Raw genomic sequence first — 58955 nt, 5'->3', positions numbered from 1 at the left:
TGTCTGTGGAGTCTAGGCACAAAGTCAGTCTGTCTGCTGTTGCTTTCCTTGCTTGTTCACACTTTTCCCTGAAGGTGAATACATGTATCCTATTTAGTGAGTGAATACATAAACAAGTGAGTCCATCCCAGTTTGTTCATGTGATAACTGAAAAACAAAATCTTGTACCTGACTACATTAAAGGACATAACAGTAAAACTATAACTAAAGTAACTAACTAAAGTAAACTCATTCAAATGAGTTTTGATGAACAGGGTCAAGTGAGAGAACATTTTTGTTTTGCTTAAGTAGCATCGGCAAGGTGGCTTACTGGTTTGAACTGTTGCCTCACAGCAAGAAGGTCATTTCCTGCCTAGTCCTTTCCATGGGGAGTTTGCATGTTCTCCCTGTGAATGTGTGGGCTCCCTCCAGGTGCTCTGTTAGGTGAAGTAGTTTAGTTTATTGCATAAAAACAAAAGTACAAAAACACACAAAAAGGGGGCTAAGATAAAACATAAATGCTCCCCCTACCAACAATATTGTGTTAAGTTTTCTTTTAAAAGTCTTTACATTTCTTGAACTGACAATGACTTAAGTTGTTCCAGAAATATATGTCTGTTTATCCAGTAAAAGTTTCTTTTATCTGTTCTGCTATAGAATGCAAATAAATGCCTGTTATGGCTGCAGGTGTTTGCCTGTCTGTACGTGGCCCCGTGCTGCACTGGCGTCCTGTCCAGGGTGTACCCTGCCTCGTGCCCTGCGACTGCTGGGATAAGCACCGGTTCCCCTGTGAACCTCAATTGGAATGATGAAATGAATCTAGAGATTCATCCACTCATTGCAGTTTACATTTTTTTGAAAGACTCAGAATAATAAGTGGCAGCATGGAATCATATGAACAAACAATAACTTGGCAATCAACTGTATTTAATCAATATATCATGTTTGGGTTTGAATGGCTTTACCAAACTGTAATCAGTTAATCTTCATATTATCATTTAACATCATGAAAATTTAAAGGTTCCTGTTTATATTTGACTTATTGTGTGAACAGACTTGATATTTTCGGGCACTAAAGCACTGCGTTGTGCAACTGCAACTGGCAAGTTGAAGCAGAATAAAATACAATGAACAAGTAACATCACAAATATTCATCACAGGGGAACTCAAAGAGCTTCTTCTTGATTTGATGCTGGATTAGAGTCATCAGTGCTTCTCCTCAGGTGTTGCAAGATCATAAGATCTTATAGACTGTCAGACAGACTGAGGCAAAAGGACAGTATGTCCAAGCTCATGGGCCACGTCACATTTTTATGTTTTAACTGAATCCATACATGACATAAATTCTACTGGATATAATCCACTGGCAGTAGATGAAATGGACCGCTCCTCCCCTTCATTACACACTGTTTGTGTGCTTGAAACAAATACACTCCTCACTCAGGCGTTCAGTGTGTCTCACCCACTGCCTCTACTCTTTCAATGCGTGTCTCCCTCACTCTACTTCTATCATAACCATACCTTTTTTGTTAGACAATGTGGGCGACCCAGATGTTACATCACACTGGCCAATGGTAAGCACAGCGGGGCTGGATTGGTGAGTCCTCACAATGCCCCTTCTTTTAAAACGCATGTGCTGCTGTCTCCAGCTCAGCAACGCTCACATGAGAAACAGCAGCGACCAGCCTCCGTCAGTGTGATCGGACAAAGAAGCCATATTTACAAGCTGAAGAGGTTTTTTTTTTTTCTTCAACAAAGCTATAGGAATGTTATAGAGGACCAGAACAGAAGAGAAACCATATGGTTGAACCTGAGAGTTTAGTACCATGATGGGAATAAATAAGATGGCCCTTCTTCTATCTCTCCTGGCATCAGCGGTCGTGGGCCAAGGTAAGAGAAGACTGACAATTCTTCATTAATATAATCTACAAAATAGAAGCATCACAACACAGTTGCAAGAAAAAAAAAAATTCCAGCAAAACAGTATGTGATGGAAATTTCAAGGCAAATTTTAAATTTCAGTTCAGGCAAAATTTCCATCTTATTCATTCCATCAGTTTACAAACTAAAGGACATAAGCGCAGCATTTTCTCATAAGATGGTGATGACCTTTGGTGAACTCTGGTGTTTCCTGGATTTCACATGTCTTCTATTTAACTATTTCTTTCTATGTTCCATGTGACTGTGACTGGGGAAGCAACAGGAAAAACTTCTTGTCTCCAATCACAGCCACTGCAGCCTGTCACTCTTCAGCCACTAAGACATCGCAAATGTCTTGGAAATCTCTTGGTGGCTTCCCAGACTTATTCATGATCACTCAGTTTTTCAGCACCTGGTGCTCTTTACTGATTTATCGTGCAATGCCATACTCTTTGTATTTATTAATGACTGCTTTAAATTACTTCCAAAAACTATTCAGTCATTTGGAAATGTTTTTGCAACATCCCACAAGTTACAGAAAGTCAAATGGCTGTAATAGTGATAATTTAGCTGTTTTACATTAAAGGGGGTGAGTACTTGTGCAAACTATTATTTATTTATTTATTATTATTATTTACATTTCTATGTAACTGAGATTATGTTGCAGAGATTCAAAGGCAAAACTAACTAACTAACTAAATAAATAAATATAGTCGGAATTTGGTGATGAGCACTTGACAGTGTTCTTTATGGGACTCCCCCCCCCCCCCCCCACGTCCCCCAGTAGCTTGTAATTCTAATGTAAAGCCACCAACACGTTCCACCACAAACCTAATCAGCTCAGTACGATGAAATAAGTAGATGTTAAAATCTTGTGGTTCACACAGAATGAAAACAACATTCTGTCAGTCTGAAGACTTGGCGTATAATGTTACACTTCAGTCACAGAATAAACCCTCGCACACAATGAGCCGAGCCGCTGTGGATTCCACTGTCAGCGAGCACGTCTGTTTAATAAAACACAACCAGAGTGACATTTATAATCAGGCAATAAGCCAAAGTAAAGCTTTACTTTTGGTTATACTTCATCGTTAAAGTAACGGTGCATAATATTTGTGTGCTTCTGATATTCTTTGTGGTTAAGTATGAATTGTTCTGCCAAATTCATTCTCATTCCGCACTGCTCACGTAGCGACATCTTTCACATTTGGTCTTGACATGGATGCAGAAGCATCCTTAGGCATTTGTACGGTAAAACTCTCGGGTTGACAGGTTTTCATACAACAAAACAGATCATATCTAGGCTTGAGCATCCCATGTGCATAGTCACTCCGTTTTTGAGAACTGCTTACTCCAGACACATTTACCACACAGCACCACACTATTTGTATTTCTCAGTGATAGATGGAAATGAAGTCCAAGACATATTCAGTGATGTGGAAATGCTAATGTGTCCATCCCCTGGTTTATCTAAAGAAAAAAGGCTGCAAAATCAACAATGTGTATGAAGAAAATTCCTGATATATAACTTGTCCAAATATGGCTCTTAAAATAGAAAAATATAAATACAAATTCATAAATAATTAATACAATATTCTTGCTAAACCCCTTAAGTTAAAGATAACAGTTTATAAGCAGATCTTATGTTTTTTTTTATTCATTTCAACTCTACTGTGGTGGTGTACAGAGGCAACGTTACAAAAATTGTGTCACTGTCCAACTACTTAGACCATTCACACAGTAAGTCTATTCCTTATCTAGCCAATAGAAGAGGCATCATGACATGGGTACCTTAGAAAGACTTTTGTGGATGTAAGATCAGTGTGCTACTCAGCTAAAAACTGAAGTACATTTTTAAAACATATTCAGCAGCTCCACTTTAGTGAAAATGGAAAAAAAAGCTAATAAACTTATAATACACGTTGTAATTTCCAATGCTGTATGAACACAAATAACCTTGATATTCAGATCATAATTTAAAAATTATATATATATATATATATATATACTATGCATCCAGAAAGTATTCACAGCGCTTCCCATTTTCCACATTTTGTTATATTACAGCCTTATTCCAAAATGGAGCAAATTCATTTTTTCAAAGTTCTACTCACAACACCCCATAATGGTAACATAAAAAATGCTGTTATTTTTGCAAATGTATTAAAAATAAAAAAAGCCACATAAGAAATCACATATACATAACTATACACACCCTTTTGTTGCAATTTGTTGATGCAGCTTTGGCAGCATTTGGCATTTTCAGATCTCTCCGGAGATGTTCAGATTCAGATTCAGATCAGATCAGATTCAGGTCTGGGCTCTGGCTGGGCCACTCAAGGACATTCACAGAGTTGTCCTGAAGCCAAGTTCAGTGCTGTGAATACTTTCTGGATGCTCCCCATCCAACCTGATGGTGCTGCAAAGACTACGTAAGTCCCTTTGGCTATTCCTTTGTTTTCACTCAAGGTCACCACAGAAAATCAGAGGTGGATCTGCATGTTGAATTTACACCGGATGCCCTTCCTTACACAACTCCACATTACATTACTTTTTTCAACATTTTATGTTTCAGCCTTATTCCAAAATGGATGGAATGCAGTTTTTCCTCAAAATTCTACACACAATACTCCATAATGACAATATGAAAAACTTTTTTCTTTTTTTAGATTTTTTTCAACTGTATTAAAAATAAATAAATAAATAAATAAAAACAACAAGTAAGAAATCACGCGTACATAAGTATTCACACCCTTTGTCATGAAGCTCACAATTGAGCTCAAGTCCATCCTGTTTCGACTGATCATCCTTGAAATGTTTCTACAGCCTCATTGGAGTCCACCTGGGGTAAATTCAGTTGACTGGACATGATTTGGAAAGACACACACCTGTCTACATATAAGGTGCCACAGTTGACAGTGAATGTCAGAGCACAAACCAAGCATGAAGTCAAAGGAATTGTCTGTAGACCTCTGAGACAGGATTGTCTCAAGACACAAATCTGGGGAAGGGTACAGAATCATTTCTGCTGCTTTGAATGTCCCAATGAGCACAGTGGCTTCCATCATCTGTAAATGGAAGAAGTTCAGATCCACCAGGATTCTTCCTAGAGCTGGACGCCCGTCTAAACTGAGGGATCAGGGAGAAATCAGGGAGGTAACCACGAACCCGATGGACACTCTGCCAGATTTCTGTCAGTATTCCTCTGTGGAGAGAAGAGAACCTTCCAGAAGGACAACCATTTCTGCAACAATCCACCAATCAGGCCTGTATGATAGGGTTTCCAGACAGAAGCCAGTCCTTAGTAAGAGGCACATGGCGGCACACCTGGAGTTTGACAAAAGGCACGTGAAGGACTCTCAGACCATGAGAAAAATTTCTGGTCTGATGAGACAAAGATTGAACTCTTTGGCGTCATGTTTGGAGGAAACCAGGCACCATCCCTACAGTGGTGGTGGCAGCATCATGCTGTGGGGATGTTTTTCAGCAGCAGGAACTGAGATTAGTCAGGATTGAGGGAAACATGAATGCAGCAATGTACAGAGACATCCTGGATGAAAACCTGCTCCAGAGTGCTCTTGACCTCAGATTGTGAAAGATGCATCAACAAAGTGTTGAGCAAAGGCTACAAATACTTAGGGGCATGTGATTTCTTAGTTTTTTATTTTTAATAAATTTGCAAAAAATTAAAAATAAAATTTTCATGTTGTCATTATGGGGTGTAGTGAGTAGAATTTTGAAGGAAATGATTAATTTACCCAACAAAATGTGGAAAAAGTGAAGCATATATATATATATATATATATATATATATATATATATATATATATATATATATATATATATATATACACACACACACATTCCCAAATACAGGAGTGTGAAGTGGAAGAAAGCCACCAATCTCCCATGAATGGGATGCCAATATAAATATATAATTATAACAATATTTAAAAGTAAACATTAGTATGGAAAAGTGTGACTAATTCATATAACAGTTAAATTAAATAGATTAATTTAGATGGCCTCTTTAGATTTCGAACAACATTTTCTGTTGATGCACTAATCAAGAAAAAAAACATTAAAACACTCCATTATCCATTTTACCCACTGTTCTATGCGAGCAATGAACGGCCACCAAAATCAGCCCAATACAGGTATGTATTTATACAATGAAGTGGAAAATGAATAATGTTTACGGATAATTTTAACAATGTTCACGGATTACTCAACGATCCTGGAGGTGGCGCAGACGGACTGTCATCGACTTCACTTTACAAAATCCAGATATTATGTTTGGCCCTATGAGCCACATGACCTGGAAAGGATTAACTCTCTCCCTTGTAGCCACCAGCCATCAGCTGACCTGCACTGGTAACTATTTCACATGTTTTGATGTTTTTCCACTTTAGCCTGAGTCAGTACAAGCAAAACATGAGTTGATGCTTCTGCTGCTTCTTCACTCTGATGAATCACATTCTGAGTCCATCTTTCAATAGTGGCCTGTTTTATCGTTAGAAAGCACGCCACTCTTCTTGAAAGTCGCCGGTAGCGACAGCTCATACAGCTGCTCCCCATTAACTTGACTGGATGTGGGAGCTGGCAGTTGAAAAGCAAGCGTGTTAATAATGCATCTTAATAGTCTCCATATCTTGTTGGACTCGAAGACTTCAGAGTCCAACAAGAGGCTGCGTGCCATTCACTGATGAGTATATCAGCAGATTAGAAGAGTTTGGTGGGAAGCAGAAAGCTGCCACAAGTCCTCGGGATTTAACTGGTGTCTTAAAGCTACAGTGTTTATGATTTAGCAGTGTTTATGGACAGAAATGGAATCCAGCCTTAACCATGTCCATCTCTATCATAATTCTCTAATGCAGCTATTCCACAAAGCACCATTCCTTCCCATATAGCAATCTGGGGCTTATTTTGAAACATCATAGTAACTTCTTGACCCATCTTTCTCAATCTTGAACAAACTTGGTATCGCTCGCTTGCTTCACTTGGCCTTTACATCACATTGATGACAGTAGTGAAGAGCTATCATAATTTGTGTAGTCGCTGTTGGCACTGAGAAACTCTGGCAATATGTTGGCGGTGGCAGAGCTCGGCGAAATTGCCTGGTGAGATGAGGCTGCCACCATGGAGGGCAGATCTCCGTGCAGGTCTGTCTGCAGCAATTTCCTCTAAAGTAGACAGAGAGATGTCAAAGTCCTTCATGTCTCTCTTCACTACATCCTTGAAACGGAGTACAGGATGACCCAAGGGACGTTTGGTACCACTCAGTTCACCATGGAGAATTGATTTCGGGATATGTGTGTCATTCATGGGGTAGACATGGCCTAACTAGCATAGATAGTGTCTTCTTAGAGAGGTGAATAGATTACATGAACCACACATATCCAGGATTTTTAGATCCAGGGATTTTGTCCTGCCACCCAACTTTGGCGAGTTTACAAAGACATCTGAAATGGAAAGCGTTTAAATGTCTTTCTTGACTGGCATATGATGTCCACATTTCGCTCCCATAAAGCACCAGAAAGCACACAAGCTTCATACACCTTGACTTTGGTGTTGCGAAGTAGGTTTTTGTTGTCCCAGACATGATCTTTTGGACTGCCAAAGGTGGAAGAAGTCTTGCCAATTCATTTACTAATCTCAGCCTTGAGTTGCGGTATACTAGTAACAGGTAACAAAACTGGTCAACTACCTCTAAAGGCTGCGCACTGAACCTCATGACTGGTGGTGCTGATAGGCCACAGTACATCACTTTGGTCTTGGGGATACTGATTGTTACACCAAAGGCAGTGCAGGCAGAGGAGAAGGAATCACATAGAGACTACAGATCTTCTTGAGTGTGCACCAAAAACACGGCATCATCCGCAAAAAGGAGCTTGCGAATCAAGAGGGTACGAGTGTTGGCATAACACAATAGTTACGGCTATCAACGGCACCAGATTTGAAACTGGGGTGAAAATTTTGTGAACTGTTCAAAAATTTAATTCTCAAAATCGCTGATCGTATGTTATATCCTCCAGGTATTCGTAGCCTTAACACCTTCAATCACATTTGAGCATTTTTAAATGGGGTTTTCATAGTGAATACAGCTTGAAACATGTTTGATCGAGCTCCACTGGAGTAAAAATCTGAAGCCGAAGCAATGTTTCTTGCAGTTTTGTTCAAATTTGAGCAGTCCGATCATGTCTGGCCGAGGGAGCAGCTCCTTTCTTTCATTTTTGGGCAGGTTGCCAGGTTTGTACTTTATAAGACAGGTTGTTGCCAGGTCTGCACTTTATAAGGAAGCCTATTAGGAGGCAGGCTGGATTAAGCCGTTTCATCCCATTTTTCACTTTTTTGGATTGTGGACGATCATAGTAGAACGTGCCCTGTGGAATAGCCCTGTAAGGCCCAAACTTCTGTGTCTGTTATATGTTAATTAGTTAGACTGTGGGTTAAAAACTCAAAAATTACCTGAAGATGTGCAGTACACCAGCATGATTTCAAGCTAACAGTAGCCCATTCGTGAGTTTTCATTTTAATGTTAGCTTGTTAACATTGCATTAGCATCAAATTACCTTTGCTAATGGGCTAGCATGCGCATGTATGTATTTATGTAAGCGTGTGTGTGTGTGTGTATGTGTGTGTGTGTGTGTTTTTGGCGCTACATAGCGTATAATGCTGCAACAATGGATCCATGTGTTTTCCTAAGCTGTGGGCCCCCTCATGGAGGCCACCATGTTCCACTGCCATGTTGATAGAGAAACTCAAAAGGAACATACTTACTCTGCCTTTTACATTTTTCAACATAGACACAAGACTGAAGAAAAAGAAGAGGAATCACTGGTTACATTGTTCCCCATGCATGACGTACTTGTTGCTCGCACAGGCTAACCAATTTGAGAACGCTCATTTTTGTGAAATGGAGGCTCATACTAAAGGATTATTAACCTCACTTGCTTGATCTGTACAGAAAAATATCAGACCGGGATCTTGACAGTACGGACTGAGTGCACCAAGGTCCGTACTGTCAAACATAGAAGGCTGATATTCCTGTACAGTCCGAGCAAGTGAGCTTAATAATTTGTTTATCACATGGCTGTTTGGAGCTGTGTTTTCATCTGGTTGGTGTTCATTTTGTATGTTGACTTCCATCTCATTTGCTGTTAATTCCTCCCACTCAAACCCATCAGTGTAATAAAATTCGCTCGGAGAATGGTCCTCTTCATCGCTCAGAATTTCGTTGTTCGCTTTTTATTTTGTTTTATTTCAGGCCATGAAAATGCGACCCAGACCGATTGTCATAATAACGGTCTGATATGGGAAAATATCAGACCAGAAACCAGCCAATCAGAGCACATGTACTATTGTAGCCATATAATAAATATTGCTTATCACAAGAGAATGCAAGGGAGCATGAATCCCTGTTGCAAAAACATGAAGGGAAACAAAACTGCGATCGGCATCTGCACAATGTAATCTGCAACCTCACCACTAGATGACACTACATGCTACACACTGTGGCTTTAAAACAAGGAAAGCGAGAGAGAGAAAGAAACAAAATGATGTGACCCATTTTTGTACCTGCTGGGTTTCAGTCCAGTTAAATGAGGAAGTGGAATAAAACGCAGGCTAAAAAAACTTGAAAATGACTTTACCACACTTTTGTTCCATATGTCAAACAGGTCTTTCTTTTCGCCTTCATGGCTGCCCTCCTGGCCCACATGACCACATTCTGTCCATCATTGCTTTCACATTTATATGCTTATTTCTCCAAGTAAAACCTTTGCTCACAGGTCCTTTCTGCTTATGACACTTTTCTGTCCATCACCCTGTTAAACTTCCACCTTCGCCTTTCCCTGCATATTTCTGCCCTCTTACTCTGCTGACCTCTTTGTTTTTTGTGTTCTGTCATTCTCTCCATCCCCTCTCGGAGCTTATAGTGGTTTATGAGCTGTTTCCCAATGTGCAGGCTGCAGCTGTTGCCGGGTGGCCAGCGTAACTCAGAGGGGAACACTGTGGCATGAATCGCCATCTTACATCACAATCGGCTTTTTAAAACAAACTGGACGGGTTTACCGTGGCATTGCGACCAGACGTCCCGTCGTCCCTCCTCACACACGGCCATTTTTTGGGAATTTGCACACACACACACACACACACATACATGGTGTCAGACGCTGTATGTGAAGAGCTGGAGGGCCTTGCAGTCAGACACGGGGGCTGATTCTCCAGATGCTGACCACAGTCTGCTGTCTGGCCAGCTGACTTTAATGACTGAGACAGGCATTACAGTGGATCAAAGGGAAAGGTGCAAATTCACATTAATGGCAACTTCAAGCCAAAGCATTCTTCCCCACTCTGTTGTGACTATTTCTGCATACATGCATATGTGGACGTGCCAGAAAATTTAATCAGCTGCTTTCCATTGAGCCCATTCCAGCTGCTGGTTCAGAGGTTCAAACAAGGACTCCCAAGTATATATTAAACAGAAAATGCATGTGTGATAACACCTTCTGAACACACACACACACACACACACACACACACACACACACACACACACACACACACACACACACACACACACACACACACACACACGATGCCTCTGCTTAAATCCTTTAAAAATCCTTAGATCATGTGGCTGATTTGCATCATTAGTTAATGTCAGTGACGAAACTGTTGCTACTAATGATCTGCAGATGGTTCAGGAATAAAGATGTTTTTTGGAAAGAATAAGAAGAACCTGCAGGGAGGAAGGAGAAAGCAGAGTGAGCACGAAGAAAAAAATGAGATAGTGATAGAGAGCAGATTCCTCCGCAACCACACACCTAAGAAGATAGCCAAATACAAAAACAGCTTCCATATGACACGGCAAGCAGATGCCCAGTCAAATCTCACACTTGAAAAGCCTCCGATTTCGACGGAACATTATTTTTTCAGTTGTAGTACTAACACTTCACCAACTCTGCCAAAACACGGTAAGACAAAGTGCACCAACAAATACAGTCCAGTGCTGTTGTGCAGTATGTTAGATACGATAAGGAGTGGGAGGTGTTTTCATCTCCTTCTTCTATGGATCTAGAATATCAAAAAAAAAAAAAAAAAAAGAACCCCGCCCAATCCTTATTTTTCTGCCAATATGCATCTGGAACAACCATAACCGCCACAATCTGACTGAAACCATTGTGGGGGCAAAGTCCTGATTTTTCCTGTTCCTCTTTTTTGGCAGTGTTTTATTAGCCTCTGGTAAAGGCAGAATACTCCCACTCAGAAAGTGATGCAGACACAGGCTGTTCTTTGCAAAGGTACTGGACAGTATTAATAGAAGTTTTGTGTTTGACTATAAGTAGCCAGGCTGCAATGCAAAGGTCATTCAAGCAGCAACAATTGTAGTTGTCACAGTAAATTCAGGGTGGATAAAGATGGCAGTGTGCGCAGTGTGGGATGAAAAGTGTTTCCAAAACACATTACTAAAACGTGGCTGTACGAGGTATGTTCAAAACGTAGCCAACCTTCAGCCGTGAAAAATACAATTAGTCACCTGGGGGTCAGAAATCCTATTCCTCTTTGAAGTCCCCTCCTTGGGACTGCACACGTGTCTCCCAGCAGTTCTGTCATTATTGGAAGCTTTTTTGGTTGGCCTCTTTTGGAATGGTGCCCAGCTGGGCCATCGCACTCTGCATGACATCTTATCGCAACACAAATTGAGTCCCTTTTAGTGTGGTTTTGATCTTGGAAAAAAGCTAAATATCGGAGGGAGCCAGTGATGACAGTGTTGTGTAGCAAGTCTGCTCTATGTAAGCCTGATCCCGCTAGATCTCAGAAGCTAAGCAGTGTGGGGCCTGGTTAGTACTTGGATTGGAGACCTCATTGGAACACTAGGGGCTGAGTGCATTTCTCCAGGTAAAACTGGAGTTGCGTCATGAAGTGGCATCGGTGTAAAACATGCCACATGCCAATGCTTGTCTGGTTGTATCAACTGTCGCCACCCTGAATATATGGGAACAGCCGAAAGGACAACAACAACAACCAGTGATGATGGTGTTCAGGTGTACATTCCAGGATGTCCTGCAAGACTTCCAGATGCAGTTGCTTTTGCTCCGCTGTTCACAGCTTTGGCACAAATTTCTTGAAAACAGGTGTTTCAAAGGATTCTAAATTAACTCTGAACATAGACTGACGTGACAGAAAACAATACAAGGCAAGAACTTAGAATCAATGATGTTCTGGGAGAACAAGGAAAGGGAAAATATTATGGCGCGGGTTATCTTCCATGAGACTCTAGGTTGATAGGAAATATAAAATATAAAATACATAAATAAATACGTACACATGTAAAGTAAGTGGCAGTATGCACATACTGACAGTGGAAATCTGGCAGTTAACTATAAGGCGACATCAGAATACACATGCTACACCTTTTTATCTTTTATTTCCCAGCTCTGTTTTGTATTTTAGTTCATAACGTGATGTCATCCTGTTCATGTGGACTTCAGAACACTGTGCGAAACAGGTGTTTCAAAGGTTTCAAAACATTTTAACACAGACCTTCGAGTTAGCAAACTAATTTGCTAACATTTATTATTTTTGAGTTATGGTCTACACAAACAGGCATCCACACTTTTTTTGTCCAAACCTTACACTGTTAACAGCAATGGAGATACATATACCGGTACACTGAACAAAAATATAAACACAACAGTTTGATCTGCTCACATTTCTCATGAACTGTATTTAAAGATCGAAAACATCGAAAACACAACATACCCATTTCTCTCAAATACACAAATCTGTGTTAGTGAGCACTTCTCCTTTGCCAAGACAATCCATCCCACCTCACAGGTGTGGCACATCAAGATGCTGATTAGACAGCATGATTATTGCACAGGCGTGTCTTAGGCTGACCACAATAAAAGGCCACATTTCTGATGGTTGAGTCCAGGAAGTCATTAATAGCCAGGATCTTAGTCTTGATCCAGGACGATCACAGTCCCCATTCTTTACCCAGGTTCTCAACTGCTGCAATCAGGGTACCCTTGATTTTGCAAAGATCATAGCATCATCAGTAAAGTCAAGGTCAGTAAACCTTTTCTTGGCAAAAAGAAAGAAAGAAAGAAGTCACTAAATCACTGGTTTTTACAACTCATACCTAGTACACAGTTCATACAAGCACGGAACAGTGCAGGAGTCAGGATACATACATGACAAACTCCAGTTTTCACTGGGAAAAACTCAGTCTCACAATATCTGTGTAACGCTGGCTATGATGCCCAGTGACTTCTTGGAGATCCCACAAATTCTCAGGATCTCCCAAAGTGCAGTCCAATCAGCTGAATTGAAGCTTTGATAAAATCAATGTAGGCTGCATAAAGCACTGCCCATATTCCAGACTGCCCAGACTGAAACAAATATTGTCACACAACCTGAATGTAGTAGTAGTATTAAAATAAATAATAATAATCTACTGAGCTGGCCAGATTTCTTCAAATGTTTTGATTGAGTAATGTGTCAACAATTACAAAAGTAGATGACTGGTTTTATAAGCCTATAAAATCATTTTTCATTGTCAAGACATAATTTCTCACAAATAAAGCAGTGGTGAGTAGGGCGCTTAAGAAATACTCAGCCCAGTCTCACATTTTCTCACATTTCATGCTCCGTGACGAAATGAGTCAAAATTTCATGACAGGGCTTTTTTAACTCACTATTACAAACCCTACTCCCACCCCCAACCCTAACCTTAACCATAACCTAATCTTACTCCTTCCCCCCACTCTAACCATAACCACCCGGACCCCTTCGCTTCACTTTTAATTTCGTGCAGCCATCACGGAATGAATTAGAATGAATTCATGCTGCTGTGATGAAAATGAGGCGATTTTCGTCACAATATCACGAAACAATAGATTAATGTAAATTTCATGCAGCTGAATCATGACTTGCCGTGAGACCAGGTTGAAATACTAGTGCGATGCCCATGGGGATCCATGGGCTCTAGATTGGGTAGTGTTTATAAAATAAGTAGCTGACATTTTTCAAGAGTGGTAATAAATTATGCAAAGTTTCTATAATGAGTTGGAATGGCGTGTGAGCCCAGAATGCTTTGAGAACTTTAGAACTCAACCCTTGTATTTCCTGTTAAATGTGTACTTTTGTAATGTTAATTTACTGTCTTAAAGTATTTATAAATTGTTTATTATTAATTGTTTATTATTATAAGTAATATTATTATTATTTCTATTTTTGATTTTTAAATGGTCCACAATGGAATTAAGTGTTTTCACTTTCTTCATCATCCATGTATTTTTCACGTATTTACAATTATATTACTTACATTGAACTTACTAAATAAAATCACGCGCACACACTGTGAATATATAGATGATTTACTGCCCCCTGCTGGATTGAGGTCTGAGTCCAGAATGCAATTATCAACGTTTATTGTTCAGTGTTGTTAGCTAATATCCATAGTTTCTCCAAAAATATTAGTCCTATCAAAGTTCTGGTTTTGCGGTGTTCATTCTTGACCGAAAATACATAATCACAGCAAACGGCAAAATGTCAGCTCTCCCCAGTTTCTCTGTGATCAAAGCCATACACACGCACGCACACACACATGCACAGATGCCACTTGACTATTATAATATAGATCACTGGCGTCCAAACACATTCCAGAAAGGCTTGAGAGAGTGCAGATTTTCTTTGCAGCCACTGACTCCAGCAGGTGATTTTACTGATTGACATCATGTTGAGCAGGTGGGATGAGTTCATCCTACCTGCTGAAAAGGGGTACAATATCACCCAGTCACCATGCTGACCTATTCCCTAGTATGACGGTTAAAAATGAAGCTTAGAAGGTTGAGTAAAGTTAAAGTCAAAGGTGAAACGTGTCTTTTAAAAGTAATCCGTAAATGTTTACCCAAAAATCAAAATGACAAGATATTTTTGTTAGAAGCAACAAACCCAAAATCATGAAGATCAAGCACAGGAGGGGGGGAACAAAAACAAGAATTATTGTACCAGGAAGGCCTTTTAAGATTTTCTTAAAACTGAAATCTTAAAGTCCACTCTTGCACTCTCTGGTATACAAGGTGCGTCTCGCTGAGGCAAATTCCTTCACATACCTGCTGCATGATACAGAGTAAAATTTATACAGGCTTTTAAAATTCATAAAGTCTTAACGTGACTCTAAACAACAATAAGACCTTTGAGTTTGCCATGGCAACAAGTTTGTACTTGGTCACAATACCCCATACTCCCTTTCAACTGCAGCGACTCAGAATTTCCTCTCTAGTATTGAAAGAACTATTAGGTAACTCATTAATCAAAAAAAAAAAAAAAACCTACTATCAAGCAACTCAGAGCAATAACCACAAGTGAAACAAGGCCGGTGTGAAATGTGGAAGGCTGGGTAGCACTGCAACAGGAGTGGAAAACTCTAATCACTTACAATATTTCTCAAAAATATTAAACTCCTTCAACATAAGTTAGTCATGGAAATGTCAAAGTGTGTAGTTCCTTGAATGTCTGTTTGAGGCTGGCTCCAAAAGTGAGTCAACTCCCTACGTTAACATCTCCAGCATTACAGCAGAAATATACAAAAGTCAGTTTTGGTTGCCAAAGCTAGTTTCTCCATTCATAATAACACTGTGTGGCGTGAGATTTTATATATCTCATCTGTTTAAACTAGTTTAAGTTATAACAATATGAATAATTTGGGGTGTGGTCACACTGAGTGACAGCTACTGTGTGGGCCAACGGCGCCGGCTGGCAGAAACTGTTAACTGCCATGGACTTGGCTGTGTTTGTTCTTTCTGAACATTATTACAAATATCTGTGATAATACTGTTGTTATGGGTTATGTTTCCAGTGTTTTATTCTGGCCTTTGGTTTAACATCTTTACAGCGCCATTGCCGGCATATTATTATTACTGTGAGTTGTCTAATTGCTTTTTAGTGATATTCTCCTCCATGTTATTGGCTCCTCATGTCGTTGTGGTCTCTACTGATGCCCTTCCTGTACTTTATAATGACATCTCCTCTAAATTATCTCAGTGTAGCTTTACTTTCTCTTTTCTGGCTTCCGTTGTTGCAGACCGAACAGCCCCCCCTAAAAATCAGTCCACCTTGCTTCACTGCACATGCGTCATTTCGGACCACAGCAGCACGTCTGAGATGGAGTCTCTTCACCCAAAGCAATCAAAGGGATGAATACGATTATGAACCATCAGATGATAAAGGTAAAACCGCTGAAATCATTCTAAAGTCAGATTTAAGCAGAAAGAAGTCCATTTTAAGCAGAAACTCAGCGAAATTCCATGAAGCTTTGAAATGACCGACGCGCGGTGAACGCATCAGCTAGCAGCTCATTTAGCAGCGGTGCTATGATCGCTACTTCCATCTTTTATGATGAAATAATGCTGAATTTATATGGAAATGATTGTTCTTCAAAAGCTTCAGATATCTGTTGCTGAGACAGATGATGACTGGAGTGCAGTTTGAAGCAGAAACAAGGTGTTAATCCGTGAACTGTGGCTAATGACGCATGCGCAGTGAAGCAAGGCAGACCGATTTTTAGAGGGGGGCCGTTTGGTCTGCGACACCGGGTTCATATGTTTCTCCGCTTCTGTGATTAATTGTTTGGGAGTCCCCATGTTGCCTTCTCGCCAGATTGTCTAGCATCATGCCTGCTGTCATATGTTGTTTTGCAGTGTTGCCTCTGTGTTACTGACCCAAGCTGCCATTCTATGTTTGAGCTTAGCCTGCCAATTCCAGATTTGGTCATCTGATATGACATATCCCTGTGTTCTGAATTTCTGCTTGTGTTTGTGGATTCGTCTTCTGCTACTCCTGTTAAAGACACAATTGCCTGTTGGACTAATTCCACATTTTGCCTGCCCTCTGTCTGATTAAGTGACCAACCTTACCTTCTGCCACTCCAAAGACTGTCATAGTTTGTGGACTTCACTGGAACTGTTTATAATGATCACTTTTTTATGTACCATCATTGTGAATCTCTGCTTTTGGGTCTCCTGTTGTCTCATTATACATCTGTTGTTAATTGTACTAACAGACCACCTAAGAAGGCTGTCTTCAAGTATTTCAGTCAAGTCAAATCTGGGAACATGTGTTGGTGCCGTGCGAACTACATCGACCACATCATGGAAATGCCTTGGGTTCTGGATGGCAACTACCAGTTCGACAAACAATCAATCCCCACCTCTTGAAAGTGACCATCTATCTGCTGCATCCAGTTCAAACATGGGCATTACCTTGGCCTTCTCCAGTTACTGGGATCATCAATGCTGATGCACCTGCATGCTCATCATACACAATTGTGCCACATGGCCAAAATGCCGGCGCTGGCATTTTCTCAAGATACTAGAGCTATGCCTCACCTGAGTCTCCTTAAGCTACTGAAGTGTAACACAAAATTATTCTACCCAAAGATTCTACAAATAGATCTGGGATCAATGGTTAGCATCCAAATCTCACAATCCTGCAGTAACACAGGAAGCATCAAGACTTGAAAGCTTTGGACATTCTCTCTGTAATTTCACTGAGTAAAATTTTTCATTCATGCATTTTCTGACGCTTATTTGGGTCCAGGTTGCAGTGGCAGCAGACCAAGGCAGGTCATGCCACATTTCCCTATCCTCAGCCAGGTCCTGTAACTCTTCCTGAGGTGTTCCCAAGCCACCTGGGAAAAATAATCCCTCCAGCATGTCCTGGGTCTTCCCCGGGGGCTCATTCCATGTGGACGTGTCTGGAAGACCTTCCTCAGGAGACAACCAGGGGGTATTCTCACCAAGTGCCTGAACCACCTCACCTGGCTCCTTTCAATGTGAAGAAGCAGCGGCTCTAATCCAAGCCCCTCACAGATAGTCAAGTTTTTCACCCTGTCTAGGAGTGTAAGCCCAGATACCTGACAAAGGAATCTCATTTCTGCCACTTGTATCTGTGATCTTATAGTTTTAGTCATTACCCAAAATTTAATAGGTGGGGATAGGAGTGTAAATCAACTGGTAAATTAAGAGCCTGACCTTCCAGCTCAGCTATGCCTTCAACACAAAGGTCTGGTACAGCATCTGTAAAACATCAGACACCGCCTCAATCTGTCTGTCGATCTCATGTTCCAACTTACCCTCACTCAGGAACAAGACCCCAAGATCCTTGCGGCAGTAACGCTCCCTGACCCAGAGGGGACAATCCACCATTTTTCAATAGAGGACCATTGTCTCAAATTTGGAGATGCTGATTCTCATCCCAGTTGCTTCACACTCAGCCTCAAACCTGCTCAATGTGCACTGGAGGTCACTGCCTGATGAAGCCAACAGAACCACATCATCTGCAAAAAGCAGAGATGCAACTCTGAAGTCACCAAACTGGACACCCTCTGGTCCTTGCCTGCACCTTGAAATTCTGTGCATGAACATCACAAACAGGATGAGTGATGAGGGGAAGCCCTGGCAGAGTTCAACACTCACTGGAAACAGGTCTGATATATTGCCAAGAACGGAGACACAGCTCCTATTTTGGTCATATACTGTAGATACCAAATGGCACACAGCAGTGAGTACCTCATACTCCTGCAGCACCCCTACAGGATACCTCAAGGGACATGGTAGTATGTCTGTTTCAATCCACAAAACAAATGTAGATGGTTGGTCATATTCCACTATTATTTAATTTGCATATTAGCATCTATAACACTAATTAGTAAGTATTGATAACTCAGTGATGTTGGTTACAGTGATAGTGCTTTGGTTATAGTTGTAGTTTTAAACACCTGTACCCAAGCCACCCATTATAAAAAATACCACCCAGTCTGCAAAAAAATAGGTTCATCCATCATTTGAATTCAGGTGACCTAACCTGTTAGCTGGCTTGGTAATGGTCAGAAATTAAATAAAAGTTTTTAGCATGACTTGACTAACTTTAAAAAAGTTCTCGCAATCAGTGATTTCAACAGAAATATTAAGTCCAGCAATAATTTTTGAGGGTGTGAAAAAAACAAACAACTTTTAAGATATAATCAGTACAGACACAAAAATGGGCAGACAAGCAGGAGAAGGGGAGGAAAATATTTGAATTGATTTACTAATTGAAACCTGCAGGAGCCACATCTGCTTGGCAGATCAGTGAGAAAGCATTTGCTTCTGTTTATCTGGCCATTCCACCGCAACACAGGGAAAAAGCTGATATGGAAAGCTATCCATTCCTTTTCGAGCCAGGGGCATCAAACCCCACAGTGAAGGTCTGCTTGTGCTCTGCAAGCACAAGCTGAATAAGCCATTACTCTCAAAATTACTCAAGGCTTTTTTTTTCTGTCTTCTTTTGAGCGATGACCATGCTTTCCTAAAGCTATCAAAATGATGAGAACTGAAAAGGAATCTGTTGGCACAACAAAACAAGACTGGAAATGAGCCATAAAACCGGCAGGGACTTGGATCGATACAGGCCTCAGTGCCGGGAGTCTCTCCTTGTAAACCCAGCGATTGACCGCTTGTATGTCTGAATCCAAAACAAGTGGAGAAACACGTCATAGTGCACGGAAGCCAAAGGGTCGCACTCACATTAAATGCAAAATGCAACACTGCTGTACTTGTTTGTAGATGCACGTGTGAAAAAAATGCCGCAGTGTGCGCTCATAATGTGCCGCTACAGAATAAACACATATATCATGAAAATAAGAAACTGCTGCATGAGACGATGAAAGTGCTTTCTGGCCAAGCCGCCGGTTAACAGATGATGGCGTGTACTCTGATTTGTCTCAGCTGGAGCTTGATTAGCATCCTCAGCAGCAGCTGCTCCAGGATGGATCAAGAGGAGAATAGAGGAAGGGAGGAGGACAAGCAGAGGGGAGGACAAGAAAGATGAAAAAAAAAAAAAAAGACAACAAGCGTGCAGGAGATAAAGGATGATTATGCATTGAAGACGAGGCTGAAATAAGCTGAAGGAGCAGCAGCGAGAGAATAAATGGAGAAGGAGCAGGCTGAGGAGGAGACAAGTAGGACAGAGCAAGAATGAGTACTTTTAGAGGCCTCATGCATTTTTTTGACCTCCTATGGAACAATGTGGCCTTAATGACCATCATACGTAGGCCTCGGAAATCCAAGAAATTGGCAAACAAGTTAATTTCAAGCTAAATCATACGTGCTAAGAGAGACAGAATGAAGAAGTGTCTGCTTCAGCTACATTCATACAAATGCATTCACCATGGTTGTGCAGGTGTTTGACCATGTTGGAGTCATCCAGCGTGATCATTGGAAAACAATCAGAAAATAATGATTTATTTAGATTAGATTAGACAGAACTTTACTGATCTCTTAGGAAGACTCCACCAGGGAAATTGAGGTTCCAGCAGCATTATATAGCAGCACACAGGGTAAGAAGCACACAGAGTATCAAAAGTGAAAAAAAAGAAAAACAGTTTGCAAATATGAATGTAAATACACAATATAAATACCAGACATACTGGTTTACTGGCTACTACTGCTCCTTCCCTTCCCATCCTCTGTCTTCCTGTTAGTCCTCCTCCCCTTGAGTGAGGAGTTGTACAGTCTGAAGGCCTGAGGGACAAAGGAGTCTTTCAGTCTGTTGGTCCTGCACTTGGGAAGGAGCAGTCTGTGGCTGAATAGGCTCCTCTAGTTGCTGATGACGGTGTGCAGAGGGTGACTGGCATCATCCATAATGTCCAGCAGTTTGTCCAGTGTTCTCTCCTCTGCCACCATTACCACAGGGTCCAGCTTCATGCCAACCACAGAGCCAGCCCTCCTGATCAGTTTGTCCAGCCTGGATGTGTCCTTCTTGGATGTGCTGCCCTTTGTCTAATTTATTACATTTCTGTGCAGAAATGGTGTCTCTCTCAGTAACTTCCACACATGCTCCTAATTTCCATCCTCTATCCAGCATCTACAAACCATGCACCAGGTGGCAGGAAAGAATATGTGATAATAAATCAGCAAAACAAAACTACTTTTTGGATTGATCTCTTAAACAGATTTTAATCAGTTTAATCAGAGCTTTTAGTGTTTTTGAGGTATCGCCTTAATACACTGTAAGTGATGGACTCTTTCACTGATGTATTCACTCAATGTATTTTGAGCCAGCAGTAAGCATTGATGGTCTCAGAAGAAGCCCTACTGGAAGAAGAAAAAGTTGCAGTTCCTTGACTGGCCTCTTGAGGCTGGATCCAAAAACAAGCAAGTTCCCATTCAACTCCATGTTAAAATGTCCAATTTAGAGCATAAATAAACACGATTAGAGCCTGGTACCAAAACCAGTTTTGGTCTCTATAGGTAGATTCCCCCTCTATGACAACTGTTCCGGCGCTGGGGGGTAGGGGGTGAATATTTTCCACAACTGCTTAGTTTAAGATGTTTTAAGCCATTAAATTCTGTATGATTAGGGGTGGGGTCATTTTGAGTGTCTCTGACTCTTGTTACATTGGTAACTAATTGTCTACTGGCAGCGGCTGCTAGCTATTATGTTGTTGTTGTGTCTGTCATTTTGAGCATTTTATTACAAACACCTGGAATAATATGGGTTGTTGTGTGGCGAAACCTTAGAGTTACATATATGAAAGTTAGAGTGAGGACTCCCTATACACCTAATGTAGCGCTGCCGCGCCTACAGGGGAGCACGGCAACCATTACCAAGGAGGGAAAACAGGACACAAAATACACGGATGTGTTGAGTGCATGTGGAGGCCAGAAAGGGTTGGTAAGGTTAGACCTTACTTGTGTGAATCGCCTTGAGGCAACTTTGTTGTGATTTGGATATAAATGAAATAAATTGAAATTTAATTTGCCAGATAGAAAACAAAAAGAACAAAGAAACAAAAATAAAAACCCAAGACAGACACAGCTGTTTGTCCTCTTTGGTAATGGCACATCGTGCTCCTTGCCGGTGTCGCCGACCAAACGGTACCCCCATAAAATTTCATTTGCCCTGCCTTCAGTGTGCATGCGTAACTTCTGTGCGACAGCCGCACTTCACTGATTATCACCTCGTTTCTGCTTCAAACTGCACTCCAGTCATCATCTATCTCAGTGACAGATATCTGAAGCTTTGGTACAACAATTATTTCCACATAAATTCAGCATTATTTCATAATACAAGACGGAGGAAGCAATCAGGGCGCCACAGCCAGACGAGCTGCTAGCTGCTGCATTCACTGCGCCTCCGTCATTTCAAAACGTCAGTAGTGACTCACTGATTATCGCCCCATTTCTGCTTAAAACTAACTTTAGAATGACTTAAGAGGTTTTACTTTGTCATCTGATGGTTAATAATCACATTAAATCATTTGATCGCTTTGGGTGTAGAAAGTTCGTCTCAGAGTTCGTCTCTCGACGCATGGGTGGTTAGGGAGAGTTCCCATGGGATAAAAAAGCTTTTTAACCTACAATCCCTGGTTCTCAAGACCAGGCACCTAAGTGGCTCTACTCTACTCTTTTCTACTCTCCTATTTTACTCTTCCTTTTTAAATATACCTTTATATACTAGCATAGTTCCACCTTAGAATTGGAATATAATATATAAGATATACCTTACTGAATTTTCATGCACAGTGGAGGCAGGGTGCACCAGTTTTTAGGGGCGGACCGTTTGGTCTGCGACACCGGCACATGGCCAGATGTGAGTCCTCACTCTAGCTTTCATATATGTAACTCTATGTGTGAACTGTCCGAAAGCATCATCAAAAATGTCCCTACTGCAATATTCGGGCTGACTGAGCAACAATGCCTCGTTTCCACCGTGTGGTCCTCAGAATGTCCCACCGAGCAGCCTAGACAGCCAAATCAAGCACTTTGTGAAAATCAACAATGGCTGCAAAGAAGCACTTGAATTTTTATGTTTGCTTACAACACATATTAATAGGGGCATCATTGTATTACTATAGTGACTATTTTTTCTGTGCCACGTTTGCAGTAAACAAATTGACAGGCGCTTTTGTCGAAGACTGATGCAGGGTTGATAGAAACAAGCATATTTTAAAACATTCATATTATTTCATATTAACTCAGACACTGAGATACCAAAGAGTACAATGTAGAGTACTCTCTTACTGTATTTCATAGCAATTTTGAGCACTTGCAGATTTTTACCTCTCAGTATGGCTACGTTGTTGACTATTCCTAAATTTTTCCTCACAAACGAAATAGTCAAAGGTGAACAGAGCACTCACAGGCTTGATTGCAAGCACTGTTTTAATATCACTTGGGTTAATAAAGGGAACTTATACTTCCCCCCATGAAATGTAATATTTTCTTCAAAACTTTCCAAAGTGCTCTTTTAACAGAGTACGGAATTTTCAACATAGCATTTCCCAAACATCCTAGCTGTATTTTGGATACATTCACTTTGCACACAAACAAAATTGTTTCACAAAAAACAATAACTAACAGGTTCAAAATGACTAGCCCCCTCAAGAATTACCTTTTTGTTGAACCATAGCACAAACCACTGTTGTGCAATGATGTGCTTTTCACTTCGCAATGCTCAAAGCTTGTAAAACCATGTTAAAACTGAAGGTTATCTTCCAGTGTACACAAAGTATAAAAACTTCAGTAAGGGTCTGAGCGATCATTGGAGAAAGCATTATGCCAAAAACAAAAGAAATCAGTTTAGATGTGAGAAAAAGAATTGATGATGTTCACAAAGCACGAGAAGGATATATGAAGTTATCACAGCATTTCCAAGTGCCAAGAACTGGAGTGAGAAGTAACATCAAGAAATTTAAAAAGAGCCATACAGTAGAGAACCAGCCTGGCAAAGAGAGGAAGTGAAATATTTCAAAGACTGTAGAGAGAAAACTAGTGAGAGTTGTGTCTAAAGACCCCGGAACAACTGCCAAGACATTAGTGAATGACTAAGCCAAGCCGGGAATTGCAGTCTCAAAGAAGACCATCACTAGAGCCTTGGACAGGAATGGACTGAGAGGGTGCCGACCAAGAAAAACTCCACTTCTGCAGAAGAGGCTGACGTATGCTAAAGACAACTGGGAGAAAGATAACACTGGTCAACAAAAATTAGATTTTTTTTTTTTCTAGGATGTATTTGGCGAACTGATTCAAGGTAATTTTGGCGTGCTGAGTCTGAATCTGAACTCAGATTTCCTCTATTACATCACGTTTTTTTTTGCAATCTGCATGTTCCGTATGGATGGATTACGCAAACGTTTCTCATTCACTCATGAGTTTGATGCCACTAATTGTGCATAACAGCAGCTGCAAAAGCATAGTTTTTAAAACTAGATTTGAAAAATGCAAACAATGAGCCGTAATATCGTTTATGGTGCAGAAGAGGTGTAAGAGACTGCAGCATTTCCTTCAATGCTCGATACGAGAAATGTGTTTTCATATCTCAAAAATGTAACATGACTGGCACAAACTAAGACCAGATTCAGATTCAGCGCCCCCAAATGACACAAAATCTGTTGAAAGACTCCATGCAAGAAAAAAACGTTTTGACCAGTATTATGCATACCGGAAGCATGTTCATTGGTCAGATAAGACCAAATTAGAGCTCTTTGAGGTTGGTTATTTTTGGAGAAAGAAGACATAGAACCCAAAGAACACCATCCCCACGGTGAATCACAGTGGTGGGAGTATTATGCTGTGGGGACGCTTCAGTCCATCTGGAACTGGGAATCTCCTTAAGGTATAAGAAATTATGAAGAAAGAATACTATATGCAGATTTGGAAAGAAAACCTAAAGCAATCAGCAGCAAAACTGTGTCTGGGTTATTGCTTTGTCTTCCAACACGGCAACCACCCGAAACATACGTCACTCCTGGTAAATAACTACCTCCAGAAGACCAAAGTGAACTTTACTGACTGGCTTGCAAAAAGCCTGGACTTGAATCCCACTGAAAATCTATGGGGTGAACTGAAGACCAAGGTCCATGCCAGAAGATTCCTCAGGAGACATATCTGAGACTTGTTGAAAAATACAACAAATGACTGCAGGCAGTTATCAAGCAAAAAGGACACAATTAATGATAAGCATCAGAGGGGCAAATAATTTTGACCCTGGTAGTTTTTGTGAAATAATTTTGTTTCTGTGTGAAATGTAAAATACTGTAAGCATCCAAAATAAAACCAGGATGTTTAGAAATGCTGTGTTGAAAATTCCTTACTCTGTTAAAACACACACACACACACACACACACACACACACACACACACACACACACACACACACACACACACACACACACACACGGGAAAATTTTGAAGAAAATATTATAAGTCATAGGGGGACTAATAATTTTGTCCTCATCTGTAATTGGGTAACAGCCTGACATTACCTGATGAACACATCTCAGAGCAGATGATTTGTTAGCCTTTAACACAGTCCCTTCTGAGCCAGATACATATTAAGTAGCAAAGCTAACAGAATGAATCATTGCAGTGACAGAGCTTCTCATGCTAGCTAGTCAACCATTAAACAAACAAAGGACAAAAAAAAAAAGTTAGTTTGTTTTATCTAGTTTGCAGTACTAGATGGGTGGGTGCTAATGGATGGGTGCTTTTTCTATTTGCAGGTTCAATACGGAATAGCTCTTTGCTCAGGAGTGCAAGTCAGACAGAGAGGAACACAAGAGTAAACCTTGACCTGTACGCTGACTCACAAACCACAGGTACACAATCCACTTCTACAACAGGATCACATGTGGATTTTATATATATATATAAAGAGTTCAGGCACAAAACCCTGCATCTCCACCAGACCATTCTTGTTTTAAATAAGGATATTTACCTGATGGAAGTTGTACATCTCCATGAATCATTCTTTCGTGTCATGAAATGGTTATGGTGCACTGAACAAAATAGCAGAATCTCAAAAATCAACCTTTATTCAGAAATGTGTTAATTAGCAACTTTTGATATATTTGGCTGCAAAACCTGATATCTCCAACTTCAGTTTGTTTGCAAAACTCAGTAAGTCCATCACTTTAATATACGCTAGGACAGAGACGCCAAGTCGGCTAAAAGTTTTGTTCCAATGCTCCTCCGCGTGCTCCTGCAGGTGTTCCACCTGCCTGATGTTTGGGAAAACGAGTGAGATGAGAGCTGCGTGAAGCCAAACATCTGACTTTCTTCATCTCCTCCTCCTCCTCTCTGTGCCACTCCATGGCACAGAGCCCAACTAAGCATGCAGTCGCAAAGTTTTTCTGGTGTGGATTTAAAGGAGCAAACTGGAGCAATCTGAAGTGTTCATCAGCAGATGGATGAATATGGGTGTGTGTGTGTAGACAATTTGAATCATTCACAACGTGGTAACAGGTTGCAGCAGTTCCTGAGGACACCTGACGCCTTTGCCTCAAATCATCACATTTGTGATCAGCAGCCAAGAATATATACTTCTTGTCATTTGTGACGTGCCGTCATTATGTGTAAACGCAGCATCAGAGAGGCTCTCATGGGCGCTGCAGTCTTTGTGTCACTTGACCGAGATACATGCCAGTGAGTGGTGCACTGTTTACTATGTGGTTGTGCACACAAACTGGGATGGCGCTTATGAGGTTCTGCATACAAACCGCACCTTGACTTGCATTTACCATAGGATTTATGGGGTATTGCAGCAGAATTGATTTTGTTATTGGACACCGGCCTCGGTAAGCTTTCACTTGCAATGGTTATCTCATTTTCCGTGGACGTGGCGTTTACACGGTTTTGGCCTGAACTCTTCATATATATATATATATATATATATATATATATATATAGACACACACACACACATACGAGGTCTGTTAGAAAAGTATTCGACCTTTTTATTTTTTGCAAAAACCTGATGGATTTGAATCACGTGTGCTTGCATGAGCCAACCTTGAACCTTCGTGCGCATGCGTGAATTTTTTCATGCCTGTTGATTGCGTCATTTGCTGGTAAGCAGCCTTTGTGTGAGGACGGGTGTCGTCTCTCGTTGGATTTTCTTTGCAAGGAAAATGGCGGAATGACTGGAGCAGTGCGACTGCATCAAATTTTGCCAGAAACTGGGCGAAAGCCAGGTGGAAACCATTCGGATTATTCAGACGGCTTTCGGTGATGATCCTATGGGCATCACACAGATTAAGGAGCGGTACAACCGGTTTAAAGACGTCCACACAATGGTGGAGAGCGAGCCACACTCCGGTCGGCCATCAACATGCTGAAATGACCAGATCATTCCAAAGTGAACGCTGTGGTGATGTGGGACCGTCGTGTGACTGTCCGAGAAATTGTGGAAGAGGTGGACATCGGCACTTTTTCGGCACATTCCACTGTGACAGAAGATTTGGCCATGAAAAGAGTTGCAGCAAAATTCATGCCGATGGCTTCGGCACGAAGCTGCCAACGGAGCAAAAGCACCTCTGTGTTGAAGTCTCACAGGACATGCTGGACTCCAAAAAATGACGCCCATTTGGAAGATTCAGATGGCTTTCGGTGGCTTTTCAGTCGTGTGACTATCCAAGAAATTCTGGAAGAGGTGGGCATGTCACAGCATGTCCTGTGAGACTTCAACACGGAGGTGCTTTTGCTCCGTCAGCAGCTTCGGCATGAATTTCGCTGCAACTCTTTTCATGGCCAAATTTTCTGTCACAGTGGAATGTGCCGAAAAAGTGCTGATGTCCACGTCTTCTGCAATCTCTCGGATAGTCACACGACGGTCCCACATCACCACAGCGTTCACTTTGGAAATGATCTGATCATTTCAGCATGTTGATGGCCAACCGGCGCGTGGCTCGCTCTCCACCGTTGTGCGGACGTCTTTAAACCGGTTGTACCGCTCCTTAATCTGTGTGATGCCCATAGGATTGTCACCAAAAGCCGTCTGAATAATCCGAATGGTTTCCACCTGGCTGTCGCTCAGTTTCTGGCAAAATTTGATGCAGTCGCGCTGCTCCAGTCGTTCCGCCATTTTCCTTGTAAAGAAAATCAAACGAGAGACGACATCCATCCGCACACAAAGGCTGCTTACCAGCAAATGATGCAATCGACAGGCGTGAAAAAATTCACGCAAGCGCACGAAGATTCAAGGTTGGCTCATACAAGCACACGTGATTCAAATCCATCAGGTTTTTGCAAAAAATAAAAACGTCGGATACTTTTCTAACAGACCTCATATATATATATATATATATATACATACATACACACACATCTGCCTTTCTGAGCAAATGCCAAAAGACAAAAAGGCTTGTCATCCTGCAATTTTGAAATTTTTTTGTTTTGTTTTTGATGTTATAATTGGTTAATAACTGAACACTGTCATCAGATTCTCTGGCTGTAGATACGTATCACTTCAGTCATCACCTTGTGTGCCATCAAACATTTAAAACATTAGTCCAACATTTGCCTTTATTATGAATGTATGATGTTGCAGACGGAGCATACTCCACCCACATTTTGCAAATTTTCCCCTTTATTTAATATTTCTTATATTTCTCCTGTGGAACTGTTCAGATGCTACAAAGTGCAGCCGGGGGTGGGGTGGGGGTGCAGACAATCCTTCATCTGTCAAACCAGAAAGGTTGGAAAAAATCTTACCAATGACAACTCTCTGGGGTGTATGAATTCTGTCTCAAATGGCAATAGCAGAACAACTCTTAAAGTTAGTGACTCTTCATGCCATTTTCCTTCCTTGCTTTTTCTTGGTTGTGGCCCAATGGCTCCCTTTCCTTGCCTTTCTCTGTCGGATGGATTTCTCTTTCTTCAACTGTTTTTTTAATACCCAAAGTGACAGAATATTGGCTTTCCTTTCTTCTCTTTCAGGTGTGACGGAGTGGACGTCTTGGTTTAACATTGACCATCCTGGAGGGAATGGAGACTATGAACGTCTGGAGGCTATCCGCTTCTATTACCGAGAGCGGGTTTGTGCTCGGCCCACAGCCATGGAAGCTCGCACTACTGACTGGGTTGCAGCAGCAGATACCGGGGAAGTCATCCACTCTAGTCTGGAGAAAGGCTTCTGGTGCATCAACAAGGAGCAGCCCCACGGCCGCATCTGCTCCAACTACCATGTCCGCTTTCAGTGTCCCCCAGGTAGTCCTTACAACACTGACTCAGGGCTGTGTAGCAATCTTATTGATCTATTTTTTTTTTTTTTTTTGGTATAAACACCAGAAAATGCACATGTGCTCACATGTATGCGAGTGTGTCCATTAGGACTCAACAATGATATATTGTCTTAAGCACCAGCTCATGTAAGGTTCTGTTACCTCAGTATGTCTCCAACATCTGTGTTCAGTCCAGAGCTACTGGACTGACTGGAGTGAGTGGGGTCCCTGTTCAACTACGGCTTGTGATGACGTCGGCATCCAGGCCCGCCACAGAAAGTGTGTGAGCACGCAGCCCCTCCCTCTGCTGTTGGTACCAGCGTGCCAGGGGCACCATTCACAGAGGAGAGAGTGTTCCACCCCTCCATGCTCAGGTGATAATATTTCTGCTGTTGCAGGAAGGTAATCATTGCAGTGGGAGTGCACATGAAACAAGGCGTCCATGTGCTTCACACCTGTATCAAACATCTCATCTTAAGATGCAGCACAGGAAATTTTGCTGGCTAAGATTTACTCTGCTAGGATAACATTTGGTCCCAGTCTGAACAGAGTTAAATATACTCTACCACAGGGCTAAAGCAACTCAACATAGTGTAAAATCAACTCTTATTGGAGTTCGGTTGGCGACACCGGTAGAGCTGAGTTCACTTCACAATTGAGTATTTCTTACTGTATTTAGACTGGGATCAAATGTTATCCCAGCAGAGTCAATTTTACTCAGCAAAATTTACTGTGTGGCTTCAAGCAAGGACAGACAGGAGATCCAAGAACATCACACCAAATAGAGTAACGCTGTCATCCATGCTAGTGCCAATGGTGCGTCTGCCAGAGTCTGAGGTCTTAAAGAAAGACATATCACGAACTTGTGACCTTGCTATTTCGATGTGTCTACATTGATTAATTGTTGCTCAGCTCCAAGTTAAACAAGTGACTGACACACTTCTGTAGAGACCGAGCTTTAGCTTCATAGATAACTGCTTCTTTTTCTGGGGTTATCGTGGCTTTCTGATGAAAACTGGTCTTGAGTCAAGACTATCTGGCACCACGCAAAAGATGGTAGCACCTTGACAGTAGGGTCAAGACTGTACTGACAAGGTGCTACTATCTTTTGTAGAAATATAGATCAAATTTTACAGCAGTGGTGACACTACGAAAGTACAGGAGGTGATGAATCAGGCCACAACCTGATGTAATTTACTTGGTAATTTAAGTCACGAAAACCAGTATGGTGATGGGGTGTGTGAAAAGTAGTGAGGTTTTTCAAACTGAGAATGTATACTGTGCTCACAGAATTCTTTTATGTAAACATATTACAAGAATTTAGGGCCCATTTACAGCTTAGTAACATAATTTGTTCAAAAGCACACGTGTTGCATACTGTTGCTTACTGTAACGTGTGCAACTTAGATGGAAACCTTGGCCCGTCAAGATTGTTTATTAATTCATGAACATGATTTATTGGCTGTGAAAATAACTTACTATTGCAGCCTAATCACACTTCACGTCTTTGTGTAATCAGCCCAGTGGACTTCCTGGGGTGGTTGGGGGGAGTGTTCAGTCACATGTGGTGGAGGTCGCAGGATTAGAAGGCGGACATGTGCAAGGACCTCGATGAAGGTACAGTGTCCAGGCCGGCCTGCTGAAATACAGAAGTGTGGCAAGAGTCCATGCCCAGGTATGACAACATATGATGTAACCATTGCCCTGCTCTCTTCATAAGCCTCTGTTAACATCTGTCATTTTAATGGCAGCAAGATGTCAGCGTGTGTGCACTGAAGGCCGTCCAAGTGAAGACTGCAGCACTTGCGTGTGTGACGGACATGTGCTGCATGGAGAGGTCTACAGTATGACTGGCGTTCCTGTGGGCAGTGCTTGGGTGGCATTGGCTAGCCAGCCTAAGGTGGTTCTTGCCCGTACCGACACCAAAGGTCGGTTTAGACTTCCAGGATTCTGCTCCTCCACCTCAACCTCCATCTCCATTGGGAAGGATAGGTTTTCCCCCACTACCATTTCTACTTCCAGCAACAACACAGGTGTATCGTGGGTAAGGGCTGTCCTCAAATCAGCTGGTGAGTGCCGATGAATAGAAAATAACTTGGGCATGAACATTTTTATATTTATTCAAAGCATAGAGGCAACTGTAATGACTCACAATGCAACTTTCATTCAAGTAAAAGAGCTGAACTGGGACCTTAAATGCAAATTCATGGCGCATTTTTGCATTAATTTATTATGCTAAAGCCAGTAGGTATGACAGCCGTTTAAGTATATGCATCGGACCGTGATGACAGACAGCCAGTCAGAAGAATACTCAACTTTATTCACAGAACTCCCTTAGACAAATGTAAGGGCCCCATCACACTAGAGCACAAATAAGCCCAAATGCCATTTGAACAAATCGAATGGAAAAAACAGTCAGAATTCGAGCAGCATTCATATGGGACAGACATTCGTACAGCTGTGTGTGAATGCTGTGCAAATACCCAGAATGTGTTTCGAAGCTGCCTCGAAAGATTTGCGCACATTCAAAGTGCAGCATCTCCCAAATCCAGGTCGACTACTCAGAGTGCAGGTCGAATGTGGACATAACACAGCATGTAACACGACAAAATAAAAACAGAATAAATAAAAGAAAGAAAGAATAAAAGAATACAGTACAAAACCCCACAATGTGGGCAGAATGCAGCAGGAATATGCAGAATGCACCCCCAATGACGTACGTGCCACCCAAGGTCCTGGTGGAAGCATGGCAGAGCGTTCTGTGGTCCGTTCTTCTGAAGACCTGCCATGTCCCACTGCTGGACGTCGAATGACATCCAACCCATGAACTGATTACGTCAGTTCATGGGTTGGATGCTCCCCAGCCTCCCTCGTTGCTCTCATGCCCTCTCTCTCTCTCCCTCTCTGCAGATTAGCTGTTTAGTGGACAAGTGGCCACCCTGCTGACCAGACAGGTTCATGCACGAGCGGTAAAGCAATCAGATGATATGTGCGCACATAGGGGTATGTAGATGATTCAGCCTGCCACATGTGCAGCTCTTCGACCAGCTGTTACACTGGCCAGACTGAAAGGTGCCGGAGGGGTGCAGGAGGCCATGAGATCGCCGGAAGCTTTTCCCCACTCAAGAATGCTGTACAAGGATTTCAAATGCAGCGCGAATTTGCCCGACTGTAGTTCGAATGTCCATTCACACGGCATTCAGCCTCATTCATGCTTTAGTGTGATGGGGAGGTGCGTGCAGGCACGGTCGAGATATTCGGCCAGGATTCGATGTGCTTGAACAATTCGAACAGCCCCCTTGAACTCTCTTCCAATGCTTCAAATTGTGTACGAATTGCCGTACGAATATTACAACTGCAGTGAGGTTGCCGTACGACTGCACCTCGCCCGCTGTTTGATTGTTTTCCAACACGAGCGCAACACAAGTGTTGAGCAAATGTGCTCTGGCCACACGACTGTCCCAACTGCTGTATGAACGCTGTGCAAGGGGTTCAAATGCAGCTTGAATTTACCCAAATGTAGCTCGAATCCTCATTTAGACGCCATTTGGGCTCATTCATGCTCTAGTGTGATGGGGGTATAAAGTAAATAAAACTGATTATATATTCCACAATTAAAAGTAAATCATGCCACAATCACCCAAGTGCAGAGACCAATGTGAGTGTGAATTGCAAGCTTTTACTGAATTTGATGTAGTCTTAAAACTTTCTTTTGCTTTCTACAGAAAAGCCATATATGGTCAAGCACCCTGAGGACAAAGTGCGTTATGAGGGAGGGCGGGTCCTTTTCTGCTGCAAGGCTACGGGATCCCCTGAACCAGACAAATACTACTGGTAAGAAAAATACCAGTGCCAAAAATCACATTATAATTATCTTAAGTATCAAATATCTGAGTGATTGTTTTTTTTTTCTCCATATTTTGAAATTTCAGTTTTTTTTTTTAATATCCATTTCTATTTCATTTTCCTTATGCCAAGACATTGCAAGAAAGACTCCTTTGATTTCAAGATGACTATGGATGTTTTAAAAATACAGTTGCTACATGGAAACCTTTTTGTTTGGTGAACTGCGTGAAACTTGAGCACACCCTAGAATTTTTATTACAATTCTTCATCTTCTTCAGGAAATCACACTTGAAATGTGCAAACATTACAATTTAAATCAAACTCAAATGAGAGATTTCATTCAAGAAGCTAATGAATGATCAGCTTCACCGTTTTCAAAGAGATTTCTTTATGGGAGTACTGACTGACAACAACACAAATACGGGTGCTGATTCTCACTCAACGAAAAACCATATCGCATGTTTTATATATTTATATTAATTCATAAATATTAGATATTATCCTATTTTAACAAGGAAGCTCATTCATTTTGGGCAGCAGGGGAGCTGACTGGTTTGCATTGGTACCTCACAGCGAGAAGGTCCTGGGTTCACTTCACGTCTGATCTTTTCTGTGTGGACTTTGCATGTTCGCCCCATGTTTTGCATGGGTTCCCTCCAGGTGCTTTAGCTTCAACCCACTTCCAAAGACATGCAGGTTTGGTCAGTTGGAAAGCTTTAAATTAACTCTCACCCAATAACCACTGGGATAGGAACCACCTCCCCTGTGACCCTTAACTGGAATAAACTGGTATAGAAAATGAATCAACGTTGTACCCTGAAGACATTTTGGTTGGAGATCAAAAGGTTTAGAATGACTGCATTTATTTAATGGTATTCACATCTAAATGTGTTACAAACCATAAAACAGAGCTTCATTTGTGTCAGACCTACCAATATTGGTACAAGCAAAAATTCTACTTAATTCAATTATTTTCATTTATATAGCACCAAATCACAACAAAGCTGCATCAAGCTGCTTCACACAAGTAAGGTCGAACCTTACCAAGCACTAGAGCAAGCACACAGGCGACAGTGGTAAGGAAAAATTCCCTCTGATGATTTGCAGAAGAAACCTCAAGCAGACCAGACTCAAAGGGGTCTGCTTGGGCCATGCTACTGAAAAATACTGGAACTACGGGCCTGAAGTGTGTTTCTTTTGACGTAACCAAATGTCTTCAGTGTTTTGCAAAAACAAATGCATTTATCATTCCAGCAATTTCAGAGGGAACCATGTTTGTGCAGTTTATTTTTCCTGTCCGTGTCAGGTCGGGGAGCATGCGCTGGTAACTGCAGCAAATGTAGCACAATGTACCACATGGTCAAAATGTCAAAGTTGATGTTCCTTGACAATGCAAGTGATACTCCTCATCTGAGTTTATGTATACAACGGCTATGACCAAGCTTTACTAAATTATAAATAACTATTTAATAATATGAGATAGAAACATACTTTTTTTTTGCTGAAAAGTTAACTCCATGGACTTTCAAGCCAGCCATCGGCCATCTTTGTACTCCTCATAGAAGCTGTGTGATGATGTGCGTAATGTGAGTGTCCAATCGGCATTGGTTCACCGTCACATTGTTTTCCAAAATCCAATGGTAGGGCAGATTTACTTCACGTGAAAAGCCAAAGATCGTTTTCAGGAGTCATATGTTACTAGTTGGCCCATTTGAATAACCCCCTGGGTGCTCCAATGAGTACATATTATTAGTACATACTCAGTGCGCCCTGCGCCATTACACACAGCAATCAGTGAAAGCAGACAGAGAGCCTCTGATGACAATTGCACATCAATCAACTTTTTTCAATCAACTTTTTTTTTATATAGCGCCAAATCACAACAAACAGTTGCCCCAAGGCGCTTTATATTGTAAGGCAAGGCCATACAACAATCATGAAAAACCCCAACGGGTCAAAACGACCCCCTGTGAGCAGCACTTGGCAACAGGGGGAAGGAAAACCTCCCTCTTAACAGGAAGAAACCTCCAGCAGAACCAGGCTCAGGGAGGGGCAGTCTTCTGCTGAGACTGGTTGGGACTGAGGGAAAGAACCAGGAAAAAGACATGCTGTGGAGGGGAGCAGAGATCGATCACTAATGATTAAATGCGGAGTGATGCATACAGAGCAAAAAGAGAAAGAAACAGTGCATCATGGGAACCCCCCCACAGTCTACGTCTAAAGCAGCATAACCAAGGGGATAGTCCAGGGTCACCCGATCCAGCCCTACTATAAGCCTTAGCGAAAAGGAAAGTTTTAAGCCTATCTTAAAAGTAGAGAGGGTATCTGTCTCCCTGATCTGAATTGGGAGCTGGTTCCACAGGAGAGGAGCCTGAAAGCTGAAGGCTCTGCCTCCCATTCTACTCTTACAAACCCTAGGAACTACAAGTAAGCCTGCAGTCTGAGAGCGAAGCGCTCTATTAGGGTATATGGTACTACGAGTCCCTGAGATAAGATGGGACCTGATTATTCAAAACCTTATAAGTAAGAAGAAGAATTTTAAATTTCTATTCTAGAATTAACAGGAAGCCAATGAAGAGAGGCCAACACGGGGAGGATATGCTCTCTCCTGCTAGTCCCCGTCAGTACTCTAGCTGCAGCATTTTGAATTAACTGAAGGCTTTTTAGGGAACTTTTAGGACAACTGATAATAAAGAATTACATGTAGTCCAGCCTAGAGGAAATAAATGCATGAATTAGTTTTTCAGCATCACTCTGAGACAAGACCTTTCTGATTTTAGAGATATTGCGTAAATGCAAAAAGGCAGTCCTACATATTTGTTTAATATGCGCTTTGAATGACATATCCTGATCAAAAATGACTCCAAGATTCTCACAGTATTACTAGAGGTCAGGGAAATGCCATCCAGAGTAAAGATCTGGTTAGACACCATGCTTCTAAGATTTGTGGGGCCAAGTACAATAACTTCAGTTTTATCTGAGTTTAAAAAGCAGGAAATTAGAGGTCATCCATTGTCTTTATGTCTGTAAGACAATCCTGCAGTTTAGCTAATTGGTGGTGTCCTCTGGCTTCATGGATAGATAAAGCTGGGTATCATCTGCGTAACAATGAAAATTTAAGCAATACCGTCTAATAATACTGCCTAAGGGGAAGCATGTATAAAGTGAATAAAATTGGTACTAGCACAGAACCTTGTGGAACTCCATAATTAACTTTAGTCTGTGAAGAAGATTCCCCATTTACATGAACAAACTGTAATCTATTAGACAAATATGATTCAAACCACCGCAGCGCAGTGCCTTTAATACCTATGACATGCTCTAATCTCTGTAATAAATTTTATGGTCAACAGTATCAAAAGCAGCACTGAGGTCCAACAGAACAAGCACAGAGATAAGTCCACTGTCCGAAGCCATAAGAAGATCATTTGTAACCTCACTAATGCTGTTTCTGTACTATGATGAATTCTAAAACCTGACTGAACCTCTTCAAATAGACCATTCCTCTGCAGGTGATCAGTTAGCTGTTTTACAACTACCCTCTCAAGAATCTTTGAGAGAAAAAGGAAGGTTGGAGATTGGCCTATAATTAGCTAAATAGCTGGGTCAAGAGATGGCTTTTTTAAGTAATGGTTTAATTACTGCCACCTTAAAAGCCTGTGGTACATAGCCAACTAACAAAGATAAGTTGATCATATTTAAGATTGAAGCATTAAATATGTAGGACTTCCTTGAGCAGCCTGGCAGGAATGGGGTCTAATAAACATGTTGATGGTTTGGATGAAGTAACTAATGAAAATAACTCAGACAGAACAATCGGAGAGAAACAGTCTAACCAAATACCGGCATCACTGAAAGCAGCCAAAGATAACGATACATCTTTGGGATGGTTATGAGTAATTTTTTCTCTAATAGTCAAATTTTGTTAGCAAAGAAAGTCATGAAGTCATTACTAGTTAAAGTTAATGGAATACTCAGCTCAATAGAGCTCTGACTCTTTGTCAGCCTGGCTACAGTGCTGAAAAGAAACCTGGGGTTGTTCTTATTTTCTTCAATTAGTGATGAGTAGAAAGATGTCCTAGCTTTACGGAGGGCTTTTTTATAGAGCAACAAACTCTTTTTCCAGGCTAAGTGAAGATCTTCTAAATTAGTGAGACGCCATTTCCTCTCCAACTTACGGGTTATCTGCTTTAAGCTACGAGTTTGTGAGTTATACCACGGAGTCAGACACTTCTGATTTAAAGCTCTCTTTTTCAGAGGAGCTACAGCATCCAAAGTTGTCTTCAATGAGGATGTAAAACTATTGACGAGATACTCTAACTCCCTTACAGAGTTTAGGTAGCTACTCTGCTCTGTGTTGGTATATGACAATAGAGAACATAAAGAAGGAATCATATCCTTAAACCTAGTTACAGCGCTTTCTGAAAGACTTCTAGTGTAATGAAACTTATTCCCCACTGCAGGGTAGTCCATCAGGGTAAATGTAAATGTTATTAAAAAAATGATCAGACAGAAGGGAGTTTTCAGGGAATACTGTTAAGTCTTCTATTTCCATACCATAAGTCAAAACAAGATCTAAGATATGATTAAAGTGGTGGGTGGACTCATTTACTTTTGAGCAAAGCCAATAGAGTCTAATAATAGATTAAATGCAGTGTTGAGGCTGTCATTCTCAGCATCTGTGTGGATGTTAAAATCGCCCACTATAAGTATCTTATCTGAGCTAAGCACTAAGTCAGACAGAAGGTCTGAAAATTCACAGAGAAACTCACAGTAACGACCAGGTGGACGATAGATAATAACAAATAAAACTGGTTTTTGGGACTTCCAATTGGATGGAAAAGACTAAGAGACAAGCTTTCAAATGAATTAAAGCTCTGTCTAGGTTTTTGATTAATTAATAAGCTGGAATGGAAGATTGCTGCTAATCCTCCGCCCCGGCCCGTACTACGAGCATTCTGACAGTTAGTGTGACTCGGGGGTGTTGACTCATTTAAACTAACATATTCATCCTGCTGTAACCAGGTTCTGTTAGGCAGAATAAATCAATACGTTGATCAATTATTATATCATTTACCAACAGGGACTTAGAAGAGAGAGACCTAATGTTTAATAGACCACATTTAACTGTTTTAGTCTGTGGTGCAGTTGAAGGTGCTATATTATTTTTTCTTTTTGAATTTTTTTGCTTAAATAGATTTTTGCTGGTTATTGGTGGTCTGGAAGCAGGCACCGTCTCTACGGGGATGGGGTAATGAGGGGATGGCAAGGGGAGAGAAGCTGCAGAGAGGTGTATAAGACCACAGCTCTGCCTCCTGGTCCCAACGCTAGACAGTCACAGTTTGGAGGATCCAAGAAAATTGGCCAGATTTCTAGAAATGAGAGCTGCTCCATCTAAAGTGGGATGGATGCTGTCTCTCCTAACAAGACCAGGTTTTCCCCAGAAGCTTTGCCAATTATCAATGAAGCCCACCTCATTTTTTGGACACCACTCAGACAGCCAGCAATTCAAGGAGAACATGCGGCTAAACATGTCACTCCCGGTCTGATTGGGGAGGGGCCCAGAGAAAACAACAGAGTCCGACATTGTTTTTGCAAAGTTACACACCGATTTAATGTTAATTTTAGTGACCTCCGATTGGCGTAACCGAGTGTCATTACTGCCGACGTGAATTACATCTTACCAAATTTACGCTTAGCCTTAGCCAGCAATTTCAAATTTCCTTCAATGTCGCCTGCTCTGGCCCCCGGAAGACAATTGACAATGGTTGCTGGTGTCGCTAACTTCACATTTCTCAAAACAGAGTCGCCAATAACCAGAGTTTGATCCTTGGCGAGTGTATCGTCGAGTGGGGAAAAACGGTTAGAGATGTGCACGGGTTGACGGTGTACACGGGGCTTCTGTTTAGGGCTACGCTTCCTCCTCACAGTCACCCAGTCGGCCTGCTTTCCCGACTGCCCGGGATCCGCCAGGGGGGAACTAACGGTGGCTAAGCCACCTTGGTCCGCACCGACTACAGGGGCCTGGTTAGCTGTAGAATTTTCCACGGTGCGGAGCCGAGTCTCCAATTCGCCCAGCCTGGCCTCCAAAGCTACGAATAAGCTGCACTTATTACAAGTACCGTTACTGCTAAAGGAGGCCGAGGAACAGCTAAACATTTCACAACCAGAGCAGAAAAGTGCGGGAGAGACAGGAGAAGCCGCCATGCTAAATCGGCTAAAAGCTAGTAGCTACGCAACCTAGTGGATTCCTAAAAACACGCAAAGTGAATAATGTGTAAATAATTTAGAGGTGATTCAGCAGAAGGAGTGCTTTAGTTAAGGCACCAGACAGGCCATGAAGCAGCACAAGTAACGCACGGCAACAGCGAACGCACGACAACGGTGCAAAAATAAAATAAAAATCCACTAGACAGGCTGTGGAGCAGCACAGGTAACACACGACAACAGTGGTAGAAAATAAAATAAAATAAAATAAATGCTCAATGCTCAATGCTCACATGCTCAAACAAAGAGTGTGTAACTATCAGGATGCAACTACTAGTTGCATGTGAATGTTACTGGATAACTCTGTTGCTTTCTCTGCGTAAAGCACTGTTTACCATATCAATGGACAACAAAACGCATAGACCATTTTGTATATATTGTTCAAAATGTGCATTTATTATAGTTTGCTGTGTGTTTTGAATAAATGTGTGTGGAAAATTATTTTTCGCTTTTTTTTCCTTGCCTATTTTTGATTGTAAACCTTTATTACACTTATAAAACACAACAAAAACATATATATATTCTGAAAGCACAGGTTGTCCTGAAAAAAGAGACATAAAACTTGACTGTGGTATGCACGGAGAGCTGTTAACAGCAATAATAAAACAATTATGCCAGGCAAGTGAAATGTCCAAAAAATGCCCTCGGACCCCTGAGGGTTAAGTACGTCATTTCAATGGAACCTAAGAAGACCTGGTACCACAGACAGTTAGTCATCACCTTAGCTCACTGATTAGTGTCCAAGTCTCACAACCATACAGAAAGACAGGAAGCACCAGAACCCTTCTTTCTCCTGCAAAAATACTGGCATCGCCAAACACCTCTGTCGAATTACCTCATAAGCTCTTCCCACACATCTCCTAGGTGTGAATGACACTGTTGAGATAATAATGTCTCTACAAGTTCAAGACATTTTCCAAGTACAGATGGCTGAGTTCAGGAAGTTATTGAAAACGACTTTCAGGCCTTTCAACATATTTGATTAAAATGTTGTTGAATTTCACTGACATCCTGTGCCATTTTCTTGATGTTAATTTTCTTAATCTTCTTGATGCTTCTTGATGTTCTTGATGATGTAACACTTTTTTGACCTTGAAGGTACCACAATGGCACTCTGCTGGACAGAAAGGTGTACAAGTATGAAGAGACCCTCTTACTGCGAGACCTGAAGCCTGAACAGTCCGGACAGTACTACTGCAAAACCAGCAGCTCCACTGGTACCATCAAGTCGACTGCAGCCTCCCTCACTGTGATCGGTATGTGCAGTCTTCTGCAGAGCTATACAAACATTTTTATGAGAAAAATAATACATATGTAACAGTGTAAATGTTACACAAATTCACTCTTAAGGATCTATGGCCTATGGTGCATAGAGCAAGTCCATTTGGGGCATTTCCAACTAATGTTTGAAATTTACAATGTGTAGTCTTTAGTGGCTGTGATTAGAGAAATTGTGCACAGTGCAAATTTTGCATCATCACTCTTAGCTTCATAGTGGAGTAGAACGGAAAAGGATTTTCTTTCACCAAAACAGATCAAATCCAGGCTTGCATCTCAGATGTACCTTCTGGCAATTTGTAGCTAAACTTTCAAGTCTTCTTTTTAAGAAAATCCTCCTCTATCCCAATTCACTGTGAAGCTGGATAACTGGGGATACAAAATGCAAAACATGCACTGTGCACAATTTCTCCAATCACAGCCAGAGAATCATATAACTTCTTCTGGGTTGTATGGGTGTCTTGGTGGCTTTCCTCACGCTTCTCCTTCTTGCACAGTCACTCAGTTTTTGAGAACTGTCTACTCCATGCAGATTTACCAATGAGTGTCATACTATTTGTATTTATTCATAACTGATGTAAATAAAGTCCAAGACATATTCAGTGGCAGCTTCACCATCAGAGTATGGGGTTAAAATTGTCTCATTAATATTTGTAAATGCACGCAGGGTGATCTACAAATGATCATTGATTTGCAAATGTGTTCAGATATCCACAAATGCAAATTTCATATTTGTAACTTGTAAATTGGTCTTTGCAAATAATGTTGTATTTGCAAATATAAAACTTAATTTGTAAAAAAAAAAAAAAAAAATTTGTAAAACTGGAAAATGTATTTGTGAATTGAGTTTCAGCATTTGTGGAAAACCAATTACACGCATTCATCACTTTCCTCTGCGACGTAATTTTGAGACATTCTTTTCGCGAAATCCACACAGATTCACAAACAAATGCCTACTGATTCACAAATACACACTCACGCACACCGGATATCCACTAGATGGCAGTGTGGTCCATTCATTGATGTGGCAAGCTGAAACTATATGCTCCCGGATGACTCTTTAATCATGATCATTACTGAGTTTTTAAAATGCTTATCGCAAAGCATTCTTTTTTTTTACAACATCATGTAAGTTTTATAGGTCCGCGGACACTGATCTGTTTGTTACAAATACAAATCAGTTTCCTCGGATCCGCGGAGTTTCGAGGAGAATAAATGCCACTCAAAGCCTGGCTGTTGCGACAGTTGTCGTAAAGCGGGACTGGCTGGTTGCTGCGGTGACACTGTGTGGTTCCTGTGCGAAGCTTAGCTAAATGTAACATGTGGACATCGCAAACTTTTAGAACTTTCAAGTTTTTAAAAGATGAATTTTGCAGCATGTCTGTGTCACGGAGCATGCACAGGCGCAATGCTGTTTAATACGCTTATTTGAACCACTGCGTTAAAGAGTACAACACTAACACCACCGTCCCCCTCCCCATGATGAAATCCGTGGACATATAATTTTAAAAAATAATTGACCTTGCAGACAATATCACCACATACATACCCGTCCATTAGTCTTGTCCATCCAAATTGGAAGTCCCAAAAACCAGTTTTATTTGTTATTATCTATCGTCCACCTGGTCGTTACTGTGAGTTTCTCTGTGAATTTTCAGACCTTTTGTCTGACTTAGTGCTTAGCGCAGATAAGATAATTATAGTGGGCGATTTTAACATCCACACAGATGCTGAGAATGACAGCCTCAACACTGCATTTAATCTATTATTAGACTCTATCGGCTTTGCTCAAAAAGTAAATGAGTCCACCCACCACTTTAATCATATTTTAGATCTTGTTCTGACTTATGGTATGGAAATAGAAGACTTAACAGTATTCCCTGAAAACTCCCTTTTGTCTGATCATTTTTTAATAACATTTACATTTACCCTGATGGACTACCCTGCAGTGGGGAATAAGTTTCATTACAGTAGAAGTCTTTCAGAAAGCGCTGTAACTAGGTTTAAGGATATGATTCCTTCTTTATGTTCTCTAATGTCATATACCAACACAGAGCAGAGTAGCTACCTAAACTCTGTAAGGGAGTTAGAGTATCTTGTCAATAGTTTTACATCCTCATTGAAGACAACTTTGGATGCTGTAGCTCCTCTGAAAAAGAGAGCTTTAAATCAGAAGTGTCTGACTCCGTGGTATAACTCACAAACTCGTAGCTTAAAGCTGATAACCCGTAAGTTGGAGAGGAAATGGCGTCTCACTAATTTAGAAGATCTTCACTTAGCCTGGAAAAAGAGTTTGTTGCTCTATAAGAAAGCCCTTCGTGAAGCTAGGACATCTTTCTACTCATCACTAATTGAAGAAAATAAGAACAACCCCAGGTTTCTTTTCAGCACTGTAGCCAGGCTGACAAAGAGTCAGAGCTCTATTGAGCTGAGTATTCCATTAACTTTAACTAGTAATGACTTCATGACTTTCTTTGCTAACAAAATTTTGACTATTAGAGAAAAAATTACTCATAACCATCCCAAAGATGTATCATTATCTTTGGCTGCTTTCAGTGATGCCGGTATTTGGTTAGACTCTTTCTCTCCGATTGTTCTGTCTGAGTTATTTTCATTAGTTACTTCATCCAAACCATCAACATGCTTATTAGACCCCATTCCTGCCAGGCTGCTCAAGGAAGTCCTACCATTATTTAATGCTTCAATCTTAAATATGATCAATCTATCTTTGTTAGTTGGTTATGTACCACAGGCCTTTAAGGTGGCAGTAATTAAACCATTACTTAAAAAGCCATCACTTGACCCAGCTATCTTAGCTAATTATAGGCCAATCTCCAACCTTCCTTTTCTCTCAAAGATTCTTGAGAGGGTAGTTGTAAAACAGCTAACTGATCACCTGCAGAGGAATGGTCTATTTGAAGAGTTTCAGTCAGGTTTTAGAATTCATCATAGTACAGAAACAGCATTAGTGAAGGTTACAAATGATCTTCTTATGGCTTCGGACAGTGGACTTATCTCTGTGCTTGTTTCTGTTGGACCTCAGTGCTGCTTTTGATACTGTTGACCATAAAATTTTATTACAGAGATTAGAGCATGTCATAGGTATTAAAGGCATTGCGCTGCGGTGGTTTGAATCATATTGTCTAATAGATTACAGTTTGTTCATGTAAATGGGGAATCTTCTCACAGACTAAAGTTAATTATGGAGTTCCACAAGGTTCTGTGCTAGGACCAATTTTATTCACTTATACATGCTTTCCCTTGGGCAGTATTATTAGACGGTATTGCTTAAATTTTCATTGTTACGCAGATGATACCCAGCTTTATCTATCCATGAAGCCAGAGGATACGCACCAATTAGCTAAACTGCAGGATTGTCTTACAGACATAAAGACATGGATGACCTCTAATTTCCTGCTTTTAAACTCAGATAAAACTGAAGTTATTGTACTTGGCCCCACAAATCTAGAAGCATGGTGTCTAACCAGATCGTTACTCTGGATGGCATTTCCCTGATCTCTAGTAATACTGTGAGAAATCTTGGAGTTATTTTTGATCAGGATATGTCATTCAAAGCGCTATTAAACAAATATGTAGGACTGCCTTTTTGCATTTACGCAATATCTCTAAAATCAGAAAGGTCTTGTCTCAGAGTGATGCTGAAAAACTAATTCATGCATTTATTTCCTCTAGGCTGGACTATTGTAATTCATTATTATCAGGTTGTCCTAAAAGTTCCCTAAAAAGCCTTCAGTTGGTTCAGAATGCTGCAGCTAGAGTACTGACGGGGACTAGCAGGAGAGAGCATATCTCACCCGTGTTGGCCTCCCTTCATTGGCTTCCTGTTAATGCTAGAATAGAATTTAAAATTCTTCTTCTTACTTATAAGGTTTTGAATAATCATGTCCCATCTTATCTTAGGGACCTCGTAGTACCATATTACCCCATTAGAGCGCTTCGCTCTCAGACTGCGGGCTTACTTGTAGTTCCTAGGGTTTGTAAGAGTAGAATGGGAGGCAGAGCCTTCAGCTTTCAGGCTCCTCTCCTGTGAACCAGCTCCAATTCAGATCAGGGAGACAGATACCCTCTCTACTTTTAAGATTAGGCTTAAAACTTTCCTTTTCGCTAAGGCTTATAGTTAGGGCTGGATCGGGTGACCCTGGACCATCCCTTGGTTATGTTGCTTTAGACGTAGACTGTGTTTCATAATTATTGTATGGCCTTGCCTTGCAATGTGGAGCGCCTTGGGGCAACTGTTTGTTGTGATTTGGCGCTATACAAGAAAAAAGTTGATTGATTGATTGATCCATCAGATGCCTCCATTACGGTAATGTGAAGTGAATTATTCTGAAATGTCAGTCTTCTCTCATCCGGGAGCATATAGTTTCAGCTTGCAACATCAATGAATGGAACCACACTGCCATCTAGTGGATATCCGGTGTGTGTGAGTGTGTATTTGTGAATCAGTAGGCATTTGTTTGTTGATCTGTGTGGATTTCGCGAAAAGAATGTCTCAAAATTACGTCGCAGAGGAAAGCGATGAATGCGTGTAATTGGTGATCCACAAATGCTGAAACTCAATTCACAAATACATTTTCCAGTTTTACAAATGTATTTTTTTTTTTTTTTTACAAATTAAGTTTTATATTTGCAAATACAACATTATTTGCAAAGACCAATTTACAAGTTACAAATATGAAATGTGCATTTGTGGATATCTGAACACATTTGCAAATCAATGATTATTTGTAGATCACCCTGCGTGCATTTACAAATATTGAGACAATTTTAACCCCATATCAGAGAGCCTCATTCACAACGACCACAAAAGACTCCAAGCTGTCATTGATGTTAAAGGGTGCAACACACGGTATTAAGAACAGGGGGATGCAAACTTTTGATCAGGGTCATTTGGGTAGTTTGTGTTGTCATTATGATTTAAAAAGAGTAAACACAGCTGTTTGACAATAAATGGCTTCACTCAAAAAGTAACCATGAGTGAAAGAAAAGTTTTTGTGTTATCATACATATTCTCTTAAAAATGGCCAAAAAAAAAAAAAAAAAAAATTATAGGAGGGTATGCAAACTTTTGAGCAGAAGTGCCCTCCAAATGTATTGGAATACTTGGTATTTCACACATTTTAGCCATTTCAAATACAAAAAATAAACATTTAAAAAATAACCTTCCTTAAACTAAGCAAATCTCTACAACTTGATATAAATGAATTAAAAATATAAAAGCCAAGATGATGGGTTGCATAAGTCATGGAATGCTTTGGTATAATCAGTTTTATTGCCAGTTTTCTTCAGACAAGTCAGGGGATGGATACATGAACATTTTCAAGTCACTGAATATGACTTGAAAAACAGCTTGGGACTCCCCCCACGCTAGCAGCAGCGCAACTCCTGTTGCAGCAGCTACCACACACTCACATCACCTCAATTTGGAAAATGGACTGTTTCAAGTTCAGTGCACATAAACAATGTCAAATGTGTATGTGTTGTCTGAATTCTGATGAGTGTTATTATTACGGTAAACAAGTAATAATTGTGAATTAATTGCTGTATCTTGTCTGTGGAAATGTGAGTGTGGATGTATGCGTAATCTCGTTGTTGTTGCACTTGTAATGACAATAACAATAAATCTCATCCATCCATCCATCCATGTCTTGGACTTTATTTACATCAGTTATGAAGAAATACAAACAGTATGACACTCAATGGTAAATATATATGGAGCAGTCAGTTCTCAAAAACTGAGTGACTGTGCAAGAAGGAGAAGAGTGAGGAAAGCCATCAAGATACCCAGACATGCCAGAAGAATTTATAGGCTTATGTGGGTATGATTGAAGAAATTGTGCACAGTGCATGTTTTGCATTTTGTACCCCCAGTTATACAGCTTCATGATGAAGTGGCACAGAGGAAGGTTTTCTTTCACCAAAACATCAACTCTAATTTTGCATCTCAGATGTAGATTCTGGCAAATTGTAGCTGAACTGTCATGTCTTGCTTGTGTTTAAGAAAATCCTCCTCTATACTAAAATGTGTGAAACACCGTGTTCCAGTTTTTAAGTATTACAGAAGGAACAAAGCTCCTGATGGCCCATTCTCGAATGCATTTGTTCCTACATGGGTTCAAGTGTAACCACTGATAAAAAATGCAATCACACTTCATTTTACACTGTATGTGGCAGCTGCTACAAAGATTTCAGTCACTTATAAGGAATGCCAGGGCTCCAGCAACATCATCCATGAGCCATGTCCATGCATTAAGTAGGATTTAAATAAAACCACAACGTGCTACCAAAGAGTCAGGGAGCCAGTTATTGTACAAACACTGCAGGGAAATCAGGAATCTTAGAAAACAGATCAGCTTTCTGCGCTACAGCTTTCTAATCAACCTCACACCCAGTTTCACCCGAGCATCCCAGGCTGATGTTTAATCCAAGACTGCAAGTGAATTGTTTCTGTGCCTTGTATTGTGGTTGAATCTGACAAGAATATATTTCCACATCTGTGCGGGAGAGTAACGATGAAACTGATTATAAACAGGGTTTCCATGGAAGACCGCAAAAGCAATTGATCCCAGGCTTCAGAAATTAGTTTTGTACCTCAGAATTGATTGCAGTATGAGAAACTCTGTGCAGGATAACACCTGGGCCTCAGAGATTAGAGGCGTGCCTTAATCTATAAATCCGGTGCAATTTCTTTTCATATTTTGACATTATGCAGAAGTGCTTAGTTGAATGTGACTTCCATAAAAACCTGTTAACCTGAGTTCATTCATGTTACTGAAAAGTTAATTATTATAGGGACATATGTCGCAAACGGTAACACAATAAGTAGCACAGTAATGATATTGTTAAATAATATCTGTGCTAATTCTTTATTTTATGTTACCTATCAAGTATTTGTGTTATTTGTTTGGAAGTTCTGAGAAATGTAAGTTAAGTTTCAGTTCCATCATATGTCCAGGTTTCAGACACAGGGAGAGCTCCCCCTGTTGGTGAGAGCCAGTAATGTTAGAAATGTGAGACTAAACCACACCCATTGTTAACACCCACATTGTATAAAAGTGCTGTACAAGCTACTTTATGTGCCTTCACAAGATGGACACTGTCTGTGAGGGACACAGGCCTGGTTTTTGTCGTGATCTTTAATAAACTAAAAATGAGGAATACAATGGTTTGGTTCTTTGTAAGGGGCAGTAAATTATATGAAAGAACTGGGTAGAAATAACAAAATGGTGCCGTGACCCGGATGTAATCTGTTCCCAGGATACGACAATGGTTCGTGTGCTTTTATTGCAACCAACAAAGGTGCCTTGGTCATTGGGTAATCAGGAAACCTGTTATAATTGAATTTCTGCAATACTATTATAAAATTGATGTTGATTGTTTAAAAGTGTTGGTTTCCATCGAAAATTTTTGTAGCTAACTTGAAGAGTTGTAAGAGATGTGTTTTAAATTAGGGAATAACCCTGTTGTGTCTGACGATTTGCGGTATTAATGGTCTGAAATCTCTCACGATTAACCAGATTCACAGAAAAGAATGTAACTGGATTAGAATCTGGATTTAATCTACTCATCAGACTCGGATATCTGTGCAAAGCAGATTATTTCAGAGAAAGCCCTGGAACCTTCTAACTTCTTTTTCACTTTTGGAACACAAAGTTGGCCTGCGGTTTCAGAATGCAGTGTATGGGAAAGCACATAAGGTTGTCAGAGAAGATTGTGCTTAAACATTCAGTAATTAACCCCTTAATGCCCGAATTTATATAACTGTATATAAAAAAATGTTTTGTGTGTGTTTTTGCCTTTAAGTAGATGGTAAATAATGTTGAGATTATTAATTTCACTTTTGCACAAAAACTAGATAGTAATATTGGGTATTCTGGTAATGACTTTATGTTATAATGTTATAATAATAATGATGGTATGTTGCAAATTTCCGACAACGGGCATACAGGTCAATTTGGTAAGTTGCATATTTGAGTCAGAGATTGTAGCATATATGCGATGATGGGCGTTAAGGGGTTAACAACCAAACCTTGGAGACTGATCTCACATGCACAGGAAACCAAACACAGAGCAGCCCTCCCACCGAAGTTTATAAATGAAAACTTTTGCCTTCCACTAGAATGCAGATGTCCTACAGTGTGGTGCTACAGGTTGTCTCCTCAGGGCTTAGGAGATATTGCAAATCCTGCATATGTTTCTCCTAATGCATGCTTGGCACATACTGTATAATTAAATCTGATCATTCAGGCTGGTTCCAAATCAGTTTTGCATGGAATAAAGTAAAGTAACTCCCTTCGGCTGTTCCCTTGTTTGCACTCGGGGTTGCCACAGCAAATCCAAGGTGGATCTGCATGTTGAATTGGCACAGGTTTTACGCCGGATGCCCTTCCTGACGCAACTCCACTTCACATGGAGAAATTTGCATGGAATAAAGTGACATGTCAAAATTACTGCAGGCTATATTTGGGAATATTGTTGGAAATATTGATCATACTTTGCACAACAGCCTAAATTATTTTACAGATATTATAATTATAGTAAATGTGATACAAGTTGCAGAGGAGGAGGTGACTCATAATGATTTGGTTTCTCCCTAACAGCCTGGAGTAGAATAAAAATAACATGTCTTAAAGGTGACACTGTTTTTAGGTTTATTTGTTTGTTTTTTTTGTCTTTCGAAGCAGTAAATTTTAAATGGACATTATCATTGCCAAATAAACAAACAAACAAACCAAAAACAAAAACAAAACAAAAAACCCAAAACCTGATACTATTAAAAATGTCTTGTGTTCTTCATTTTCAAAAAAAAAATAAAATAAAATAAAAGCCCTTATGCACAACTGCCATCGCTCCTTGGGCAGAAAGTTTTCCAGATCTTGTCATCAGGAGATGTGTAAATGTGATGTACTCCTGGCTTTCTATTCCCGACTGCCATTTATGTTTGTGTAACAAAGGACAAAAATCTGCTTACTGATTCTTGATTGTAAAATGATGCATTGTATTGCATCAGGCTTTGTGTTGGGACTTCGACCTGTCTTTCTCACTCAAGTGTTCGCCTGTTTGAGTGAGTTATGAAGCTGACTTGGGCAATTAATACACTGACAGTCTGGAAATAGCATCAGTTGTTGGGTGTTGTGTCATATCATGGCGGATGCAATGTCTGACACTAATAACAGATATAATCCAGACCAGGAGTGAAGTGGGAGGGGCATTTTTCTTTTATTTTTACCTATTTTTACCTGTATTTTTTTTTTTTTTTACCTGTTGTAGACACTTTATCTTATGTTCTGTGAGTGTTCCTTATGTGACCATGTATTCTCTCTCTCTCTCTCTCTCTCTCTCTCTCTCTCTCTCTCTCTCTCTCTCTCTCTCTCTCTCTCTCTCTCTCTCTCTCTCTCTCTCTCTCTCTCTCTCTCTCTATATATATATGTATGTCTCTGTGTGTGTATCAGTGTTACAACAATAACAACAATGTAATACATTATATTGTGTAATTCACAGAAAAAGGGACACCAGCATGCAATTCCACCCCTGAGAGCCACCTAATCAGATTGCCGATGGACTGTGTTCAACCTGGAACAGACTCCAAGTACTACAACGCTGGCCGCTGCCCTCACAATAAATGTGCTGGTTCCCTAGACTTTGACATGCGATGCAGAGATGGAGCTGTATTCTGTTGTGGTGTCCAAAATATGGAAAGTCGAACAATTGACTGCGGCAGCTACATACTCCCTATCCGGGCTGTGACGCAGTGCAGCTGTCAGAAGTGTGTGCAGCCTACACTGCTGGTTCGTGGCAGAGTGGTCACAGCTGACAACAATGAGCCGCTACGCTTTGGGCACATCTACATTGGTAAAGAGAGGGTGGGTACCACAGGATTCCAAGGAGGTTTCACCTTACAAATTCCACCTGACACTCAAAGATTAGTGGTACGTTTTGTGGACCCCACTGAGAAGTTTATTGACACTCCTAAAGTGTTCATCTTTGACAAGAAAGGTGGATCCATCTACCACGAGGTCAAAGTGATGCGAAAGCAGACCCCGATTGACATTGATGCGGCGGAAACCAACTCTTTTGATTTAGGAGAAATTAAAGATGAAGATCCCATTGGTCAGTTGGTTATTCCTCCCAATTCCTTTCATAAAGACAATGGAGATATTTACGAAGGAACAGTGAAAGCCAGTGTCACGTTCATTGACCCAAGAAATATTACCATGGCAGCCGCAGCTCCTGGTGACCTGAATTTTGTGGATGATGATGGTGACATGCTTCCTTTGCGGACCTATGGCATGTTCGCCGTTGACTTCAGAGATGAAACCAACCAAGAAATGCTTGGAGCTGGAGCAGTCCAAGTCCTTCTTGACACACAGCATGTCAAAATGCAGGAACACATTGGCAAAATGAAACTATGGTCTTTGAACCCAGACACTGGAATTTGGGAGGAAGAAAGCGACTTCAATTACACCACGACTACTGGAGGTCACGGACGGAGCAAAAGAGAAGAGCGGACATTCCTTATAGGCAACATGGAAATCAGAGAGCGTAGGCTCTTCAATTTAGATGTGCCTGAGAACCGGCGCTGCTATGTCAAGGTCCGTGCCTACATGAGTGATAAATTCCTTCCTAGCGAACAGCTAGAAGGTGTAGTGATAACTTTAATAAATTTGGAACCCAAGCCAGGTTTTTCCTCCAATCCTCGGGCATGGGGCCGCTTTGACAGTGTCATAACTGGGACCAACGGTGCCTGTTTACCAGCTTTCTGTGATGCTCGGACACCTGATGCTTATACAGCTTATGTCACAGCGAATATCGCAGGTGAAGAACTAGAGGCAGCTCCTTCCTCCCCCAAGATGAACCCAAACATAATCGGAGTGTCTCAGCCGTATTTAGACAAAATCGCCTACCAGCGTTCAGACCATGAGGATCCAGCTCTGAAGAAAACAGCCTTCAAAATTAACTTGGCAAAGCCTAACCAAAATAATCTTGATGAGACCAATGGTCCAATATATCCATATCAGAATTTAATAGGCTGTGAAAATGCTCCTTTTGATGCAAATCATTTTCGGTTCTTCAGAGTGGAAAAGGACAAGTATGAATACAATGTTGTTCCGTTTGAGGAGAATGATTTGACAACCTGGACAGGACATTACCTCTCCTGGTGGCCTAACCCCCAGGAGTTTAGAGCATGTTACATTAAGGTAAAGATCTATGGACAGAAGGAAGTTATGGTCAGATCAAGAAATCTAGGAGGAACTCATCGATTTACAACAGGCAAACTTTATGGCATTCGAGATATACGAAGCACCCGCGACATGCGAGAGGCCAATGTCTCAGCAGCTTGTTTGGAGTTCAAATGTAGTGGGATGCTGTTTGACCAAGCTGATGTGGACAGATCCCTCATAGTAGTCATTCCACAGGGGAACTGTCGCAGGATTGGCACCAACAACCTCCTGCAAGAGTATCTCATCAAACATCCACCAGTCGTTCAAAATAATGACTCTCATGCATTCAGCATGTTGGCCCCGGTGGATCCTTTAGGACACAACTACGGCATCTACACTGTTACCGACCAGAATCCTAGGCTTGCAAAGAGATTGCTATGGTCGTTGCTTTGATGGCACTTCAGATGGTTTCTCCAGAGAGATGAAATCAGATACTGGAGTGGCACTGACCTTCAGCTGTCCAGAGAGGAAAATTAACAGGGAAAGTCTTTTCCAGCGTCTCCAGACCAACCCAGGTCAGACGCTGTCACAGATGGCGAGGGACATGAGGGAGTCAGAGGGTCTACAAGTGCAGAGGTCCTCCACTCGGGTGGTGGCCTATGCCTCTGAGCAGCAAGGCAGGAGCCAGAGTCGCAGAGTCAGCTCCACGAGCAGACGGAGGGTACCCATGCGCAACCAGCAGCAACAATAAGTTTGTTCTAAGGTTGGTTTAGATCAGTGGTTCCTACTTCTAGTTCCCAGGGAGCTGAAACCTGCATTTTCTGTCTCTCTCTTGCTTTAGCTACAACTGTTTGGCTCTGACAAGTGTCTGTTAGCTTTTGATTGGCAGAGCACACCTGAACAAACAGCCCAGTCTCACTTTTTTTTTCGTGCTCCCGTGATGAAATTAGTCAAATTTTTTATTTTTTTTTAACTTACTATTACTAACCCTACTCCTACCCCAACCCTAACCTTAACCATAACCTAACCCTACTCCCCCCCCCACCCTAACCATAACCCCCCCCCCGCTTTACTTTTAATTTCATGCAGCTGTCATGGCATGAATCAGAATGAATTTGTGCTGCTGTGACGAAAATGAGGTGCTTTTCGTCACAATATCACGAACCAATAGATTAATGTATATTTCGTGCTGCTGAATCACGACTTGCCGTGAGACCAGGTTGGAATGAACGAATCAGCTTCTTTCAGAGCACAGAGATAAAAAACGTGCAGGTTATGCCTCCCTGAGGAGTGTGATTGGGAACCACTCATTACCATAAAACATTGAGACACATTTGTATTAATCATACTGTCTAAATAGTTCTTTTTCCTTTTTCATCTCTAGATCTTTGGTAAAGACTGAAATGCTGGCATCTCATCAAAGAAATAAAAGTAGTCCATCTGTTGATTATGAAAGGAAAATCAGAAATCCGAGTCAGACAGCAATTCTGAAAAATTAGCATGACTGAATATATTCTGTATACTTACTTGAAGGGTTCAGGAAATATTACTATTTATGTCTGCCATCCATAATAGACATGAATTATTTGCTTACATATAATAGAACTACCTGCTTAGTTTAATCAGTTTGATTATGCTTTTAATCTTTTTTGTTTTTTATTCTCAAAATTCCTCATTATGTTGATATGTCTCATTGCTTGAAGTAAAACCAAACCATCACTGAAACTAAATGCTACACCAACACCCCAAACACCTCATAATGGGTCACTGCCTTTTGCTGAACTCATGATTTCTTTTCAGATTTGACAGAAAACGAGCAAGAGGGCCTCGTTCTATGTGGCAGACTTTTTTTTTTTCCGAGTACGGAACTGGCAACCTCAAACTAGACGTGTTGGTGCAGGTGAACCGTGAAGCCCTGGGGAAACACATGATGTTTTTTCAGTCATGCTTTGAAATGGTTTTCTTTCGTGTGACAATTTGTCAACTGGGACTATTTGGCCAATGTTCCTTCCACACCTACTTAGAATGCACAAAGCCGAGGCATTTGCCAAGACAAGCATCTACAAGTATTCACAAAATGAAACTGATTAGTAGGCAAATACAATTTCTTCTTGTTTTCAAGATATTCAGCTTTAGCCCCAAAGAACAAGTGACTCAGAACAGTGTACAGTAAAACTCGCTTAAACCATCATCGTATAAACTGGATACTCAAAAGCAAAAGTCACAGTTTTTTTTATGGTTTTCCCATGTAATAAAACACCATATAGACCGGATTTGTATAACAATTTTTGCTCACACTGGACAAATGTCCCGCTCCATTGCAATGGATTTCCATTAAAACCCCTCTCATGTACAGGACAGAGCAGTCTGGATGTGCCCAGTAACAGAGGTACGAAATGAAGTTCAGCACTGACACTTGCCGATTTTGAGGAAAGTGGGTACCGTATTTCCTTGATTAAAAGCCCTGAGCGTTACTTTTTCAAACCGTGCTCAGAAGAGACAAAAATAACTGCTTTAGATCAGAGCCCTCTGCATGGCTGTGAACCCTCCCCTTAGTCTGACATGCACCTGCTGAGTGAGGGAGACCGCAAGGGCTGCGATTGATCACTTTTCTGGCTGCACACGCCAATTACATTTTGATCATGGCTCAAATAGAGGAATGTTTGGCAAAAAAGTCTGTAAATATGACCAATTTTATAACACGGAGTCGGAAATAGAAGCTCAATGACCCACAATTCATGGAGGAAAATTGTACACTGTAATGTTGGTTTGGAGATTGAGGATTGTATAAAGAAGTGAGCTCATTGAGGGACAAATTGCTCCAGAAAAGCCACTGTTCCTGTGGTTAAATTGCAATAAGATGCCCACCAAAGCAATGGAGAAGTTTAATAGGGTCACGCACTCGTTGACTTCATTGCATGGCCACGGAGTTACCGAGCTGTAGGAGCACGAATCAGGCTTTAGGATATTATTACTGCACAGCGGACTTAGAAAAAAAAAGGGTGACGACTAAATGTAATATTTTTAATGCGCATAATGCCCGGCGCTTATTTAAGGCAGGTGTTTATTTTTTCAGACGAAGTTTTGATCCGGCCATTAAATGAGGCAGGCTCCTATTCAAGGTCAAGCATTTAATCAACAAAATACATAAGCCTAATAGGCACTGGGGATTCCCTGTAGATCATTCGGCGCCTCCTGACTGTAACTAATTCGTTACATACATATAATGGATTTGTCCGTTTTATAAATATAGCAGATTTCAATTATAACGGACAAAATTTGTGGGTCCACCTGAATCCAATTATATGCGAGTTTTACTGTAGTCTCATATTTGTTCTAAGAAACATTTACAGCAGCTATTTCAGAATCTAAAATCATTTTATTTTTGCTGGTGTGCCTTTTTTATGATGTGCAATAACTTTGTCTTAAAGATCAGCATGTAACAACCTGATACAGCAAGAAGTGTTGCTTTTGTACAAATCAACCCTTGAAGTACGACAATTAATATGGTCAAAATATTTGTCCAAAATCTTGAACATGGCATTTTTTGAGTGACTTTCAGCACATTATTTAACTGTTATCATTCTTCACTTCTTTGTACGTAATAGACTCTAATAAGCTTTTATTTGGATGCTTCAGCTGATTTTACCCTTTGTTCAACACCCTTTGGCCGGCCTGTCTCTTCATTAAAGAAATACAAATTAACAATACTTCCACTTGGGAGCCACTGCCAAAACCACACATGTACCTTAAAATGTATTGACCAGGATTTCCTAAATCATCACAATGGTGTATGAACAAATATGTCACAAGTTGATTCCCATGGAAGTTTTTGGACCTGCTGCAGTTGTTAATTTGTTGTGAAATTATTTCAAATATATGACACCATTTCCCATTTGCATTATGCCAATAAGATATTCATTTATGTTTTATTGAGTTTATTACTTCAATGGAATTAGTTTGCAGACCTGTTATTGAAATACAGTGAGGGCAAGGGGATTTCTTGTAATTTTCAGAAAAACTCATGGTAATTGGGGATTTAACTTGATCGAATATAAACCATGGGGTCTGAGCAATTTTACAAAAATATGTATATGTTAATTCTGTTATTGACCATTTCCATAACAATGAGAAAGTGACCCATTGGAGCCTATAGAAACTTGTGTGTTGCAAATCACTTAAAACCAAACAACCACTAGTTCCTGAACAGCAAAGTAATACCCATGGAAACAAGTCAGGCAGGTGAAATATAGTGCAATATGCATATTTTTGAAGGGCTGGTATGCGGGTGTAGCAGTTTGACGGTGGTGTAGTCAGGCAGGTAGACAAAGTATATTTGATTTGAAGTCAGTGTATAACTATACAAAAATAAGATTCAAAAACGTATCTAAAAAAGGCTACTTGCAGACCCACAGGAGAAGAATTTAAATCTGATTTAATCCAAATCCAAATCCAAATGAGGGCTGTGGACCATCAAGGATCCAGTAGAGGTTGGTCAGTAGTTATTGGGGAGGTGATGGTCTAGTGGTTAAGCATAGGCTGATACCAGAGGATCCTTGGTTCAAATCCCAGCCTGACACAGAAAATCATTAAAGGCCCTTGGGCAAGGTCCTTAATGCCCTAGTTGCTCCTGGTGTGTAGCGAGCGCCTTGTATGGTAGCAGCCTGACATTGGGGTGAATGTGAAGCATTATTGTAAAGCACTTTGAACATCTGATGCAGATGGAAAGTGCTATATAAATGCAGTCCTTTATACCATTTAATTATCCTGACAGAAATGAGAAATAAAGAATTCGATTCTGCCAGTTTAAAGAAGTTAACTGCCAGGACAAAAGTATAATTTAATCTCAATCCAAAAATGGCAAAGAAATGCTTTGTGTTCAGGAAAATGCTGAGCAGCATTTCCATGTAATTCCTTACATAATTGACGAACCGTATTAGAAAAGTGCCCATGTTTGTAAATGGACACTTGCTTGTGTAAATAAAATTAAAAAAGCTTGCCTAACACTTCACTTGTAATTGGCCCCACTTCAGAATCAGTCTCTTTCCACTGTGTATTCCCACTCTTAAAAAGAAAAAAATAAAACACTGGAGTGCCACTTGTGGCACGCCGCCATTACAGTGACCTCTCCAATCACAGGCCTTTGGGCCGACCAACTGGATGGCTCAGATGTGTGGGAAAATCTCTCCTGCAGACACCCATGCTGCAAGGAAAACAATGATTGCATCCACGTGGGGGTAGAGATAAGTTCTTTTAAAACAGGACCAGTGCTGATTTCAGCTGAGGCCAGCAGCTGTCGAGCAACTGGAGGAAATGTAGACCAAAAAACATCAAGAGAAAGATGAGCGAGATTATCTCGTGATGGAATAATCATTTTCGCAGTCACTGTTGTGTTAAAGGAGGGGAAAGAACAGGAAAATAACAGCGACCTTTGGCATCACAGGGCACCCAATGACAGAATTCCAGGTGTCCAACGCGAGCGCGCATGAAAGAATGCACGTTTTCTGAGGAGAATGCTTGGACAGGAAACTGGCTTCCTCATAAGGACACGTTATCTGGGCTGTTTGAAGGACAAGGAAACAATAACAGGAGTTAAACCATTATGCAAGGCTTTCTGGGAAAGTAAGCTGAGGTACAGCCAAACGGTTTCTTTGTCTTCTAAAGAACTTCAAAGGAAATTAAACAGCCCTTGCAATGTTTTCAATAATAATAATAAAAAAATCCTAAATCTTTCGAATCAAAAAAAGGAGGGTTTATATTGAATCATAATAATAAGCATCGCAAAATTTCATTTTTAATGGAAAGAAGTAAAAATGTTTGCTGTACAGAGTAACACCCTGCAACATTGCTTATTGGAACACTAAGAATAATTTTTTTCTTCATAACTACAATAAATCAAATATACTTTTAAACTGAGGTTAGATTAGTAATATTGAGGTCTTGATTGTACAACCCTTGGCAATAATTATGGAATCACCGGCCTCGGAGGATGTTCATTCAGTTGTTTAATTTTGTAGAAAAAAAAAGCAGATCACAGACATGACACAAAACTAAAGTCATTTCAAATGGCAACTTTCTGGCTTTAAGAAACACTATAAGAAATCAGGAAAAAAAATTGTGGCAGTCAGTAACAGTTACTTTTTAGACCAAGCAGAGGGAAAAAAAATATGGACTCACTCAATTTCTGAGGAATAAATTATGGAATCACCCTGTAAATTTTCATCCTCAAAATTAACACCTGCATCAAATCAAATCTGCTCGTTACTCTGCATCTAAAAAGGAGTAATCACACCTTGGAGAGCTGTTGCACCAAGTGGACTGACATGAATCATGGCTCCAACACGAGAGATGTCAATTGAAACAAAGGAGAGGATTATCAAACTCTTAAAAGAGGGTAAATCATCATGCAATGTTGCTAAAGATGTTGGTGCCAGCTGTGTCTAAACTCTGGACCAAATACAAACAAACCATGGGAAGGTTTTTAAAGGCAAACATACTGGTAGACCAAGAAGACATCAAAGCGTCAAGACAGAAAACTTAAAGCAATATGTCTCAACAATCGAAAATGCACAACAAAACAAATGAGGAACGAATAGGAGGAAACTGGAGTCAACGTCTGTGACCGAACTGTAAGAAACCGCCTAAAGAAAATGGGATTTACATACAGAAAAGCTAAACGAAAGCCACCATTAACACCTAAACAGAAAAAAACAAGGTTATAATGGGCTATGGAAAAGCAGTCGTGGACTGTGGATGACTGGATGAAAGTCATATTCAGTGATGAATCTCGAATCTGCATTGGGCAAGGTGATGATGCTGGAACTTTTGTTTGGTACCGTTCCAATGAGATTTATGAAGATGACTGCCTGAAGAGAACATGTAAATGTCCACAGTCATTGATGATATGGGGCTGCATGTCAGGTAAAGGCACTGGGGAGATGGCTGTCATTACATCATCAATAAATGCACAGTTTACGTTGATATTTGGACACTTTTCTTATCCCATCAATTGAAAGGATGTTTGGGGATGATGAAATCATTTTTCAAGATGATAATGCATCTTGCCATACAGCAAAAACTGTGAAAACATTCCTTGCAAAAAGACACATAGGGTCAATGTCATGGCCTGCAAATAGTCCGGATCTTAATCCAATTGAAAATCTTTGGTGGAAGTTGAAGAAAATGGTCCATGACAAGGCTCCAACCTGCAAAGCTGATCTGGCAACAGCAATCAGAGAACGTTGGAGCCAGATTGATGAAGAGTACTGTTTGTCACTCATTAAGTCCATGCCTCAGAGACTGCAAGCTGTTATAAAAGCCAGAGGTGGTGCAACAAAATACTAGTGATGTGTTGGAGCGTTCTTTTGTTTTTCATGATTCCATAATTTTTTCCTCAGAATTAAGTGATTCCATATTTTTTTCCCTCTGCT

At 40.8% G+C, this 58955-nt stretch overlaps 1 protein-coding gene across 1 annotated transcript; it reads left to right on the top strand.

Moving 5' to 3' along the window:
- The first annotated feature begins 19878 nt into the window (after positions 1-19878).
- On the top strand, positions 19879-52946 carry cilp2 (cartilage intermediate layer protein 2). The gene is given in 11 exon segments (XM_034179194.1): positions 19879-19909; positions 25454-25549; positions 28668-28937; positions 29143-29325; positions 30471-30626; positions 30703-31020; positions 32677-32785; positions 40163-40320; positions 49865-51959; positions 51961-52288; positions 52910-52946. Coding segments are annotated over 10 exon segments (3732 nt in total). The 3' UTR covers positions 52277-52288; positions 52910-52946.
- The last annotated feature ends 6009 nt before the right edge of the window (positions 52947-58955 follow it).

Source organism: Thalassophryne amazonica, chromosome 10 (assembly GCF_902500255.1).
Source record: "Thalassophryne amazonica chromosome 10, fThaAma1.1, whole genome shotgun sequence".
Lineage (NCBI taxonomy): Eukaryota > Metazoa > Chordata > Actinopteri > Batrachoidiformes > Batrachoididae > Thalassophryne > Thalassophryne amazonica.
This window is presented reverse-complemented; position numbering and strand designations above follow the sequence as displayed.